The 70,623-nt window shown below is 38.5% G+C and overlaps 6 protein-coding genes across 13 annotated transcripts in view; 3 read left to right on the forward strand and 3 right to left on the reverse strand.

Annotated features, from left to right (window-relative positions):
• Positions 1 to 1,061: 1,061 nt before the first annotated feature.
• Positions 1,062 to 7,915, forward strand: cbx7b (chromobox homolog 7b). Its single transcript, XM_083556236.1, has 6 exons — positions 1,062 to 1,404; positions 2,216 to 2,259; positions 2,381 to 2,446; positions 2,559 to 2,625; positions 2,730 to 3,012; positions 3,559 to 7,915. Exons 1-6 carry the CDS (start codon positions 1,336 to 1,338, stop codon positions 3,756 to 3,758), a joined length of 729 nt encoding a protein of 242 aa, XP_083412362.1. The 5' UTR covers positions 1,062 to 1,335; the 3' UTR covers positions 3,759 to 7,915.
• A 1,984-nt stretch (positions 7,916 to 9,899) lies between these two features.
• On the reverse strand, positions 9,900 to 33,488 carry ep300a (EP300 lysine acetyltransferase a). 2 transcript variants are annotated; one of them, XM_083556183.1, is made up of 31 exons: positions 33,046 to 33,488; positions 30,218 to 30,843; positions 29,557 to 29,733; positions 28,927 to 29,224; positions 28,563 to 28,676; positions 28,141 to 28,347; positions 27,904 to 28,006; positions 27,643 to 27,777; positions 27,376 to 27,493; positions 27,096 to 27,279; positions 26,873 to 26,950; positions 26,669 to 26,751; positions 24,663 to 24,815; positions 23,905 to 24,333; positions 23,499 to 23,720; positions 23,187 to 23,352; positions 22,947 to 23,065; positions 22,497 to 22,736; positions 21,927 to 22,015; positions 19,833 to 19,913; positions 19,635 to 19,691; positions 15,479 to 15,556; positions 15,314 to 15,381; positions 15,065 to 15,215; positions 14,740 to 14,886; positions 14,472 to 14,585; positions 14,187 to 14,352; positions 13,846 to 14,013; positions 13,605 to 13,766; positions 13,237 to 13,518; positions 9,900 to 13,075 (listed from the first exon to the last, which is right to left on the reverse strand). In XM_083556183.1, exons 1-31 carry the CDS (start codon positions 33,137 to 33,139, stop codon positions 10,247 to 10,249), a joined length of 7,938 nt encoding a protein of 2,645 aa, XP_083412309.1. In that variant the 5' UTR covers positions 33,140 to 33,488; the 3' UTR covers positions 9,900 to 10,246. The 2 variants fall into 2 exon arrangements, with proteins under 2 accessions (XP_083412309.1, XP_083412308.1); XM_083556182.1 differs by having other exon boundaries at positions 19,833 to 19,943.
• An 8,738-nt stretch (positions 33,489 to 42,226) lies between these two features.
• l3mbtl2 (L3MBTL histone methyl-lysine binding protein 2) lies at positions 42,227 to 52,095 on the forward strand. Its single transcript, XM_083557684.1, has 18 exons — positions 42,227 to 42,421; positions 42,634 to 43,085; positions 43,549 to 43,693; positions 44,049 to 44,182; positions 44,360 to 44,456; positions 44,540 to 44,616; positions 44,901 to 45,018; positions 45,405 to 45,539; positions 45,655 to 45,743; positions 45,823 to 46,072; positions 46,456 to 46,532; positions 46,647 to 46,751; positions 46,844 to 46,991; positions 47,087 to 47,169; positions 47,262 to 47,496; positions 50,957 to 50,998; positions 51,151 to 51,336; positions 51,417 to 52,095. Exons 2-18 carry the CDS (start codon positions 42,717 to 42,719, stop codon positions 51,545 to 51,547), a joined length of 2,421 nt encoding a protein of 806 aa, XP_083413810.1. The 5' UTR covers positions 42,227 to 42,421; positions 42,634 to 42,716; the 3' UTR covers positions 51,548 to 52,095.
• chadlb (chondroadherin-like b) lies at positions 51,688 to 57,847 on the reverse strand. The gene is made up of 8 exons (XM_083557685.1): positions 57,678 to 57,847; positions 57,164 to 57,330; positions 56,593 to 56,787; positions 56,170 to 56,471; positions 55,586 to 56,087; positions 54,808 to 55,494; positions 54,531 to 54,697; positions 51,688 to 52,379 (listed from the first exon to the last, which is right to left on the reverse strand). The coding sequence occupies exons 2-8, from the start codon at positions 57,320 to 57,322 to the stop codon at positions 52,091 to 52,093; spliced, it is 2,301 nt and encodes a 766-aa protein (XP_083413811.1). The 5' UTR covers positions 57,323 to 57,330; positions 57,678 to 57,847; the 3' UTR covers positions 51,688 to 52,090.
• A 621-nt stretch (positions 57,848 to 58,468) lies between these two features.
• On the reverse strand, positions 58,469 to 65,274 carry rangap1b (Ran GTPase activating protein 1b). Its single transcript, XM_083557717.1, has 16 exons — positions 65,175 to 65,274; positions 64,377 to 64,500; positions 64,160 to 64,287; positions 63,850 to 63,909; positions 63,585 to 63,764; positions 63,362 to 63,496; positions 63,108 to 63,266; positions 62,497 to 62,607; positions 61,133 to 61,232; positions 60,755 to 60,839; positions 60,346 to 60,478; positions 60,116 to 60,217; positions 59,911 to 60,013; positions 59,722 to 59,810; positions 59,484 to 59,605; positions 58,469 to 59,368 (listed from the first exon to the last, which is right to left on the reverse strand). The coding sequence occupies exons 2-16, from the start codon at positions 64,483 to 64,485 to the stop codon at positions 59,290 to 59,292; spliced, it is 1,695 nt and encodes a 564-aa protein (XP_083413843.1). The 5' UTR covers positions 64,486 to 64,500; positions 65,175 to 65,274; the 3' UTR covers positions 58,469 to 59,289.
• Positions 65,275 to 67,861: 2,587 nt separating this feature from the next.
• kctd17 (potassium channel tetramerization domain containing 17) overlaps positions 67,862 to 70,623 on the forward strand; it is a 16,855-nt gene continuing 14,093 nt past the window's right edge. The window contains exon 1 of one of the 7 annotated variants that reach the window (XM_083555602.1): positions 67,862 to 68,669. In XM_083555602.1, the coding sequence (XP_083411728.1) occupies positions 68,310 to 68,669 (360 nt within the window). In that variant the 5' untranslated portion in view covers positions 67,862 to 68,309. The remainder of the gene's footprint in view (positions 68,670 to 70,623) is intronic. The other 6 variants (XM_083555605.1, XM_083555604.1, XM_083555606.1 and 3 more) reach the window with 6 other exon arrangements.

Here is a 70,623-nt window from a genome sequence, read left to right on the forward strand (position 1 = left end):
ATATATGACATTGACTGTTAAATGCTGTAGGAAATAGTTTAAAAGAACTTCAACTATAATTTTTTTGTTGCACAGTCATTGCTGATTTGCTCATCTGTGCACACGTGATAATCTCTGGTCAGTTCAGTGATAATGTCCCCATTCATAAATAGTGTTCTGCAAATTTTCTCTAGATGTACTTAAGTGTGTGTGTGTTTTCTTTGCTGTATAACCCTGCCTTATATCAAGAGTTCCTGGGAAAGGCTCTGAGGCAAAGTGATTACTGAGATTCTTAGTGTGAGCACAAATACAACAGATTATAATAAAAACTGAGTGCAGGAGAAAGTTCATGGATAATGCGTTAATCATATGAACTTCAAGTCCTGTCTATGCCTTATAAAATATAACAATGATTTTACACACCTCGTATGCACTTGCTTGTACAATGTAAACTGTTTATTTTATATGATTTTATATCATATAACCATTCTGCTGTTTTTCATTTTATTTTTTCCTGAAAACCAGAAAACACAAATCAAATCAAGACTACTTTTTGTAAATTCACTATTTCTGTAGCCATTTAATCTGGACTGATGACTAATGACATAATGAAAGTAAAACATAAAATCAGTGGAGAAGAATGCTTATCCAATAGCAGTTCAAATGGGGCCTCTTGTGCATAAATATTATTTACATTTGGTTAGGAGTTCTCTAAAGAGACTAGAGAACACAGGGTGGCACATTGTATCTGCCTCAGGGTGCCAGAGTCTTCAGTTTCATCCTGAGCAAGAGTTATGGTCTTGGGCTGAGTTGTGCATTTTCCTGTGTCTGGATTTCCTCTGGGTTCTCCGGTTTCCTTCTTTGCAGGTGAACTGACTGCTAAATTCCCACTAGGTGAATGCATGTGTAAATGTGTGTGCATGGTTCCCTGCGGTGTACTCATGTGTATCCCAGTGTGTTTATGCCTCGTGCACATGACTGACTATTGATTCTACTGAAAATAAATGAGCGAATAAATATATGCACGAATGAACGAACGAATGATTGGTTTTGGCACTTTTGGCTTTCCAAGCTGATAGCGCAGGTCTGTGCGCGTGGGGGCGCGCTGGGCCATGCAGATGTGTCGCAGATTTTAAAAGTCACTGTGCGCACAGAAAGATCTAGTACGAGGAAATGGGACGCTGAAAAGCGTTCAAAAACTGAAGCCAAAGAAAATCTGCGGTGAGAACAAAAGCAGGAAAAAGCCGATTCCGACTGGATATAAACCCACTATAACGAGCAACGCGCGTTTCCAAGTAGATATTAAACCTCCCCGGTGTTTATTTATTAAAATATAATTAAAGCGCAAATAATTCAATGGAGCTGTCAGCTATCGGGGAGCAAGTGTTTGCCGTGGAATCGATCATCAAGAAAAGAGTACGGAAGGTAAGTGAAAGCTGAGGGTGAGCTTCAGTACGTGTTGTAGGTTTGGTTGTAGTGCAGAAGTGTCCGCTTCATGTGTGCGATGTGAGGATTTGAAGCAGCTCAGTGTTTACATCATTAACATGATACCATGCTTAAAGAGGGCGTGGAGCCGCGCCGATCGCTCTACCAGCGCACTTTCGTGGAGCATGCAAGGAAGAACAACAAATGCGTGCAGCATGGTATCACACCAGTTTGTGATCCGAACCAAATGTTTCCCACCGCCGGGCTCGAGAGTGACACAACCTGCTACGCAGTATCTTTAAACAGCGAGAACTCAGCTGAAGTTAGACGAAATGCTGTCACTGAATTACTCCTGGAAGTGTTCCTGCCGCGGTGGCCTACTTTCTCTGTCTTTACACACATGCTTTTATGTGTTGATATGATACTGCGCAGTTTTAATAGTAATGACGGAGCTCGAGCTGGGATGCGATGCGCGCGCACGGACACTCTCTTAACCTGATCGAGGGATTTAAAAACATCGAAGTCAGATAGGATTGCACATGTCCAATGCAGCCAGTCCGAGTCACTTTAAAAGAGCGACTCAATGACTGTCTCTGTGCACATTAACCCTAAATCTGCCCCCAGCTCCCGGTATGCGCGTCACTGTGTTTTGACTACAGTGTAATTAGATGGGAGCTTCTGGGGTCGTCCCTTCTGTGTTTCCTTATACGTCACAAATCATTACGTAATGCCAACTGGAGAGACTTTTGCTAAAATTATAATTATTATAATTATAATTATAATTATTATTATTGTGTGTTTGTTTTTTCAGGGCCATGTGGAATATTTGCTCAAATGGAAAGGGTGGCCCCCAAAGTATGTTTTCCCAAGTTTGTAATTGCTTCACACTGTATTTTAAATCCATGTTCTCTTATTTTAATCAGGTTTTTTAACAACTGTCAATGTTTAAAACAATAAATAAATGCCCGATTTGCAGGTATAGCACATGGGAACCTGAGGAGCATATCCTGGATCCTCGGCTTGTTCTAGCATATGAGGAGAAGTGAGCTTTGTTCAAATTCAGGAAGCAATATACTAACTAATAAATACTGCACTCTCTTGATTTACCGCTAGTTAAATTATGCTTCTCAAATATCAAATCCATTTTGCAATAGAGAGCACAAAGACAGGGCCGTGGGTTGGCGTAAGAGAGGACCTAAACCAAAAAGACTTTTTGTGCAGGTAATTTCCAGTATGTCCTACCATAACATCTCTTCTTATTTACTTAGCTTCGACATCTTAGCATTCAGAAATTAGTGTTTCTTACTTCTAATCTCTGCCCGAAGGGAATTTATTCGATGGATCTTCGCAGCTCACACAAAGCAGCAGAGAAGTCTCCAGGACATCTGCACCTGTCCCTTACACACCCCCTCGAACCACATGATGGACATGCATCACAGCAATTCTGCTCAAAGGAAAGTGTCGTATATCGTCAATTAGTTCATCACAAGAGAAAAAAGAGAAACCTTAGAGGTACATTAGTAGAGGACTGGGAGGAATTGGACAAGGATGACAACTTTGAAGAGGAGGTTATAAGACCGCAAGAGACTGACAGGGTCACTATAAACAGTGAGTATGTTTTAGTCAGAGAATAGATATAAATATTGTGTTGACCTAATACAATATTGTTATTCTTCAGTGAAATAGCTACATAAGACATAGTAACAATGTACCATTAGAGTAAACCACTCAAAATGGCTTTCATATTTCCATCTGAGCAATGTGCAATGGCAGTTTGTGTAGTTGGCGTTTTACAGATTTATCTAACTGTACTGTACTTCACCTTATTTTGCACCAGCAAATTGAATTATCAACAATAACTTATAGAAAATAGTTTTTTCCCCTGCCACACTGATTTCATTTTCACTGTATTGTAGCTGCATATTTGATCACAGACAGGTTTTATATCCAGGTGAGACTTCATGTGAACTGTCCCTACACTTTGTATGAAGCTGCTACCTTGCCTGCTACTAATGCAAGAATTCCCTGTAAAGCATTTCATAGGCCCCAACACCCCCCCCTCTCTATCTCTCTCTCTCTCTCTCTCTCTCTCTCTCTCTCTCTCTCTCTCTCTCTTTCTCTCTCTCTCTCTCTCTCTCTCTCTCTCTCTCTAAGGTAATGTGGAGACAGAGGGTTGGAGTCCAATAACTGGTTCAGAGGAAATGACAGTGTCTCCAGAGTGTGAGGAATGGAGGCCAGTTTTGGGTCCAGAGGAGGTAACTGTGACAGATGTCACCATCAAGTCACTGACAGTCACATTTAGAGAGGCTTTGGTTGCAAAAGGCTTCTTTAGGAACTGGGAAATGGAGCTGTAATACGGAAACATGATGAAGTATAAAGCTGTTGTGTGAGACCGAAGGCGGGAGAAGTGAAACGTGAGACTTTCATCAAATGCACTACATGTATTGAAGTTTTACATAATTCTTTCTACTGAATGACTTTTCTTTAAAGTTTTATGGTACATTTATCAGTGGTACAGCAGACATCTCCAGCATGGGAAGTCTCCTCATTATACTGTAGGTGTATGCTCTGTTGATGTCAATACAAGAGAAGCAATTTACAAAATACAGTTTTATATATGAAGCCTGTGAGCTAATAGAAAAGATACTGAAACTAGACTTACATAGTACTGCTGTTTGAACGTGTGTTTATTTAAGTACATGTTAAAGTACTTTTCTGAGGTACACAGTCTAATTTGTAACTTTAGTAACAGTCAGTAAATTGTCAAACAGTGTGGCGTGAAGGGGCACTTGCACACATTTCTAGTCATTTAAATTCATTTCAGTTCAATTAAAATAAAAATTTTGGTTGTGAGTTCTCAAGATACCACATTTCTGGAAATTGGAAAATTATTACTAATGTGAAATGATTAATTATTACCAGGGCTGATTATCAAAATCAACATAGAACAACTAGAATATGTTATAGCAACAATTTCCCTATGAGGTCAATATAGTGTTCTGGTTCTGATTCTTGATTCTGGTATCACAGCAACAGGACAGCTGTTGGGGAACTGGGGACCTCTCTGACAGAAATATGTATCTGCAAACACTTCAGATGTGTTGTGCACCCTATTCTCTAAATCAGTGTACAGGTCAAACCAGTAAAGATTTATCTAATAAATAAGTACTCCAGACCTACTGTTATAAGAAAATGCTTCTTGCATTCTTCTATATTCAAGAAATGCTTTAAGAGGATACAGTTTTCTGATGTCCATGACTTAATCTCCTCAGTATTGAAGCTTGTCATTAATAATAAATGCTTTTTCTAACAACTTACTTTGCCTCAGCATTGTTTTGCAATGTCACAGAATAAGACCAAAAACAAAAGATAGATGAGAAGTATTAGGACAGGGTGGGCTCTGCTGGCAGTACAGCTAACTATGCCAGAACTGAAAGTGAATGTAAAAGAACCTTAAAGCTGCAAAGAGTCAACTGCAGACCAGTGGAGCACATATAGCTGACAATACAAATCAAAATACACATGCCAAAATGAATCAGGCACAAAATGTGTAAATTGGTTAATAATTAGCAAACAAGTGGGATTCTCCCAATATGTAAGCTGTTGCCATTTTAGAAAGCCAGTAGCCTTGCTTAATATCAAGTTCTACTGCTCACCCATCTTACTTTCTGTTTACACATTTTTTTGCTTAACCACTAATGTTAAATTTTTGACCTTTGTAATGCCTCTTTTACAACTGTGACTTTACAGTACTTTTAATAATAGTCTCTTCCTTTACTCATGAAGCTGTGTTGTGATAATATATGACCTTTGAATACAAACATACACCAACCAGGCATATTATGATATTATAACAATATGACTGGTGAGTGAATAACACTGATTATCTCTTTATCATGGCTCCTGTTAGTGGGTGGGATGTATTAGGCAGCAAGCAAGCATTTTGTCCTCAAGGTGTAAGGATTTGAGCGAGTTTGACAAGCGCCAAATTGTGATGGCTAGTCGACTGGGTCAGAGCATTTCCAAAACTGCAGCTTTTGAGGCGTGTTCCCGGTGTGCATCGGTCAGTTTCTATCAAAGGTAAAGGAAGAAAGGAACAATGGTGACCAGCGACAGGGTCATGGGAGCGAAGGCTGATCCGTGCGGTCCAATTCAACAGATGAGCTCCTGTAGCTCAAAGTTAGGGAGAAAGTAAATTCTAATAATGTTTGCAGGGTCAGAACTGTTTTGGCAGCAAAAGGGGGATCAACACAATATTAGGCAGGTTTTTATAAAGTTATGCCTGGTGACAAATCTTCGGCAAAAATGTTACTTCAGCTTTAAACAAAGTGGATGGCTGATAAACTATTACTTTAGTAAAGAAAAAAAAACACCTATGTGATCTATTGTAAATCAATATCAATGTGTGCCACTGGCAGATCATTTATGTAACTTTGAGTCATGCCACTTTTCCACAAAGTTATTTGTTTTTATATGGTGGAGTTCTATGAAACAGAACCCTGTTAGTGAGTAGTTATAGATTAATATAATATTGCACCAATCAATGTAATCGTGTCCATCCATTTTCATCATTACATTATAAAGGTAGTAAACACTGCAGCATAGTAAACAGAATTCTTAAATGACATGTTTGAGAAATGTCTACTGTGGTAATATTTTTGATAGACAATGTAATCAGATGTTGTGTGGTGTGAGCACTGTTTAGATCCAGTGTATGTGTAAAAGAATACTTCCGCTATTTTGAGTAGAAAACAGTTTGCAAAGGCACCAGGTTATTGTTGCTCACTACCCATGTTCAGGTGCAGCTTGTTGTGTGAGTAAGTGGCTCCACTATACCTGACAGTGACCAAGTTGTCACTGACACTGTTTACACCTGGACATCTTGTGTTGTGTAGTTAGATTGTATCCTTACAGAATTTAACCATGTGCTTTTACACTAACAGAAATGTCTCTCTAGTTGGCTTAATGAAATCCAATAGTAATGCAGATAGACTTATACATTACATGACTGTCAAAATATGACAAATATACTTATAAACTTGCATAATGTAGCTAAAGTTTCTAAGACCACCTGTTAAAATGTCAGATTTACAAAGGGATCAGATTTACATTTATTTTTAATTATTTTTAGGTACATAATTTCCATCCAGATGTTAAAAGGCTGCATTAATACAGGCATAACTTTGTATATCACACTATCATTATACAGTATGTAAGGAATAAAATATAAGTGGGGTTGCTATTATAGAAAAAATATTCCTTTTTTGCAGCAAGAACCTTCTAAAACCCCAAAGATGGTATTTTAAATACTAAATTATTCCATTTACACCATCATTTGCCAATAATTCAAATGTTGCAAGGGAAGCAGAAAATGCAGTGTTGTAGGTCCTTTAAACCCCCCCCCCCCAAAAAAAAAAAAAAAAACAAAAACAAAAAAAAAAAAAAAAAACCCAACTTTACCTGCAACCATTGTAGAAGCACTGGGGGATTGTTGTTTGCATGGACATCTGATTTTTAAAGAAAGAAAGCTTGCTACAAACTTGCATACGACATTTGTTTACAGTACAAGCCATTACACTTTGATGCCTGCCCCATTCTGAGAATCTAATATGAACCAACTGCTTTTTAGAAGGTACCTTGATCTGTGCAATGGCCTTTATGTAAAACGTTTAGCTGATTATACTTTTGAAAAAGCAAGTTATGCCTATACAAATGAAATGACAGTGTAAATTGGATCAAAATTCAGTTCTTTCTAACAAAACCTGTACATACTGTATTAACCAGTTTTTCTGTCACATCTTCCATGTTTCCCTTTAAATATTTTAAGGTTCACACATTACAGCCAGGTGTCTCTTGGTCCTCAACATTTTTCCAGCAATGTCGTGATTTCTTCTATTGTGAACAAAGGGAGAGTCACCCAGTGTGAGGGGTAATAAAGGTTACTTGTGGTACAGACTTCATTTATAATAGAATTGAAGGCCTATAGATTTTAAATCTAAAACTGGTATTTTTCCATGCAAGTTCAATGCCCTTCTAATAGTATTACAGGATTTATTAGATATGACAAAATGGACACCTCACATAAAATTTGCTTTCCTGCCTGCTAAAAGTTTACTACCTAAACATTAGTGAACACATTTTATTGCAGCATTTGTAGCATCAACTATTTCACTTGTTTGCCCATGTAATACTTAATTTTCTCTTGATGTTCGTTATGTACTTTTATGCTGAAATGAAATTGCATTAACTTGTACTGTATTTTTCTATGATTACATATAAATGTATACTTGAGCAGTGTTTAACGAAGGACAACTTCTTTATTTCTCTATAATTAGTGGCAACAATTAACCATTACCATTACTTTAACCATGTAAATACTCAAACCACAGCTGTAGTCTCTAAAAATCTGCACTTTACAGATACCCTGGTGTTGTAATGCCAGAATGGCAGTATTTGTATATTACTAGAATTGTGCTTTTATATTGTAATAAATCTTAATGTGAGAAATCAATTATTTCACTATTACTTCTGCTGGATCACTGACATCTGAAAACTGACATGTTCAAGGCTTTGTTCGTTCATTAGAGAAACCGCACAAAGTACAAGAATAATATTCATTGGTACAAACATACTTTAATGTACAATTAAATAATTGGAAAAAAAAAAAACTGACCACAAAAATAACTTTAATTTTTTTTTTTTATCCAGAGCATCAAATGTTTTAGCTCCTCTCGGCACGCACCAGAACGTGTTAGCAAGAGAAAAGTGGTCAAAACTTTGAATAAAATGACTCCCCCCCCCAGTCAATCCTCCAACCACCCCCCCCAAAGAAAACACTAAAAAAAAAAAAACCCACACAAAACCCTCAGAACAAAAATATGTTCAGTTGTTTTTTTTTTGTTTTTTTTTTAAACAGTGGATCATAATGTATATATTCATATATGCATGTATAAGACATTTAATAAAAATTTCTCAGCAGTCCCCAAGTGGGATTTTTAAGGTATGACCACAGTGTCATTATGCATTACCATTTCATCGTTTAAAAAAACTTTAATGAATAAGCTCCTGTTGGTTCAATTTTTTTTATTGTATTTTTATTAAATTTTTTTCTAAAATTAAATATATCTATCTAATATATATAAATAATGTACATGTATATATGTACATGTGTGTGTATATATTATATATATATATATATATATATATATATATATATAAAAGAATTTTTCTTATTTTATAAAATAAGTCTCACACCATATTGCCACTGTTCAGGTCATATCATGCGATCTTTACCAGTTAAACTTGTGAAAAAGTGGGGGAAACAGGCCATTATAATAGGGTTGCTGCCATTCATATTCTTATGTAACCAACCTTTTATATGCTGAAATGGACAGTAGACGCCCTCCACAGTGTGTTTGAGTGCAATATAGACACAAAAAAAATCAGCAGTGAAGGGGGGAGAAAAGCAAAAAAAAACAACAAACAAAAACCAACCAAATTGTGTATCTATAAAAAAAAACTGCTAGTATTGGTCTGACAAACATCTCACCTTGAAATCTTATAGCAAAACTTCATATTGAACCTGCTTGCTCCAAGCTGCCCTAAAGGCTCAACTTTCTTGAGCTTAAATCAGAAGGAAATATAAATAGAAAATTCTATGACTTGACTGTCCAGTTCCATGACATTTTATTACTTAATAAAAAAAACAAAACAAAAAAAAAAAGTCCAGAATTTCTTTACACAGTAGGAAAAAGATGTCTGAAATCCCAAAGTCCCAAAGATCAAAAGGGAAAATACATCCTTCCTGGACAGAGAGGAGTGAGGACATCAAATCAGTGAGATGGCAAAAAAAAAAAAAATAATAATTCATCAAGATTGACATAAGAAATCAAATTTACCCCACAAGATTTTAAGCTTCATGGTAGACGTGACTGCAGTGTATCCTATGATTATAGCACAGCTGTAGTGTGAGCAGTTCTAGTACCATTTGAATTATAAAGAGATAGAATGAAGTGATAGAATGAAGGGGGGGGGGGGGGGTCGGGGTTTGAAGAAAAATGCAGCACACATTCAAAAGGACAAAGTTTATAGTCGTGGGGAAAATTGAGACATGCTTTAACCCCCCCCCCCCCCCCCCCCCCCCCCAAAAAAAAAAAAAAAACCATGCAATGTCATCAAGGGGGCAAAAGTCATACAATGCAAGTTTCACTCAAAACATAAGGCCCAAAAATTCCCTTAAGAATATACCAAAAATAAAAAAATATATCAGGTTTGAAAGTTTTTCCTGGGTTCTGCTCATAATACATACATTACCAATTATAACCACTTTAAATAGAATATTTAATTAATTGTCCTGTAGGGATTTAATTGAACTACATGAAGGCAATAAATAAGGATTTAAAAAAATGTTTAATCACTAACTGCAGATGGTAATTAACACTTTCAAAAATGGGCACAATATTCTATGTGTATGGAGGAAAAACAACAACGGTCTATTGTGTGAACACAATTTTCTCTTTAATTTTATGCATTTAAAATCTTAAAAAAATATTTATAAAAAGGCAGTCATCCTCAAAAATAGTACTTGTCAAATAGGGAGGATATTCCCATCCTTTCACCCAGAACCTTTTGAACGCAATTGGCTAAAAATATATGCATATATTAACAGCAATAACTTACCATTCATTTAACTTATTAATTTGCTCATTTAATGTAGTATCTCCCATAGGAAGGTGTAGTCTTTTCATTTACATCAAAAATATTAAATAATAACACTAATGAGAGCAACAGTAAATTTTAAAATTGCAACCCATTCCTGTTAAGTGTTTTGAGGACTGTAATGCTACATTAAATTTAATGAGCTGTGAGTAATATTTGTCCCCATGTCTTGGTTGTTGCCAGCCAGCAGATCAGCTCCTTGCCCATGCAGAGGCCCCATTCCACCAAGCTGTGAAAGCATGGCATTCTGATCTGACCCAAATGGAGCTTGGTCCATAGCATTAGCCTGTTGTTGCTGCTGAGACTGCTGTTGTGGAGGTGCTACCATGCCAGTGTGATGTGGGGGGAGATGACCAGGGTGTGGTGAACCTGTTTGGGGAGAGATACGATGTGGAGAAGGCTGGGGTTGCATGCGAGGAGATGGACTAGAGTTCGGTGGCAAAGACTGAGGCCGGGGTGATGGCTGGGGTGACCGCACCTGGTTGCTAAGAGAAGTTGACAGTTGTTGGCCTTGTAAATGTGGAGACTTGGATATTGGTTGTTGAGGGCTCATGGGATTATTATGCTGAGCAGGGGACCCACCACCTAGATGCTGTTGCTGCTGCTGCTGCTGAAGAAGTCTTTGATGCAGAGTTTGCTGAATAATAGCCTGGGAAGGCTGGGGCTGAGAACCACCTTGTGGAGGCTGCAGTTGCTGCTGCTGCTGAAGTGAATTACCACCATCATTCCCTTGGAGCCCACTCATGGCATTCTGCTGCTGCTGTTGTTGTTGTTGTTGTTGTTGTTGTTGTTGTTGCTGCAGTTGCAATCTCTGTTGTAAAGCTGCTACCACCTGCGGAGACATGGATCCTGAATAATTTTGTTGCAGCCCAGCCTGCGGGCCTCCTTGCTGTTGCGGAAGTCCCCCAGCTTGACCTGGCTGCTGAGGCTGCATCCCAGGCTGGCCAAGATAACCTTGTTGCTGTTGTGATTGAGGATGTTGAAACTGACCAAGGTTTCCCATCTGCTGCTGCTGCTGCTGCTGCTGCTGCTGCAGCAAATGTTTCCTCATGAATTCTTTGAACTGGGGAGACATATTAGCCATGTTTGTGCCTTGACCTGGCATAACACCATGTTGCTGCTGCATAGCCATTTGCTGCTGCTGCTGCTGCTGTATATTTACACCCATAAGGGAACGCTGTTGAAGTTGTTGCTGCTGTTGAAGTTGTTGCTGCTGTTGAAGTTGTTGCTGCTGCTGCTGAAGAGGATTAGTTGGAGGCATCCCAGGCCCCTGGCCTAAGTGCATACCTGGTTGACTGCCTACTGTATTTACATTTAACTGTTGGCTTTCCATGCCTGCACCAGGCCCACCCCTACCAAGGTATTTTGGTGCACGCTGCTTGACAAATGTTGCCATAAGTTGAGGATTCGAGCGCAATATTTTTAAGACCTGTTGCTGTTGAAGGGGAGAACTGGGAGAACGCAGAGTTCTAAGAAGGTCTTGCAAAGCATTTTGAAGGAGACCTCCATTACCAGTCCCTGGGTTTGTAGCTCCACCTGGACCACCCATCATACCCATCACTCCTGTTTGCCCCTGTTGCTGGGAAAGTTGCTGTTGCACCACCTGCTGTGGTTGTTGCCCAGAACCCATTCCTGAATGACCCATTTGACTCATCATTCCTGGTCGCTGCTGAGGGGGCATGCCAGGGGGTCCCCACTGCTGCTGTGAAGGCTGGATCTGGGGCCCACCCTGTGGAGCTTGCTGCATTTGCACTTGTGGAGGAAGTTGGTTCTGATGTCCTCCTTGTTGCTGAATGCCAGCTGATACCACACCTTGCTGCTGCTCCATTTGAGCCCTGGAAACAGTGGATTGTGCCTGGGGGTTTAATCCTTGGGGCCCCACCATCCCTGCCCCAGGATGGTTCAGACCCATCGGGTTTTGAGTCTGAGGGCCCTGGTGCAGGGGGGGTGGTGCCATCATCTGCATGCTTTTGTGTTTAGCCATTTGCCTTTGTGTCTCTGCCACACGTTGAATTTTTAAAGCCATTTCCAGGGCTGCCGGAGGAGGACCAGAGGGTTGCTGTTGAGAAAATGCTGACTGTCCTTGGTTTGACTGTTGTTGCTGGGGAAGACTGGCTGGGCCCATGGAAGGTTTCCCTATAGATTGGGGAAGGGGGGACAAATTTGGAGGTCTTTGTACATAAGGAGGAAGGCTGTTGGGATGCTGAAGCTGCTGTACTGAGGGAGGCTGTGGTGGTGGTGGTTGTTGAATCATCTGTTGCTGTGGAGAGTTAATCATCCCACCACCAACAGGTATCTGCTGGAATTGATGCTGCTGCACTATTCCTGCAAGCTGCTGAGGACCCCCTGCAACTCCAGCTTGGGGGACAGGAATTGGACACTGCTGAGAGGTTGGCTGTAAAGCAGGAGGTTGAGTACTTGATGTGGGGGTCCCAGGGCCACTAGTGCCATTGTTGCTAGGTGATGGCAACCCTTCATTTCCACCAATTAGTGGTTGGCCTGTTCTTTGCATACTAGCTACCCTTCTCCGAAGCATCTGGGCCTGCTGAACCCGGTGCTGAAGCTGCTGTTGACGCAGTTTCTGCTTGATGTTTAGACAGAAAGGCACAGGACACTTGTTCTCTTGGCAGTGTTTAGCATGGTAACAGCAAAGTGCAATAAGTTGCTTGCAGATAGGGCAACCTCCATTGGTTTTGCGCTTGCAGCCCTTTGTGTGCTGGACCACTCTTTTCATCTTTTGACAAGATGGAAGTGAGCAGTTGGCATTCCGGCACTGGCAAGCATGTACAAGAGACTGAATGCAACGCTGAATGCTAAGCCGGCGCGAGTCACCAGGGCTCTGCATGGACGCAGCTGCCTGGCTGTTGCTCTCATCATCCAATCCCAGGCCCAGCTTCTCCATCTTGTGCTCATGGCCTTTTGTATTGTAGCAAGTGATGCAAAGGTCATAGTCCTGTGATAAGAGAATTAGTTTAGTAGATCACAGAGTAACTACACCATAGTTAAATGTAGATTCTGAACTAAATAAGTTAACATGAATTAAGAACAGATTTTATTCCCATCCTCATTTCTGTCCCAAGATGAAAAAAACGAAGCAAAATTAATATTCCTTACCTCACATACAGTGCAGTGGAAACGTGTTTCAACATGGTGTTTGCATTCATTACAGGTATAGACAAATCGATCTTGGCTCTGGTTGTGCAGCTCTACCAGCATACACATAGAACTCCATTTGGACCTCCTCAATGAAGAAAATTCCAAGTGTTTGTCCCGCGCTATTGTAAGGAAAGCATCTCGTCCATCCATTAAATCACATGCCATTAATGGATCAGGGTCCATGATTGGTGGAAGAGCATTGGAATTGGGCCCAGCAATCAGCCGAATGACAAAGAACACCTTTAAAAAAAAAAAAAAATTTGAATAATTAGAATACAGAAGTCCCCCCCCCTGTAATTTAAACCTTGAACTGGTCTCCATCCTACCTCTTTATGCTTCTCCATGGTGGCATAAAGTTTTTGTGACAAATCATTTGACACATTTGGCATCCCTGGTTTCTTTTTGTTGGCTCGGCTCAGACTGCTTTTGTTCTTGCTCGTCTTTTTATTGTTCTTTTTCTTGCCATTCTTGCTGTCACCCTTTGTAGCCTAGAGGATGCAAGGTAACATAAAATTAAACTGATTCAAAGTTTTATGCAAGAATGGTGAAGCAGACACTCCATCTTACATCTACACTTTCACTGGAAGTACTGTTCTCCTCCCGTTTTCTTTCCTCCTCCTCCTGTTCCAACTCCTTAATGCTCTCTTCAAGCACATTGGGCCAGAAGTCACCCTCAAAATAAGGCAGCTCCTTGGCACTAGTGAGACGATCCTCTGTCGCCTGCTTGAAAATGTCCTGCAAAGTAATAAATAGGCTTGGTGTTTCTTGAACCAATTTGTAATATATATATATATATACACATATACACACACACACACATATATACACACACACACGATGCAAAGCACTATTTAATCAAAATGAATGTAAAAGAGGAGAAAAGCTGCACACAGGAAACAAATTCTTACCTTATAGTCATGTATAATTCGATCTGTTACAGCTTTATCCAGCATCTTCTTGTACCACTCCTGCAGCCGCTTAGGCTTTGGTATCTTTTGGTCTGCAGGGTGACAGTGAAAGATGTAGTCATCTCCCTCACTTGGAGGGCAGGCCCAAATATGGCCTGTAGTAAACCTAAAAGTAGAATTACAAAAATAAAAAAGTGTTGGGGGGTTAGGGTGTTAATGGCAAACATGCAGGGATAAATTAGACATATTGTAATCCAAAATGACTTCTAATCATTATCATCTTACCCTAACTTTTTGGCATATTCCAGATACCCAAGAAGAATCTCATGGTATACTGCTGTTCTTAAAGAACGTGGCTGAAAGAAATGAACACTGTCCAAGTAGGATATGTATACCCGTCTGTCAAGGAATAAGAACAGTTTTATCACACTTTCCAAAAGTGCATTTCAGTTGCTTGTATAAAAAAAATTGACAGTATAAGAAAAAGATTGTTACATTTGTTAGATGTATGAGAAGCAAAACATTCTTTTTGCTTAATAGATATATGACCTACCTTTGATTAGGGTGTGGACAATCTGAGCTGTATTCCTGCACATGCATGCCAAAGAAGCAGACATCAGCACCACCAATGTCCTCAAAGGCAAATAGAGCTTTTGATTTATATGGGAAGGACTCTGGCATCTCACCACTGTCCACAAATCTGAGGAGAAATGGGAAAACAATTAACATGCAACATGGATCACATGATCTAGGAACAATATACAGTTTCTTATCTACCAATCAGTTTCCTTTACTTTATGATCATATTCCTAGCCAAATCAGACACACATTATTGGCAATTAATTTTAGATATCTAATTATATCCCAGCATCTCTCACCTGGCCTTCATTCCTGGTTTGACTTCTACCACCTTTTCAGAGACATGGACAACACGAATAGTGATTTCACCAGACTCCGTGTGGTTTTGACGCTTCAGAAAATCATTAATACGAGTTTCTAAGAAGTTGCCCAGTTTAGTCTGGGGTAGCCCTATAGAAAGAAAAGAACATTACTTGATTTTTACAGATGTATCTTATTTACAACCCTATTGTTAATAGATTATTTTTATAAATTACATCATAACATACTCTTGGCACAATATTTATTTTCTTTGCGGGTCTTGTTGGACTTTTTCAGGCACTCATTACAGACAAAGCTGAAACAATCAGAAACAAGATATTGGTTTAATGAGAAATCTTTGAGATGCATTCAAAGTGCAGCAAATAATCACTTCCATTACTATAAAGACTCACCCTGAAGGCCAAATTGTCTCATGGTGCAGAACACAAATCTGATGCATTTTACGGCCACAGTCCATACATTCCACAAAGCTGCAAAAAGAAAATGTCAGTAATAGTTTGCATAAACATATATTTGTATATATACACACACACACACACACACACACACACACGAGACCAAAAGTTTGGACACACCTTCTCATTCAAAGAGTTTTCTTTATTTTCATGACTATGAAAATTGTAGAGTCACACTGAAGGCATCAAAACTATGAATTAACATATGTGGAATTATTTCCATAACAAAAAAGTGTGAAACAACTGAAAAATGTCATATTGTAGGTTCTTCAAAGTAGTCACCTTTTCCTAAGATTACTGCTTTGCACACTCTTGGCATTCTCTTGATGCCTACTTTGAAGAACCTACAATATGACATTTTCAGTTCACTTTTTTGTTATGTATATAATTCCACATGTGTTAATTCATAGTTTTGATGCCTTCAGTGTGACTATACAATTTTCATAGTCATGAAAATAAAGAAAACTCTTTGAATGAGCAGGTGTGTCCAAACTTTTGGTCTGTACTGTGTATGTGTATGTGTATATATTATATATATATATATATATATATATATATATATATATATATATACACACACACACACACACACACACACACACACACACACACACACACACACTAATATATACACACACACACACACACACACACACACTAATATATACACACACACACTAATATATACACACACACACTAATATATATACACACACACACACACTAATATACATATACACACACACACACTAATATACATATACACACACACACACACTAATATACATATACACACACACACACACTAATATATACACACACACACACTAATATATACACACACACACACACACACACACACACACACACACACACACACACACACACACACACACACACACACAGCAAAATATTTGTAAAAAATAATAATAACAAAAAGGTTTTGCAAAATCTCAAACCCATATTTTTTTTTCCACAATTGAACATAAATTTTTTATATATATATATATATATATATATATATATATATATATATATATATATATATATATATATATATATATATATATATATATATTTATAGTCAAGATACACAATATACTATAATAAGTAAAAGATGAGGCATGTTTGAAATTGATGGCCACAATGTCTCCAAAAATGTAAAACAGGGGCTAAAAAAAAAGAATGTGTTCCTAAAAAGAAGCAGCTGAAGGAACACTGTGCAACTAAATTGGTCAATGGTCAGTGACATGAGTGGGTATAAACATTACTTCCGACACTCTGCCTCTAAAGAAAAAATTGCATCTACACATTCTGAAACGGTTTTACAATTATGTTCAACACCACATTGTGAAGACTTTCAATTACATTCAATTCAACCACATTGCAGAGACTTTGAGGATCTCATCTAAAGTACATAAAATACTCAAAAGATTCTGAGAATTTTCCGACTCTAAAACTCTGAACAAGGGACAAATGCAATAATCAATATTGGATGGCCAGGATTGACCCTTAGGTGGCATTGCATTAAAATTAGGCATGAAAATCATTGTCTGAACACACTTAGCCATGTCATCCACAATTCCACTTAAAATCTAAATCATACAAAGAAGAAACCGTAAAGTATCTCTCAAAACTGAGTTCACCCCTCACAAATTTAGCAACCATTTTAGTACATCTCAAGGAACAATACTATTGAACTAAAACTTGGACATATTTTAGAGTAGTCAATGTGTAGCTTGCATTGCAGAATACATTTACTGTCCACTGAAAATTACACAACATACAGCTATTGTCAAATTAGCTGGCACCAAAAGTGTGTACGCCCTAAGTGATAACAGCTGTTTACCCATGCAAAGCCACATGTCCTATTAATTATATTCATGTTTTTGTCTGCTTGACAGGACCATACAAATTTGTGTATCTTGTAAGAGTAAGAGTGTAACAGTACATGTACTTGTCTCGAACAGTAATGACAGACATCACAGTTTGGTGCACTCAGTCACAGGTGCCCAGGAGGATGCACGTGTGATAATGCAATACTAACAATCACAGCAGGAAAAAGCGGTAGAAGAGATCAAGCTCAAAGACCTGCCTGCTTGTTTTAAAACCATAGTGTGGGAAAGTTTCAGGTTTCCTGTAAAGTACGGCAGTAAAGGAGAGCGAGTCGTAGATAGAACGATAAATGCGTCGGTGTTGTAAAGCAGCTGTACTGTACACGAGTGGAAATACGACCAATATGCTAACACATCAGATGGCATCATCCAGATGCGTCAGTCACCAAAGTTAGGCAGAAAAAGCCTACAGAAGTGCAACAACTAATCCCTGCAGCTTTTAAGCAGCCTTTAGATGTGAGAAAAGACAGGACCAAAGCATGTACATTTTCAATTAGCATGTACATTTTATCTGCAATGCGCCCATATACAGTAATAGAGGATCCCGACTTCAAGTATTTAATAAAGTTACAATTTGCCACTTGAGTACAATGCTCTCATATTGACCACTGGATGTTCAACATGGCACCTCATTTGATGCTCTTCACAAAGATGGTCTGGGCTGTAAGAAGATCAGTTACACCCTGAAACTACAGTTACAGTAGTGACCAGGTTTATAGGTTTTCCAAGACTGGTTCCACTCGGACCAGGCCTCGCAAGGGTCCAAGGAACTTGAGCCCTCATGCTGTGAGTCAGGTGCAGAAGCTGGCTTTAAAAATTATTTTAAAAATACCGCCGCCTGCGTGTTGCCAGCACTGCTTTAGAGGTTGCAAAAGTGGAAGGTCTGCTTGCCAGTTCTGAAGCTGTCTCACAAGAAAGCCCACAAATAGTTTGCTGAAGACAACCAATTTATAAGAACATGAACTACTGGAACCATGTCCTGTGGTCTGATGAGACCAAGATAAACTTGTTTGGCTCAGATGGTGTTCAGCATGTGCAACAACGCCCTGGTGAGGAGTACCAAGAGAATTGTGTTTTGCCTACAGTCAAACATGGTGGTGGTAGCATTATGGTCTGGGGCTGCATGAGTGTTGCAGGTATGGGAAACATGGATTCCAGCATGTACTGTGACATTCTGAGGCAGAACATAATGCCCTCCCTTCAGAAAAAGGGCCAAACAGCAGTTTTCCAACATAACTACCGAAAACACACTGCCAAATCTGCCTTGCTGAGTAACCTGAAGGAGTCGCCTAGAATGTCTTCAGACCCGAGCCCTATTACCACCTGTGACGCATCCACAAGCGGCGGTGGAGAAGCGCCAGTATCTAATCAAACAGCTCCGGGATGTCATTATGGAGGACTGCAAGAGGATGGCAGCAACAACCTGTGCAGTTCTTGTGAATTCCATGCCCAGGAGGATTAAGGCAGTGCTAGATAACAATTGTGCTCACACAAAATAGTGACACTTTCGACACAGTTTTGACATGTTCACTTAAGGTGTACTTAATTTTATAGCCAGCTATTTTGACAACAATGGCTGTATGTCGAGGACAGAAAATCTGTACTGCTATACAAGCTGCACATTGACTACTCTACTATAGAAATGAAAATTGGATATATTTTATTGTTCCTTGAGAAGATACTAAAATGACTGCTGAAATGTGAAGGGTATACTCACTTTCATGAGATACTGTATGTGAACACCATAAACTGTATGGGATTCAAAAACCCCACTGTCTTCTCTGGGCTAAAGCTCAAAGAAGTGACAAAAAAAATAAAAATAAATTACATAGGACTATTGAGCAGGTGGAATCCTGGATCAGACACAAATGGGACACTTCCTTCCCTAAAACTCCAACAACTGGTCTCCTCAGATCTTATAAGTATACAGCACAGTGGTAAACATGGCCCAGTCACAACTTTAAAACGTGTTCTGGCCATCAAACTTAAATTACCATTTCTTTTTTAAAATAGTAAATTTCCTCAGTTTAATATATTTGAAAGGTTTATATTATATTGTGAATAAAACAAGATTTGCAAATCATGAGATTTACAAGTCACTGCATTCTGGGGTTTTTTTTTTTTTTGGTTTGGGTAAAAAAATTATCTGACTTTTTTAAAAGGCAAAAAGTCATAATGAACAACACATGGAAACTCACAACTCAGGATCTAGTGTGTCATTCTTTTTCTTTTCAAACTGGTCCTTGTTAATGGATCTGGAAGGCAGATGAGCAGCTTTTAACACTTCATTTGTACAAATGGCAAACAGTATGACAATCTATTCAATCTTCCTAATTAGACCAAAAATAATAAAGTAAGGATAATTGTGAAGAAAAGGCATTCATGGAAGAACTTACGTCTGCGGCTGGGATGGGTCATCCCCTAGGGACACGCTTTCTCCCTGGATCTCGTTGAAACACTTCTCACAGAAGTGGTACCTGTCAGCAAGAAGTCCATATTTTGGTGAACTACACCATTCACCAGCACCACAGCCATTCACAGAAAGGCCATGAGGAGGCAGACACCAATCAGTGCAGCGCAAGGCAGGGCAGGCCAAGGGGGAAGCAGGCACAGATGAGGAGCGCAGAACAAGGTCATCGCCAGAGGAGTCAATCATGACGCAATGTTTGAGCAGGAATATTTTAGGAGGAAAGGATTTGATGGAGATGAGACATGAGATGAAAGCAGGCCATGGCAGACATGACATGTTGAATTACAGAAAAGTCAAAAAGGGGAGTAAATAAAGACACACAACATTAGATCAGAAGTAGAAATGGACAAAGATAGGGAGACAACAGACAAGACGAGCAGAAAGCCAAAGCAAAGCACAGATTAGCGTATGCATGTGTAATGAGTAAACCATCACATCTAAACAAGAGCATAATTAACTGCAGGGGAGGCAGGGGTGAGGGGAAGTATTTACAGACACATGAGCACATGATACACACAAATGGCAGAAGAAAAGTGTCACCCAAAGGTTATATATTAAAGAGTTTTCTTTTCAATGGAGGCACAAATATGCATGTGAATTACACCAAGATGAACCGTTTCTTCTATAAATATAGACTGCCCATCAGAGTTATTGGCTCTTTATTTTTTATCATTTATTATTTTGAACTCCCTCTCTTTTGTTTTTATGTTACTTAAATAAGAAATATGATTTGGCTTGGAATAGATTTGTTATACAATGGTACCCATATGATTTGCTATTAATTTTTAGGAACTTTGTTGTTGCCTTTTACCATGCCCGGTTTTTAGGACTTAAAGGAGTTTGCACACAACCCCCAAAAAAAAAAAAATTCTATTCATTACATTGAGGACAAAAATCAAAACACCACAAAAAAAAAACATATGAGCAAGCAAATTTCACAATTGCAGATTTTTTTTTTGCGGTTGTCAATTCTCTCCGGGGAGGGTCACAAATCTTTAGTTCTAAGGGTACAGATAATTTGGAAGAAAGGGCTTTGTGGAAAAAATGTACCAGTTTTATGTTGTTGTTTTTTTTTATCTCCCAAACACAGTACATCTATTGTGCAAGTTCTGAATATTACTTAATCCAATCTTAATTTACATATGAATTTTCATGCTTATGATTCTCAAGGGCAGCATATATATACACACACACACAAAGAAACAATACAGGGGGAGTCAATATATCTAATTGTTAAATATGTCTAGAACAAATAGTGGCCATAAAATAATTAGCATCGGAACAAGGAATGCTTCAGCAATACAGCATTTCTTGCTCGATATTAAGCTCTGGATTACTGTGCTTATATTATGAGGTGTAAAACATTAAAAACAAACATGGGGACAATCAATGCCACATTTCTGACTGAAAAACACCACTTCATTCATCTCTGAACAGAAGATGCTGCAGGGGTTACACAACTTACAGGCAGCTTGTTTTATTAAAGCATATTCACTAGCATATGTGTATTTTGCTTCCCAGCAAGTTATGGCACAGCTGGTCAGTAAGGAGTGTACTGAAATTTTAGACTACCGAATCTGCCAAATGTGTGTATGGTACACCAATATTAATACCACGTGTGACTGCTACATGTGAATTAATAACGAAGATTATGCTTTTGTATCAGCTTATAAAACAAGACTAAAGTGTAAATGCACACACAACAAACTAAGCTACACTCAGCCTTTCCCCACTTCAACTGCAACAATTGAGCCAACAGAACTACATAAAGTGAATAGCTAACAGCAGAATAGTAACACCCATGTGCTTCAGACATTAGAGTTTTAAATATTATGCTTTTATAATGCTAAATGTTTTAAATAAATAAACTTAGTACACGATTTCAGCAGCGTTTTTCCCCCCTGTATTGAAGATACCATACCCAAGCAGCCAAAATTATTATTTTTTTTGCATCACTAGCAGTTTGGTCATGATATTGTTATATCATTATTATAACAGATCTTAGATCAATGACCCTTACCTGTTCTGGTAACTAAAGTAAGCAGCATCTCGTGGTATAGTGCAAAGCTGCTTGCCATAGCAGCATAAAGTTTGAGGGGAGAATTCCCACTGTAACAGAAAATATTAAAAACCACAAAAGCAAGAATTATTATTATTATTATTATTATTATTACAATAAGCAAATCATGCATGATAATGGATTAATCTGTATTTCAAACAAATAAATATAGTGGTGTCTAAGTAAGTAAAAAAAAAAATTTTTTACAATAATAAAATAATAGGTACATCAGTGAAAGTGTAAACTATTGTGTCCGGTATCTTGCATGTAAAACCCCTCAGAAACCCATTTAAATTACAGAACCATACTTATTTTTCCGTCTTTAAAAAAAAAAAAAAAGAAATCATAATTTGGCAACCTGTAGCTACATAGCAATGCTAATTGTAATTCTACTGTCTAACTGACTCTGCTGTAGTTACAAAGGCCTGATTATGTGAGCTAACAAAATCAACAGAAACTTTTTTTTTTATTAGTAATAAAAAAGCTGTCTATTTCTTCAGTTTATAAGCCTACATATGAGCAGACGCATACCTTTCTCCCACAGCAATAACCAAGGCTCTGCATGACTGGGTCTATCTCTTGCTCAAACACTTCTGACAGTTTAGAGCAGTACTTGTACACTCGTGAAGTCTTGCGGTTATAGAGCCAGGCATTGTTGAACATGAGCCAGATGTCATCCACATATTGCCATGGATCTTGATATTGGCCTGTGTCAAGCTTACGCTTTATAGTAGACAAGTCCATAGGATTCCTAACAATGTCAAAATAATCCTGAAAGGGGAAAAAAAATAACCCATTAAAGTACACATTTGTACATAAAATTACTACTGGGCTCACACAAATGTATAGATACATTTGTAACTTTGCTAGAATATATATAATTTTACAAAATCCCCTCAACTGCACAAATAATAAGCCATGTATTAATTACTCAGGACTAAAACACCTAATTGCTGTTTGTGAATTTTAAACGACACCTACAGGTATTCCCAGGAGTGATGGTTCCACAGGCTGGCGGAAAGGAAGAGACTCAGGGTCCTGTCGATAAAGAGACTCCAGTGTGGGCATTAGAGCCTGTCTCAACTCCTCGGGTTTGAAAACTGGTCGACAAAAGATTGATTAGAAAAAAAGAAATATATATATATATATATATGCGCTTTTTGCAATAAGAACATTGATTGCACCAAGCACATGTAAATTTCATTGTGGAAAAATACTCACTTTTCTTTTTATTAGGTATTCCAGCTGGAGTGCTAGGGGTGCCTGAACCAATTTCTTCCTCTTTGGGCTCAGTCTTTAATTCAGGCTTTTTGTCCTCCTTTGCTGCCATAGATGTTTCCATAGGAATACTTTTACATCCATCACCTGATGGCTCTTCCTTCTTCATCTTTAAAAAAAAAAAAAAAAAAAAAAAAAAAAAAAAGGGAAGAAAGCACGCGAGAGAGAGCGAGAGAGAAACTATTATAATAGCTGTAAGGATGAATGTGATGCCTGGGGCACATTATTATTATTATTTTAATATTTGGGCTTTACCTCTGGCTTTTCCTCAGACTTTATATCTCCCTTTTTTCCAGTCCTTCCCCCAGTCAACGACTCCTCCTCATCTGCATCTTCCTCCTCCTCTTCCTGCTCTACCTTGGGCTCAAGGGTGGCAGCAACATCTGAGGGAACCTGCTGGCTGGATGCCTCAGCACTGCTTACAGAAGCAGGAGTAGCAGCCTGCCCATCTACTGGCAGAGAACCCTTCTGGGACAGCTGATAAAAAAAAAATAATAATAATTAGATGCTGGTCATACAGAAGTGACTTCACCAGAACAAGAACAGATTAAATTAATAGCTGCCCTTCATTTGCAACAGCTTGTTCTATACAGTAGTACATATATTTAAAAAATAAATAAAGAACAAAAAAATAAAAAATAAATAAATAAATAAAACTTACTGGAGTGGGTGGATGTTGAGGTCCCAGAGCAGTATTTGGTGTTGAGGGAGCACCTCCTAATGGCTGCTGTAGTTGCATGGCTTTTTCAGTGTTAGCAGACTGAGGTTGATGCTGCTGACTGGCACCAGTGTTCAAGTGGGGCAAACTGGGTGTGTGAGGCTGTGGCGTTTGTGAACCTGGTAGGCTTGGAGGGGGTGTAAGGTGTGGTGTGGGTGTACGGCTGCGTGCTGGAGAAGGAGAGCTCTGTCGCACAGCTGGACAGTGTGAAAGGCTGATAGACTGAGATGTGGTGGATGATGGAGGCACTCCAACACCATTGTTAGGAACCAGAGAGCCCACTGACACCCCACTACCCAGTCCCCCAATAGAGGCAGGCTGAGCTAAAGGACTACTGGCTGGCAGCAATGGTGATGTCGGAATGGAAGCATGCTAAAACACAAACACAGCAACGTTTAGAAAGCATTCATGTTTCAGCTGTCAATGAAGTCCATAAGTGCAATACTACTACAAAATACCCAGAGAGCATGTCTATGTGTACATGAGAATAGCTGCATTTCAGTGATCAATTATTGATTTAGTATCAATTAATAATTTAAGAAACAAGCACTTGAGTTGAACATTAATAGTTTGCAAAAATGTCTACTGCAGATTTCATCAAAACTATTTTAGCTCAATGCAAATGTAAATCGCAGCCGTTCTAGTTCATCCGACTTCAATGTTTGCAGGAGTTTGAGAAACAGTGGAATTTCTTCTCTTACCTGGGCCATGCCACTCTGAGGGCCAGGCTGTGGCATACCAACTGGCCCAGTACCATGCATTGGAGCTGAACTCTGAAACTGGCCGGATGGAAGATACTGATTTTGCATTTGTGCAACATTAGTTGGGGCCATCCTCGAAGGCCCTGTAGGCATCTGAAACATTGGGGAAAAAAATAAAAAAATGTATAGCATCAACAGGCACAAGTCTGTGAATGTATTTCAGGCTGGGCTCCAAACTGCCAGGGTTCGGCCTGCAAATTATTTCTGGAAATAACATGTTTATCTTGATTAATTTTTAAAACATTTATTCTTAAGCACCCATAGGATCTGAAATTTTTAAAAATGAGCGAGACAGATTTGAGTAAATTTAAATATTTATTACTACTGATCACCTGGGATTTTTATACACAACAGTCTTTGGAGTTTCCTCAGGGTGGCAGTAAAAAAAACAAACCCAGTCAGTGGCAGTTCAAGAGGTCAAGGGAGAATGGCCAGACTGGATAAAGCTGACAGTAGGTTTACAGTAACTCAAATAACCACTTTACACAACTGTGGTAAGCAGAAAAGCATTTTAGAATGCATAACTTAGACTTTTAGACAGACAACAGCACAATACCATAAGTTCTACTTCTCTCTCTCGACTTCTGCTGAGAAGATGGTAGGTCTGGTCGGAATTTTGCACAAATTGGGAAAAAAAATCTATGGACAAAACCTGCCTTGTGTCTACAGTCCAGCCTGGTGGAAGGGGTTCAATGGTAATGTATTTGGCACATTATTATTAAACAGCTTATTAATGTCAATCATCACTTGAACGTCACAGCCTATTTCAGACTTGTTGCCAATCATGGTCAGAATTTCCCCATCTTCTATTGCCTACTTCTGGTACAATCATGCACCATGTCACAAAACAAATGTCATCTCAAAATGGCTTCTTGAATAAGGACTTCAATGTTCTTCAGTGGCCTTTCCAGTCATTGGATCTGAATAGAACACATTTGGGATGTGGTAGAGTGGGAAATATTCAGGATGAAAGTCAAACTGAAAAATATGCAGAAATTGCAATGAAGTCTACATGGACTACAATGACAAAAGAATGTATTTGCATTCAAAATCTAGTGAAATCCGCAGTGAACTAAGGCTGTTCTGAAAGCTAAGAGACCCTAACAAAATGTTAGTAATGTATTTATAAAGTCCATAGGAATTGAGCGTATATAACATACATGAACGTAACTCAATCCCACTCCTAAAACATTCTTCACCTCCCTGCCCCTCACCAAAGCACTGCTGAGATTACTAAGAGTGATGAGATTCACTAAAAACTGATCACATTTCATAGAATACAGCCATTTATTTGATGAAGCATTTGGTCTTCAGAATATCAACTCAGATTTCTAAATATTTTTTTTTATAATTTACTTTGGGTTTTTACTTCTCACTTTTTCAAATTCCCAACCCAAAAGGTGTTAGTTGTCTTGCTCACATATGAACCTACATAAAAAATTTTCCCAAACATTTCCTAAAATTCAGTAAATTTTTTGTCCACATCCATCTTTCCATAACTTGCATTTAACCATTCCCTGAATTATTAAATTAGTTAATTCGCTGTAAAAATTTATGTAAATTCCTCTTATCTTCACAATACTCAAAAGGTTAAAACCTAACAATGCCACAACAACGATTATTTCTCCTGTGTCAATTACTCCCCCAACTGCTCCTGAGGAACTGGTCATATAACAGTTAAGAAATATATACAAATAACTAATGAGTGGAAATTAGCAATGGAATCATTTGGGAGGACAATATGAGTAAAAAGGAGTGCTTGTGTTAAACATTTGTCATAGTTTCTTAACTATCCTTAGTTTCTGGACAGAGAAAACTTTGAGGACTTCCAATGTTAAGCTTACTGCCATCAAGTATAGTTCTGGAACAGACTAATCTGGGTCATGAAAGCTATACATAATTTTAACATGGCTAGTACAGGCAATTGGGTCCATCATTTTACTCACCTGGCTGAGAGCCGTACTAAGTGGAAGAGGAGGAGGAGTGGACCTCTGACCCATGGGCTGCATTTGATTAAATGGATTCATTCCTATCCCAAAGAGAAATATTTAAATCAGCTAATGTGTTTATAGTTTTGACATTTAGTCATATAAAAAAAAAAGAAAAAAAAAAAGAAAAAGGTGGTAACCCTTCGAATCGAATGCACAGACCTGCAGGGTTCTGCATCCTGCTAACCATTTGGTTTGGTCCAGAGGGCCGCACCACTGACGGATCCGATACGGGGCCATCTGCAGAGAAAAAAAAAAATAGATTAGACTTCATAACAGCAACACAAATGTGCAAACCACTGAAACCTCAGCATTAACCTTACTTAAACAATCCATGAACTTACTTTGCATTCTCAAAACAAGCAATGGTTACAATCCTACTCACTTGGGGGAAGTCCTGTTAGTGGTCCTTGCTGACCCATGCCAGGGGGTCCCTGCTGCATCCCAGTAGGAGGCACTCCAGGCTGAGTGGGCATCATACCCTGTTTTTGCAACCTCATCCTCCGTTTCTCTTCTAGTTCCTTCTGTATCTTGTAGATTTTCTCTGCTAATAAGTGATAGTACTCTGCCTAAAGGGTGAATTAAAGAAAGAAAAAAAAAAATCAAAAGAAGATAAATACATTAACATATACCACAATAAACATAGCTAATGGAGAAATTGTTACCCTGCTGTTTGCAGATTCATACATGTCCCCCTCTACTTTACGGGCATAAGCCACTAGATTCTCCATGCGCCTGTCCTTCAGTGCAGCTGGATCTGGAGTCGGGAAGATGGCCTGGACACTGTTTAAAACGAGCAAACAGTTTGCTGTCTTTTTTTGTCAAAGGCAAAAGCACTATGTTTTACATATGAAACATTTTTAGTTTTAATGATTTATCCACCCCATAAACTTTCAACCACAAATAGTGAAAAATTATGAAGAACTTTATACAGTTTGTGGACAAGATGGTTGCGCAGATCCTGGGTGATGTCCTCATGCCAGTTCTTTTTCATGCCAGCAACAGAAGCTGGACTGGCCAACGACAGTGAGCCCATATTGCCCAAAGCACTAGCATCATTCAGCATACTAAAAGAAAAATGGATGAAACAATGTCTTTATACGTGCATGTTGAAATATATATGAGCATGCAAAGGAATTTCAAATCATAGTTCTGGAATTTTGAGATAACGAGAAGCTACTTGCTTTGCTTACTTTTGAGCATTCATGTTGACATGCAGCATAGGATCTTGGAGGTTAGACTGTTGACTCTGTGGTTGGCCACCAACAGCCCCATTCACACCCATTGGGCTTCCACCTGGTAAAGAAAGTGTAGTATATGATTCACTTTAAATAATTTATCCATCAAGTTAAACATTCTTTAATTAGTTTTAAAACAACTAAGCGTTTGGTCTTGGGCCCAATATGAATAGTCTAGTTAACTACATTTACCCATACTGCTGAGTGGCCTAGATGGTTGTTGAGCAGGTTGAGGGGGTGCCTGGTTACCCTGGTAGGTGAGTCCCAGAGCTGCATAGGCCCTCTCAATAGAGCTGGGGTCTATCTGACCTGGAGTGTTAAGATTAGAAGCATTGTGTGGGCCACCTGGAGCAGTACCCAAAGCTGTGCCTAAGCCCACATTAGCAGTGCTTAGAAGTGCTGCAATTGGAGGAAAGGAAATAGATGTTAATTAAACAACATGGCAGAAATATTTAAAATCACACAAAGAACATGTGAATGCCTGAATTTTAAACACATTCCTTTATAAATAAAAAGAATGTGGTATTGGCTTAATGTCTGTTCTGTTACAATGCAGACTGTAAACATTACACAGTCAAAGGACAGCAGCATCTGATAAAATAATAAACACTTACACTGTTGATTCCGCTTATCTCCTGCATTCTTCAGTGGCAAACACACAGGGCAGTCATGCCTTGTACAGTTCTTCCAATGGGAGATTATCTGTCGCGATGAGGCACAATGCGCCACTGGAAATTTGAAAATTAGTTTTTTAAAAATTTATAAACTATATAAGAAAAAAAAGATCAGATTTCAGAAAATATCACAGCCAGATGCACTTAGGCCCAATAAATCAAGTTTACTGCATCTTACATCGTATGAAACTTTTTGTGCTATTGGTCCTGGTCAGGTAAATTGCTTATTTTTAAGGAAAATAATTAATATCACATTGCCATACTTTGTTAATATAAGCGAATGCAAAGCTCTACTTCAACCCACCCTGGCAGGATTTGCCAGCCTGGCAATGAGTCATGTGGTTGAGGACATTCTTCATAGTGCGGCAGTGGGGCAGGTTACATTGGCGCATCTCATCGTTAGCTTGCTCCCGCCTCTGGCATTTGTGGGCATGGAGCAGGAGAACCAGCTGCTGTTGTATGAGTTTCCGTTTTTCTGGGTCAGCTGTAGGAGGAACTCCTGCTCCTACCGATGCGGCCGACGATGGACCAAGCCCGCCCTGGGTATTAGGTACCATTCCTGCTGCCCCTCCAGCACCACCAGCTGCTGACTGCTGGGGAGCCTAATAAACAGAGGAAAAAAATATAAGCTGTTGTGTTTTTTTCTTTATTACAGTTTATGTCTATTAAGTCTTAATGCTATTTTTACATAATGTGATGAAAGACAGACAAAAAGGTAGCCATAATTCATATTCTCATGTACAAGTTTATTAATTTTGTTTAATTTCAACATGAAGAACAAGAGCTTTTGAACTGTCAGAGGCACCACTGCAGGCGAAATGGAAGATGTGTTTTTCTAGCTCAGTTAAAATGTATATGAAAGCTATATACACATGCATGTATAAAATCTAACTAAAACACAGTGAAAACCACTAATCAAAATCCATTCACTTACCAATGATGGCATGCCTAGCATAGACTGGGGTTTTTTGTCCATGTTGAATTGAGACAAGTTGTTAGATATATTTGGTTTGTTCATGAGCTGCGGGGCAAGCCCTCCACCACTCTGCATCTGAACTGCATTTGGATTATAGGGACCTCCATAGGTGCCTGCACCTCCCATCATCCCCATCTAGAAACAAGAATGACATTATCTTAAAAAAATAAAAACAGGTAGCTCACCAACAAATATTAAAATGTGGCAATTAAAGTCCAGACTCCTTCCATTTTAACAAAACTTGTATTTGTATCTCAAATTTAATTTTAGTTATCCATGTATTTTGATGCAATAAAACCCTTTATTTCACCGAGCTTGTGTACATGAAGCTACATTTGCGGACATTTAAAAATCCATTTAAACATTCTTTATATTAACAAAACTTTATACATTCAATTTTATGTAACTAAAAAAATTAATTTTACATCCTCCTATATAATAGGTAAAAACTGTTTAAAGTGCTTTTGCTGCAAGTGTGAAGCCTGCCCATTATGCATTAATTGCTAAATTATCTTTTTGACCACTAAGGTCATTTCATTTTAGCTGTCTAGAGATTTGAGTTGGTGGTAGAAGAAAAATCCATACATACATACACAAATGTATAAAAGAACTAGCCTACCTTGTTTAATGCTCCAGGTTGCTGTGCTCTAAGTCCACCTTGGCCTCCTGCTGCCTGCTGCAGGGTGTCAGCCAACAGGTTACTGTTACTGCCCATTCCTGGATTGGGGTAACTCATTCTGGGTGTGCCATTCATAATCTGTCCACCAATCATGCCTTGTTGCTGAGATGTATGGGTCCCTATTTGCTGCTGGCCAGTACCTTTCTTAGGTACAAGCATAGTCCTGTTCATGCCACCAATCATCCCCGCCATCTGATGCTGCTGAATCAGGTTTGTTTGCTGAGGGGAGAGGTGCTGCTGCCCCTGAGGCACCAAGTTCTGCGGGCCTGGGGATGCCTTCATGCTCCCCATAAGCCCCATAGACACACCACCTGGACTGCCTCCTTGTTGATGTTGCGCTGCTACAGATGGTGCTCCAGATCGGAGCAGCTCAGAGAGTTGTTTGTGCTTGGCAGCTGCATCTTGACCAGTCGTGCCGACCCCTCCGAGCCCACCGCCTGCTGCTCCACTTCCACCATGGCTGGTGTGGAGCTGCCCAAGATCCCCTCCATTTGGCAAAGCTAGCTCAGAGGAGTTGATAAGCTCATCTGGTAGATCATGCTCCAGGTCAAATAGTGAGCCGAGATCTACCAAAAATGAATAAGATGCATACAATTGTTATTGTTATAAAGCAATAGACTATTATTAATCTGTAGGCACATTAGACTACTTTGGTTTCATCTCTCCTAGCTTTTCTGTAATTATTAAATGAATTAATGTACTGTTTACATCAGCAGGCAAATGCAAATACAAGGTCAGGCAGATATCACTATTCAGTGCAAGTGTGTAGTAGTCTGCAAGTGTGGCAAACACTGACATCTCATAATGTCAACACAAGAAGCTGACTATACATAAATACAAACATACTGAGAAGAGGAAAAAAATGTAATAAAAAAAAAATTCAACCTAATTTGGGAACTAAACACACCGGCCACAAATTTTATTGCAAATGCTACGGTTTTAATGAACATCTTGATTCGAAATGAAACCACATTGAACGTATAAAAATGTGTTTGTAGACTGGAGGTGTATTTTACACATGCTACAGTGTTCATGTCTTCTGCATCTAAACAAGTATAAAGATACCTTTATAAAAATAAATAACTATAATAAATATCTTGTCAGAGAGGCTCCTGACTGAGACAGACAAATTGTGAAGAATTAAAGGCTGTGTTTAGTTGCACACTGTTTATCAAGAAGCAAAGTGTTCATTAATAAATAATGCTACTCAACAGGAAAACCATCAATAATACGCGAGCTGTCAAACGAAAAAAAAAAATGATCTACATATGAAAAGAGTGTAAAAATGCACAAAATGACAGAAAACCATCTGATAGAATTCAGCAACTGACACATTAGGATGTAATGAGCAAAATATAAACTTGGAGCCATCATTCGTTTCAACTTTTTGCTACCACAAAGACCTGTATATGTGCAATAATAAATCTAATGTCGCCTCCTCCACAGGTCCATTTGTATCGTTAGGGCTGAACAATAGAGACATGCAGATGGGAAGGGAAAAAGAATGACCGAAGACAATCGCGTATGTGCCTCAACTAGCTCGCTGGACTGGCTTTAGTGGTCAGGTAAATTGGCATAGCCTATGATGAGTTTGTCAAACATTGTGAACGGTCACCGTAATCGGTGCTTATTTTCTACTTCGTAAAGCGAAAGTCTGTCGTGCTCCAAAAAGACGACGCCAAAGCAAGTTAGCCAACTAGCTAACAATGCCAGAGGGAGTCGGAGTTCTAACAACTGGGCCTGAAGCTGCGGCAATTGAAGCCACACACTGTGTTCACACCAGCTAGCTGACCAGCTAACAATATTAGCTAAACCTTTAGTTAATCACATCCCCTTTATCGCAAAACGAACAAGTCAATCCCAGGAGTTATTGGTCAAACACCAGAGCTCAAAACTCAAACTGACTTGGGTTTAATACTGGGTCTGTACATTTTTGTTTGGTTGTTTGGAAACACAAACTAGCAAGAGTTGGCTAAACAGGCTAATGAGGAGTTGATCTTTGTCGATTGCTAGCCAACAAGACATGAGCTTTGATGTAGCTTGTTAGCTTCGTCTGGTCCGTGAAACGATCAGATATAAAAGTTTACCAAAAAAATAAAAATAAGAAAAACACGTCGGACGAGGTTTCTATAGATCATCTTTAATCAAATAAATGATCCAAGACATAGCTGACAGCTAATCGTTCTATTAAATCGACACAATTTAGTGGAACTAGGTGTTCTACGTGACAAACTACCATAACGTCATTAAAGGGAGTTTGCTTGGTGGTAACTGATGTGTTCTCTACTCCAAATCACTCAATTCCGCCTGCTGCTTGGATGTTCATTCTGCGTCCATACAAACAGAAACGAATCCAGCAGCAGCGCCAAGCTTTATCTCTGGCACCTGGCTCTAATGGTGTGATATATTCAGGCAAAATCTATGAAACAGTACTCTTTAACTTAGCTAACAGACAGTATGAAAGCTAATGTTGTTGCTAACTAACTAGCTCAGCTCGCCCCCCCCCCGCGCCTAATAGCTAACTGGTACAGTTCAAGTAAAGCTGGAATGACAAGCTAGGCTAGCTCTAAGCTAGTCCCGTGCGCTTCTCTACGTAGCTAGCTCTACGTACTAGCTGCGTTTGCTAGCCGCGGCCAAAACAGAAAATCATCACACGCTCCTGTCCAACATGACAATTCACGCAGGAGCGAAAACAGGCCACGGAGGGACTCAACATCCGAAATCAAAATGTCCTTAGTCATTTGCAGGATCGAATCTAAAATGGTTACCGTTTCCATCGCTGACGGAGACAGAAAGTGCCGGAGAGGAGAGTTTAGGCCTCTTGGCTGCAGGCGGGCCAGAATCAAGAAGGTTATCGGCCATATTTCTGGAAATAAAAAAAAAAGATTTATTTCCACAGAGATAGGCGTCGGCGCCTATAAGGAAGCCTCGTCCTGTTCGTGGCCTTCAAAATTCGACTTTTTCCCCTCCTTTTCAGGGACGAAGGAGGGGAAAGTCCCGTGTACAAAATACTCCTCTTTCCTGGGCTCGCCTCTCGATTTCGGCTTCAGCGTATCAACCCCCTCCCCAGCGCGATTTCTCTTCTTTATACATTTGTGCGAGCGGAGGAGGAGGAAGAGGAGGAGGAAGAGGGGGAGTCGGCTTCAGATCATCAAAAGATTCACGTACTAACCCCCTGACCTGCTCATCAACATTACACAAAACCCTTTCCAGTATTTACTCTTATTCCTTCTCTTTTGAGTTTCAAGATAAACAAATCTGGCAACACACGACGCCTATTTTCCCCCCAACTGTTCAATACAATATTTTATGCAGTTATGTATATTTTTGTAATAATGATTGTGGGTATTTTTATTTTGTAGTTCCTATATTTGATCATTTTTTAGAATATGGATGGAATGAATAGAATAGAATGTATTGAAACACAGAAATTCAGCTTTTATGTATATAAAAAATATATATTGGAGCCTGTGTTTCATGTCAAGCTTAACTTTTAGGGCAGTGGGTCTCAAATTTGCATCTGGACAGCTTCTTGGGTCAGTTTTTTATTTGTTTTACAGCATTATATTGTAATATATTTGTATTATCATTTGTTTGTATGTATTATAATATATTTATTATTGAGTTCTTATAGTAGTTTGTATGGTCACTTGAGTGAAATTGGTTTAAAACAAACTCCAATAAAGCCAATTTGTCATCTCAGTGGAAAAGTAAAAAATAATATTGCAATAATGACAAAATTGTGTCATATATATTTGAATACTTAGACTAATATAAAAATATTCTTATTATTTGAATAAAAAAAAAATCTTTACTTAAGAAGGGTGTGGTATTTTTCAGACATTTGGAAAAACCTTTTTATGCTTTTATGTTTCATATAGGATGATTTACAGCTATTGGGGAAATCCAAACCAGTATCTGGTTATTACTGTAAAAAAAAAAAAAAAAAAAAACAACAGAAGGCTGTTTAAGCAACTATTTATGTGTATATATATTTTGTGTAACTTATGTCGCAGGTGTCATTTTGTTGTGTATCATGTGTTTACTGTGATTCTTGGTCTGAATGTGCTTTGGTTCCATCTGATGTCTTATGCAAACATAGACCCCAAAGGATCATCATCTTCACATCTTCACCCTTATTATCTTACCTATCTCTGTGTGTGTGTGTGTGTGTGTGTGTGTGTGTGTGTGTGTGTGTGTGTGTGTGTGTGTGTGTGTGTATATGAGAAGAAATAAATGCTTAGTGATCCATTAATTTTTTTTTTTTCAATAAACACCTAATTTTGTTTTAAAACAAAGAGCACATATTCCCAAATACTTACTATTTAAAATAATATTAAAATACAACAAAATAAATGAAAGTATGCATGTGAGTTTACAGGTGTTTACATGTGGATTATTAGCAATGAACTTTTATCTTATTTGACGGTTGACCTTTTTGTTACTTTGAACAAATATATAATGTAAACTGTAAAGAGGAAAGATTGTAACCTGGATTCACTTCACAAAGTTCTTCGCCATGCAAAGTAGTGTAACATAGGTGAGTCACTGGCATTCAGCCACCAGGTATTTTGATTGGCACCAGTTTGAGGGAGATGTGATCAGAATTATAGCATCAACATTTTCACTGTTTCCCCTTACTGTGGCAGCCCTAGTTTAAAGGCATAAATTCAAGGAGGGCCAAGGAGGAGGTATATGGATGTGGTGAGGGAAGACATGCAAGTAGTTGGTGTGAAAGAGGCAGATGTAGAGGACAGGGGGCTATGGTGACGGATGATCCGCTATGGCAACCCCCAATGAGAGCAGCCGAAAGAAGAAGAAGAAGATTTGATGTAATTAATGTTGCAGTAATAAGTGATGAGTAAGAAACATTTCAATGGCAAATGTCCAATTACTTTTGGTCCCATAAAACAGAATTAATATGTAACAACAAGGGAAGCTTACAGTCTCCAAATCAGCACATAATTTTTTTTAATCATATATATTAGGTAATAGTAAATAGTCTTTTGGGTAAAGACACTGTATCATAGACAATGTCATATGCTCAATCAAGTGTTAAAAACATTCAGAATATTTAAAAAAAGGTAACAGTAGTCATGAAGCCAGAACAATCACTTCCTCCGCATGTCTTTTGGGATCACATTGCGCAAGTTTGTGTGACTATCAGATTTTGCAAATCTAAAAAAAAAAACGCAGCACTTCTTCTTCTTCTTTTTCTACATCTTCTTCTTCTTCTTCTTCTTCTTCTTCGTCTTCTTCTTCGTCTTCCTCTTCTTTCAGCTGCTCCCATTAGGGGTCGCCACAGCAGATCATCCATCTCCACACTACCCTGTCCTCTAAATCTGCATTTTTTAATCAATATATTTATAAATCTATCATATATTATATTATATTATATTATATTATATTATATTATATTATATTATATTATATTATATTATATTATATTATATTATATTATATATTAGGGACATGCATCTCCATAGCTGAAGCTGATGAGTTTTGTATCTCAATGCATAGCCAATCATATGATACATAAAAGACAGTTCAATGCAAAACAATGGAATAAATAGTCAGTGGTGAACCACCAGGACGAGCAAGGCCTTCTTTGTATCTGCTGTAAAACCCTCAGAAATCAGCAGTGCACGCTCTTGGTAGCATATTCTCCCATTAGGGGTCACCACAGTGGATTATCCTTCTTTATACCCCCCTGTCCTGTACATCTGCCTCTTTCACTCCAACCACCTGCATGTCTTTCCTCACCACATCTATAAACCTCCTCTTTAGCCTTCCTCTTTTCCTTCTTCCTGGTGGCTCCATCCTCAGCATTCTTCTACCGATATACCCCATGTTCCTCCTCTGCAAATGTCCAAACCATCTCAATCGAGCCTCCTTCACCTTGTCTCTAAAACTTCATGCGCTCTAATAAACTAATTTCTAATCCTGTCCTTCCTTGTCACTCCCAACAAAACCTCAACATCTTTAGCTCTGCTACCTCCAGCTCCACCTCCTGTCTTTTACTTAGTGCCACTGTCTCTAAACCATACAACATCGCAGGTCTTACCACAGTCCTATAAACTTTCCCTTTCACTCTTGCAGATACTCTTCTATTACAAATCACTCCTGTCACTCTTCTCCACCCACTCCACCCTGCCTACACACTTTTATTGACTTCTCTAACACACTCTCCATTACTTTGCACTGTTGATCTCAGGTACCTAAACTCCTTTACCTTCTTCACCTCTTCTACCTGCAACCGCACCTCACCACTGCCCCCCCCCGCTCATTCACACACTTGTACTCTGTCTTACTTCTACTGACTTTAATTCCCCTTCTCTCCAGCGCATATCTCCACCTCTCCAGGCTCTTATCAACCTGCTCTCCACTTCAAACATCATGGTCCACTGAGACTCCTTCTGACCTTGTCCATCAACCTGTCCATCACCACTGCAAACAGGAAAGGTCTCAGAGCCGATCCTTGATGCAGTCCAACCTCCACCTTGAACCAGTCTGTCGTTCTTACTGCACACTTCACTGCTGTCACACTGTCCTCATACAGGTCCTGCACCACCCTCACATACTTCTCTGCCACCCCTGACTTCCTCATACAATACCACAACTCCTCTCTCGGCACTCTGTCGTACGCGTTCTCTAAATCCACAAACACACAATGCAACTGCTTCTGACCTTCTCTTTACTTCTCCATCAACATTCTCAAAGCAAATAAGGCATCTGTGGTGCTTTTCCTCGGCATAAAACCATACTGTTGCTCACAGATGGTCACCTCTTCTCTCAGCCTGGCTTCCACTACTCTTTCCCATAACTTCATGGTGTGACTGATTAACTTTATTCCCCTGTAGTTAATGCAGGTCTGCACATCTCCCTTATTCTTAAAGATGGGTACAAGCACACTCCTTCTACATTCCTCAGGCATCCTCTTGATCTCTTCCCTAAATCTCATACTTCAGTTTTCCTCCTTCAGTTTTCACCATCTTATTCTACTTTCAGTCCAGTTCTCCTCTTCTTCTTCTTCACCTCCAAAACCATCCTACAGACCACCACCCGATGCTGTCTAGCTATAATGTCCCCTGCCAACAACTTACAGTCTCCAATCACTTTCAGGTTGCATCTCCTGCATAGAACATAGTCCACCTGTGTGCACCTTCCTCCACTCTTATACATCACCCTATGCTCCTCCTTCTTTTTAAAATAAGTGTTTCTATTTATAAATATTGATTAAATTAAGTACTCAATTGCATTGGCACAAATAAAATTTATTAAATAATATAAAATATATGGGGAATTGTTTTTTATTTGTTAGACCCCATTTGGGTAATACAGATGTGTAACTGTGAGTGTGTGTGTGTGTGTGTGTATGTGTGTGTGTGTGTGTGTGTGTGTGTGTGTGTGTGTGTGTGTGTGTGTGTGTGTGTGCGTGCGTTAACTACATGTGTTATCTATTCTTAACTGCTCTTAACTCAACTGATCTACTTATTTCAGCATGCTTTAACAAATGTCTTCATTCCTTTCATCCTTCATTTATTTACTCCCTCGATATGTACTATGGATGTAAGATTTAAGATTTTTTTTGTTTGACACAAACATAGTTATAAGCAGAATAAAACTTGCAGTGAAAAGAAAAGTTGAAAAAAAAAGCCACTTCCAAAATATATATTTATATAAACATATCACAATATATGATTTTTAAACTATTTATTTGTATGATACAGCTGCAAATTAGTATTTGAACACATGTCTATCAGCTAGAATTCTGACCCTCAAAGACCTATTAGTCTGCCTTTAAAATGTCCACCTCCACTACATTTATTATCCTAAATTAGATGCACCTGTTTGAGGTCATTAGCTGCAAAAAAAACACCTGTCCACCCCATACAATCAATAAGAATCCAACTACTAACATGGCCAAGACCAAAGAGCTGTCCAAAGACACTAGAGACAAAATTGTACACCTCCACAAGGCTGGAAAGGGCTACGGGGAAATTGCCAAGCAGCTTGGTGAAAAAAGGTCCACTGTAGGAGCAATCATTAGAAAATGGAAGAAGCTAAACATGACTGTCAATCTCCCTCGGACTGGGGCTCCATGCAAGATCTCACCTCGTGGGGTCTCAATGATCCTAAGGAAGGTGAGAAATCAGCCCAGAACTACACGGGAGGAGCTGGTCAATGACCTGAAAAGAGCTGGGACCACCGTTTCCAAGGTTACTGTTGGTAATACACTAAGACGTCATGGTTTAAAATCATGCATGGCATGGAAGGTTCCCCTGCTTAAACCAGCACATGTCCAGGCATGTCTTAAGTTCGCCAATGACCATTTGGATGATCCAAATGATAATACAGGGCGACTGCACTGTATTAAGGAGAGGATGACTGAGGCCATGTATTGCGAGATTTTCCTCAGTTAGAGCATTGAAGATGGGTCGAGGCTGGGTCCTCCAACATGACAATGACCCGAAGCACACAGCCAGGATAACCAAGGAGTGGCTCTTTAAGAAGCATATCAAGGTCCAGGCGTGGCCTAGCCAGTCTCCAGACCTAAACCCAATAGAGAATCTTTGGAGGGAGCTCAAACTCTGAGAAATGGGGGGGTTGCGTTAGGAAGGGCATTCAGCGTAAAAACATGTGCCAAATCAAACATGCGGATGATCCACTGTGGCGACCCCTAATGGAAAAAGCCGAAAGAAAGTATTTATATTTAACTATATTACACCGTTAACATGCTGTTTTTGCACCTCTCGACTGTGGCTACTGCTGTTTTTGCACTGCATTGTGTTTGTTTACATATACTCTCGGTTATAGCCTTTTTAGTCCTCTTTGCACAGTACTGTATATTCAGAGTATACAGTAGGTTTACTGGCCGGCGCTATCTTGTGTTATGTGTATTGTCCCACACTGTCTTGTGTTGTCTGTCTGTCTGTACTGTCTGACTTTACTGTTTTTCGTCTGCACTGTTTGCACTAGGTTGCACTCGATGCAATTTATGTAGCTTTATGTTGTGTGTTGTAGCTCTCTGTTGTTTAGTGTAGCACCAGGGTTCTGGAGGAACGCTGTCTCGTTTTTACTGTGTACAGTGTACCACTGTGTATAATAGAAATGACAATAAAAGCCTATTGACCTTGACCTTGTTGGTACTATGACTGGTAAAACGTAAGTGGTAGCTGATATGATGGAGAGGAGAAAGGTAGACATGTTGTGTGTTCAGGAGACCAAGTGTAAAGGGAGTAAGGTCAGGGACAATGAAGGTGGGTTTAAACTGTTCTATCATGGTGTGGATGGAAAGAAAAATGGTGTAGGGGTGATCCTGAAGGAAGAGTACAGTAAGAGTGTAGTGGAGGTTAAGTTTTTTTTTGATAGGGTGATGACCATGAAGCTGAAAGTTAAAAGGGTGATGATAAATGTCATCAGTGCTTATGCTTCACAAGTGGGTTGTGAGATGGAGGAGAAGGAAAAATTCTGGAGTGAGTTAGATGAAGTGGTAGAAGGTGTACCTAGGAATGAAAGATTGGTGATTGGGGCAGACTTTAATGGGCATGTAGGTGAAGGAAACAGAGGTGATGAGGAGGTGATGGGTAGGTGTGGCCTTAGGGAGAGGAATGTGGAAGGGCAGATGGTGGTAGATTTTGCTAAAAGGATGGAAATGGCAGTGGTAAACACTTATTTTGAGAGGAAGGAGGATCATAAGGTGACGTATAAGAGTGGAGGAAGTTTCACACAGGGGGACTATACTCTATGCAGGAGATGCAACCTGAAGAAAATTTGGGGACTGTAAGGCGTTGGCAGGGGATATTGTAGCTAGACAGCATTGGAATGGTGGTCTGTAGGATGGTTTTGGAGGTGAAGAAGAAGAGGAGGAGAGTGAAGACTGAAAGTAGAATAAGATAGTGGAAACTAACGGAGGAAGACTATAGTGTGAGATTCGGGGAAGAGGTCAGACAGGGGCTTGGTGGTGGTGAGGAGATGCTGGATGTTTGGGCAACTACTGCAGAAGTGATAAGGGAGACAGCTAGAAAGGTAGTTGGTGTTACATCTGGAAATAGAAAAGAAGACAAATAGACATGGTGGTGGAATGAGGAAGTACAGGGAAGCATAAGGAGAATAAGTGAAGAGAAAAGTAGGCAGGAGTAGAAGAAGATGTGGTAGCAGGTGAAGAGGGATGTGGCAAAAGCCAAGGAAAAGGCATATGAGGAGCTGTATGTGAAGTTTGACACTAAGGAAGGAGAAAAGGATTTATAACGATTGGCCAAGCAGAGCTGGAAAGGATGTGCCGCAAGTTAGAGCAATAAAGGATGAAAATGGAAATGTGTTGACTAGTGAGGAGAGTGTGTTGAGAAGATGGAGGGAGTATTCTGAGCAGCTGATGAATGAGGGAAATGAGAGAGAAGGTTGGATGGTGTGGAGATGGTGAAGCAGGAAGTGGATAGGATTAGTAAGGAGGAAGTGACCAGGAGTCTCGCTGGACTATGATGTTTGCGGATGATATTGTGAATTGTGGTGAGAGTAGGGAGCAGGTTGAGAAGAGCCTGAAGAGGTGGAGGTATGTGCTGGAATGAAGGATAATGAAAGTCAGTAGGAGTAAGACAGAGAACATGTGTGTAAATGAGAGGGAGGGCAGTGAAGTGGTGCAGTTGCAGAGAGAAGAGGTACAGAAGGTGGAGGAGTTCAGGTACCTGGGATCAACAGTGCAAAGTAATAAAAGTAAAGAAAAGAGTGCAGGTAGGGTGGAGTGGGTGGAGAAGAGTGTCAGGAGTGATTTGTGATAGAAGAGTGTCTGCAAGAGTGAAAAGGAAAGTTTATAGGACTTTGGTGAGACCTGCAATGTTGTATGGTTTAGAGCAGGGGTAACCAATGTGGTGCCCACCGGCACCAGGTAGCCCGCAAGGCATCATGGGGAATCATTAACATGATCAGTGTCTTCACATAGATGAATATCATTCATTATTAATAGTAACATATAATAAAAGTTAAATTGAGCAAATTTGTTATTTGAGATCAAACTGAAAACTGTGTGTATCAAACTGGTAGCCCTTCACACTAATCGGTACCCAAAAAGTAGCTCTCAGTTTCAAAAAGGTTGGTGACCCCTGGTTTAGAGACAGTGGCATTAACTAATAGACAGGAGGTGGAGCTGGAGGTAGCAGATATGAAGATGTTTTCATTGGGAGTGACAAGGGTGGACAAAATTAGAAAAGAGTTTATTAGAGGGACAGCGCATGTAGGACTTTTCAGGGACAAAGTAAGAGATTGAGATGGTTTGGACATGTGCAGAGGAGGGACATGTGGTACATCAGTAGGATAATGCTGAGAATGGAGCCACCAGGAAGGAGGAAAAGAGGAAGGTCAAGGTCGAGGTTCATGAATATAGTGAAGGAAGACATGCAGGTAGTTGGTTTGAAGAGGCAGATGTAGATGACAGAGTAGTATGGAGACGGATGATCCGCTGTGGCGACCCCTAATGGGAGCAGCCGAAAGAAGAAGTAGTAGTCGAGTCTTACTTGCTAGTAAATCAAATTTCCTTTACTGCTTAATATTGTTCCTGTTTATAAAAAAAGGTTTGTCTGCAAGTCTGTAACTGTTGTTGTTTTTTTTAGCTCATAAGACTGAGTATTAACTGAGTTATTAGTAATATTCACAGAGGAAGAAAATAGAGACAGGTTCCACCGAGATTTGAACTCGGATCGCTGGATTCAGAGTCCAGAGTGCTAACCATTACACCATGGAACCACTGCACCAGTAGCGTTGCTTTTTTATTTTATTTTATTTGTTCTTGTCAACGTATAGCACATCTAAGCTATATGAAGAAAAAGAGTGGTCAATTTAATTCAAAAGTTGGTGTAATATGTCAAACTGCACTCCTAGATCTTCGCTTGCCGCTTGATCTTTGGTGTTCCATCCTATTTACGCTTGGTGGCAGTAGTGCGCTTCACCAGATTAAGTCTACGATCACAAAAAGGCACAGAAGAAGCGTGTAGGCGTTTGGAGGGCTCTTATGGTTACATATTATTAAGAAAAGGCAAATGTTATGTATTTCAATTGAAAAAAAACAACGCAGTATAATTCCTGGGTGTTTTGTTGCGAATTACTTTGTTTATTTTTGCGAACCTCATTGATAACATTCAGCCCCGTGGTGTAAGTCTAGCATGTTTTGAGCTGTTGTTATTGAAATTTGCAGAACATGTGCTTCTGAACTGTAAGTAATGTATAAATGTACGAATCGATGCTGCACTAATGTAATATATTAACTTGCATCGGTTATAGTTGTTGATACAGCTTTATGTTTCAATACTAATAACAAACTAATCCTAATAAATACATATCCTCTTGTTCTGACCACTTTCAAGGGGAAATGATTTGATTCTCAAACAATCAGGAGAGTCTGAGAGATTCACCCAACTATCACCTACAAACACCTTCGAGTCATACAATGCCCAACTTTTGTGTGGCATATGGCTGTGGAAAGTCATACCGGGACAATGTTAGTATGTTCAGATTTCCCAAGGACCGTGATGAGTTTCTAAAATGGGAGAAGCAGGTACAAAGAACCCGCAACAAATGGGTCGCAAAGACATACTCTTTCTTGTGCTCTGAACATTTCAGCAAGGGCTGTTTCGAGCCCAGACCCACCACAGTCAATAAGACTATGGGCTCTAGAGGGCTCAAGCTGAAGGAAGGTGCCATTCCAACAATTTTTATCCGACCACCTTGCACTAACTGTGGAGGTCACGGCACCACCTGCACAGCATGCAGTCCAAAGGGGAAAACGCAAAGCACAGATTCTCAGAAAAGGGACTCGGTGAGTATCTGGAAAACTTTACTCTTTACTGCAGACTTGATTAATTCAGGCTTTAAACGCAATTCGTTAGTGTTTTCATGCATGCGCAAAACAAATTTTATTTCCTGTACAGAGTGTAGCCACAGTGACAGTGTGCTAACTCTAGTTTTTATACCCCATGGCAGTTTAATAATAATATTAAAAAAATGCATTTAAAGTGTGAGGCAGAGACTAAGCAACGTTGCGGTCCGCCACTTAACCGGTTCCTGAGGGATTTTGACTATGTTCCGCAAGGAAAGCAAAGGATTGCATTCGGTACACATTGGTACTGAACCGAAAGCCCTGTACCAAAACATTTTGGTACGAATATTTGTACTGTTACACCCCTAGAATCTATATATAATTGGCTGAGAACTTTTGTCAAAAACTTGACTGAGAACATTGCCCTACGATGTATACTCTATATTCTGTTCTTTTTATAAAGGAAGATTGGCCTCCTCTGAATGCTGCAGAGAAACAGAATGAAGCAAATAATGAAAAGAATAATGCACAGCTTATGTCTGCTGGAGATGGACATGTCAGTCCCACATTTGCCCCACTCTCTCCTTTGGAATATATTGATGATACAGGTAAAACTTAAAAAATTTGCAAATAACTGCTAGAACATTATGCCAAGGAAGCATCATGAAGGCTATGAGGCGATTCTTATTGTTAATGTATTAGCATTAGACTGATCAATGCACTGTATATGAAATGCATTCACACCTAAAAAGATTTGACTAACTACTTTGAATGGACATGTTATTCCTGTCCCTCACCAACAGAAAGTCCTCAGGAAAATAAGTGTAGCTTCAGAGAACATATTCAAGAATTTATTTAAACTGACAAAAATCAGTGATTAGTGAATTATTAAGCCATCTTTACACTTGTAGTTGATTTTCATTGTGAAATTGAGTATGTTTGACTTTTTTGTTTTTTTTGCAGTTGTTTGTGAAATGTGTGGCATTTCTGGAACTCGGGGCAATTTTTACTCCAGATCTAAGCGCTTCTGCAGTCCATCCTGTTCCCGCTCCTTCTCATCTAATTCAAAAAAATCTTCCATATTGGCACGATTACAGGTAAGCAATGACATCACATATGAAGTGAATAGGCACAAAGCTGGAGGCTATGTCTTAAAGGGTTGCACATTTTTTTTAAAACTTATTAATATGAAATATATAAATTCTCTCTGACATTCTTGGGATGTTCTTATAAATGTTGTAATTAATTTACCATTTTTGTGTGTAAATGTTCAGGGAAGGCCTCTTCGGAAATCTTATGCACCACAGACCAATTCTTATTCTCAGGCAGAAGTAACAGAACGTCATAGCAGCACGGCTTTCAGGAAAGATGGTGCGAATCACGTGCATACTCGTGTATATACTTTATACTTTATTTTTGGTGCACTTGTCATTTATTTATTCTCTTTTCTCCAGCCAATTCTGGTTTTAACTGGGGCTCTCACCTTGAGAAACACAGCTGTCTTGCTGCCCCAGTGTCCTGCTTCAGACATGTAAGTGTTTTTTTTTCCTTCAGGCAGTAATAAAAAAACAATACCACAATACTACAACACCAGCCACAGAAACATGTATTTTTTTTATGTTGCATTGTTATTTGCAAATATGTGTTTTGAAAATGTCATGGAGATCAATGGAAACAGTAGTACATTGTAAAAAAAAAAAAAATTCAACTACAGTTTAATGTACATTTTCTATACTTTGTCAACTTTATTTAGTGTAATGTATGGTATGGACCACCAACACACTTGAATATTAGTGTTGATTGTTGGCCACACAGGTGCCACTCTGTGCTCAGTGGGAGGACATTGAGGTGGGATTGCAGGTGGAGGTCCTGAATACTCGCACTGCTTTGCTGACCAAGGTTTACTGGATTGCCACAGTCATTCGACTTGCTGGTAACACATTGTTTGTTTAGCAGATGGTCATCATAATCAGTTTTAAGAATATTAGTACAAACAGATAGATAGATATTTACTGCTGTTAAAGTTGTTGATGAGGCTTCACAATTTCTACTTCAAATCAAAATAATGTTGCATTGAGATTAAATTAGGAAGTAAATTAAATGAAGGAAAAGTGCTGTCAGAAATATTTGGAATTTTAACAATATGTAACTGGTTTACATGTGGATACTTTGAATATATAAACATAAATAATAAATTTTTTACTATATATCTCTATATGTAAAGAACTGTATCTGTGACTTTTATTACATGCTGACGTGCTTTCTGTTATAAGTATAACCTTGTGTTGAATCAGTATTTATAGTCTTTTCCTGACTCAGGTTACAAGGCCCTGTTACGATACATTGGTTTTGAAGATGATGGTAGTTATGATTTTTGGTGCAACCTGGGAATCGCTGATATCCATCCTATTGGCTGGTGTGCAGTGAACAGCAAACTACTTGTTCCTCCTCAAGGTAACTCAGAAAATACGTAATAATAAATCCTGTAGAACTTTATTTGAACAGAAAAAGCAAGAGAAAGACACTGGTGTTGTGTTTCCTGAAGTCACGTTTTTTTTTTCCCCCTAAGAAATTAACAAACGTATAAGCGATTGGAAACCATACTTGAGGCAGAAACTTGTAGGAGCATCTACAATACCTGTGGATTTTCATGTTATGGTAATACACACTTCATTTACCAGTTTTTTAAGTATGGGCTCATATTTGAATTCGCAGAACTTGTTTTTGACTCTTTTAGATGGCTGATAGTATGAAGTGTCCCTTCAGGCAGGGGGTGCGTGTAGAGGTAGTAGATCGCTCTCTGGTCAGCCGAACCCGTACAGCAGTGGTAGACACTGTGATCGGGGGCCGTCTAAGGCTTATATATGAAGATGCAGGACTTGGAGCTTCAGGGGAGGTGCTCTCAGATTTCTGGTGTCACATGCTGAGTCCCCTTATACACCCAATTAACTGGTCAGTTAGAGTGGGTCATCTCATTAAGGAGACAGGTATGGGTTGCCAGGAGATTTTTCTGCTACTAAGTGTACATCATAACATTAAATGTATTTTTCTACCCTGGATAAGCAACATTTTATCTTTTTAAAACTGTAGTTCAATGTTTACACAGGACTACAAACACATGGGCAGTCTATGTCTAATAATTATTTTAATGAGCAAATAATGCATTTATAATGCAAATAATGCAATTGCTGTATTATGCATTTTACATATATTTAATGAATATTTCATAGTGTTTTATATTTTTCTTTGGTGAGAAAATCCTTGAATTTCTTTATTTTAAAGATCTTATATATTTTGGTGCATTAGGTAAACTAAGTTTTTATTAGTAAAGTGCCATGTTTAATAAAGTATCTGTATTCTTTCTTCACAGATAAGTCTGTTGATATGAGCAGTCATCCAGCATTCCGTAAGGCTCTTTGTGATAGCGTGCAAAGTCATTTCAGAAAGGTCAGTTTCTGTCTTGACGGATAACTATTTCAGCTCTTTTTTTGGGCATTTTGTCATTCTTTTAGAACTCTTCATTACTAAGCTAGCTAAGCTAACCCTAACCCTAAATCGTAGTTAAGGACTGTTTATATGGAAGGAGGCTTTTTTGAGGAGGGCATGAAGCTGGAGGCCATTGATCCTCTGAACCTGGGGAACATCTGTGTAGCTTCCGTTCGAAAGGTATAATAATTATAATAAATAAATAATATATATTTTTTGAAGATTCTATTCAGTCTGTAATATCTGATGAAAACACATTTCCTGTTCATCAGGTGCTCTTTGATGGCTATCTCATGGTTAGTATTGACGGTGTGGAGACTGGAGATGGCTCAGACTGGTTTTGTTATCATGCAAGCTCACATGCCATCTTACCTACAGGATACTGCAGGAGCAATGACATACCCCTCACTCTGCCCCCTGGTATAAGCGTTTATTAAATCTAAAATTCTCAGATTGTATGCTTTTTTTTTCTATACTGTTTTTAGATCAATTGAAATTGCTTTCTTTTTCATTAGGATATGACCAGGCAACCTTCACATGGACAAAATATTTGAAAGAAATGGGAGCAGAGGCAGCACCACGGAGACTATTTAACACAGTAAAATATTTTGTCCTCTTATTTCATTAGTCAGTCATTTGTGTGTACAAACCAATAGTAGAGTTAACATCTTTCTTGTCTTCCTCCTCCAGGATGTTGTAGAACACGGGTTTGCCCCAGGCATGAAGCTGGAGGCAGTGGACCTAATGGAGCCTCTGCTGGTGTGTGTGGCCACTGTGCAGCGCTGTGTGGGTCGCTTGCTTTTGCTGCACTTTGATGGCTGGGAGTCAGAGTTTGATCAGTGGGTGGATTGTGAATCGCCTGACATCTACCCTGTGGGCTGGTGTGAACTCACTGGATATCGGCTTCAGCCCCCGATTGGCCCAGGTAGAGGAAAGCCATGTAATAATGGCTAATAAAAATAATTTATTTTAGTTTTTTAGGATTTCTAGGTAAAGGATGTGAGTAGTTATTGCCTTAGACTTGGGTTTATTTTCTTTTATTTTCAGACAGATTACTTTATTCAAGGGGAAATTCACCAAATCTAATACTACTTTGGTGAATTATATTCTCATCAACATACAATAATTAAGCAATATCACACAAGCAGTAAATAATTAAATATTCTGTGGGCTGTAATTACCTGAATATCAGCAGCACAGCTATAATTAACTTTGGTCTCAATCAGGACTACGACTAACGATTATTTCGATAATTGATTAATCGAACATTTGAGTATGCAAGGTTTAATTTGTGTAAATCAACATTTGTATTGTTTTTAATGGTAATTGCAAGTTGACAACCAGGCTTAAAAATACAGACATTTTGTTTATTTTGTGAAGATATAAGCATCTAGAATATAATTAATTTAATTTTGTATAATAATGAAATGATATATGCATTAATTAAATATCCAAACATTGAAAACAAGCATTTGAACGTAGTAAAACCGCAGTATATCATGTTTGTAAAGACATAACGTAGCCTTTTTCTACTACAACAGTTATAATAAGAGAATGGCATGCAGCAAGCTAACAGGCTTAAAAAAAAAAAAAAAAAAGTATATGCAAAAATATGCATTTGTGTACAAATATGCATTCAGCAAATACAAAAGCATAAACCACAACAGTGACTAAAGATCTAAACTTTTACTGTTGCTGTTATTTGCTGCTTTCAGATTTAGTGTTTCTTCGTACTGGTTTAATCGAATCCATCATGTCCTGAGTGAGGCGATTGTGAAGCTGATGCTCACGAGTCATGCCAGAAAAGATCTAGTGGCTTTCAAATGGCTGTGATATCTTACAGTCATGCTAATCCGTAACTTACACAGTCCAACAAATCTATAACGCCAATCGTTGACAACGAATTTCATTATCGATTATTATCATTTTATCGATTAGTTGTTGCAGCAGTCCCCTAGTCTCATGCCTAAAGGTGAATCATAGTCGTTTTAACATTCGTTACAATGTGTTGATTGCGAATGAGATAACAATGAATATCAAGTTACTGTCATTTGAGACACAATTTGGCAAAATACATTTATTTTTGTTCTGTCAATGAAAATGTCATTCCATGCCCAGATTGACTGACAGCCTGTAGTACAAACACAAAAAAGCAAAGTGATGCAATTACATTTTCCATGGTTATTATTCTAAATACACTGCACAACAAAGTTTTTGTTTCTTAAACACTGTTGGGTGTTATTTATAAATTTCACGAAAATCATTTCCAAATTTGCCCATCACATACCATTACATTGCAATCTTTAGTTTTGTCATGTTTTTTTCTTGTATTTGTCTACAAATCTTCGTTTCTGTAAGAGACGTTTTGCGCTGTCTTGGCATGTCCACCAGGCATGAAATCGGGTCTCAGTAGGCTATAAAAGTGGCTTGCCTACACAGATGCTGCTTATTGGATAAATATAAACCTTATAGTCTGTGTTTCAGAATATAGCATTGCCTCAGTAGCACTGTAACAAGTAATTTAGATGTTATAGGTTTTACTGGACGATTGGTGTACAAAATTCCCTGCCTCACGCATGCGTGAGTTAAACTTGTCCAGACATGTTTTTCATTGTGTGGTGGTGGTGTGCATGCATATCTAGGTAAGTAACAATATTTAGCACTGTTTTAATGGTTTGGAGTGTTTGAAAATATTATACAGTTAACTTTAATCAGAAATGTTTCTGTGATGTTTCTGTAACAATTGACCAATCAGCACAGCTATTTGCTATCAAAGCTTTATTTACTTCTGGAAGCTTGTCTTTTGATAGTTTGTCATCTATATTTTGTTAAAGGAAATGTGCATTCTGCACATATGCAACCATAATAAGAAGTGCACAGCAGCACTAAAGCAAAGCACATTCACTTGTAATCCGACACCACTTGTCAGTAGCAGCAGCATCAGGCTAGATGTGCGAATATAGCAGCATTCAGCGTTTACAGGTTGGAATATACAGCATGTTCGTGTTTAGATTTTCAATATAGTTGAACCAGCAGTATATGTAAATTCATTAAGAATATTTGCTTTGTCATACTTATATTGTTATATGTATATTTATTGTATTTACAGTGAGGAAAATAAGTATTTGAACACCCTGCTATTTTGCAAGTTCTCCCACTTAGAAATCATGGAGGGGTCTGAAATTGTCATCGTAGGTGCATGTCCACTGTGAGAGACAAAATCTAAAATAAAAAATCCAGAAATCACAATATATGATTTTTTAACTATTTATTTGTATGATACAGCTGCAAATAAGTATTTGAACACCTGTCTATCAGCTAGAATTCTGACCCTCAAAGACCTGTTAGTCTGCCTTTAAAATGTCCACCTCCACTACATTTATTATCCTAAATTAGATGCACCTGTTTGAGGTCGTTAGCTGCATAAAGACACCTGTCCACCCCATACAATCAGTAAGAATACAACTACTAACATGGCCAAGACCAAAGAGCTGTCCAAAGACACTAGAGACAAAATTGTACACCTCCACAAGGCTGGAAAGGGCTACAGGGAAATTGCTAAGCAGCTTGGTAAAAAAAGTCCACTGTTGGAGCAATCATTAGAAAATGGAAGAAGCTAAACATGACTGTCAATCTCCCTCGGACTGGGGCTCCATGCAAGATCTCACCTCGTGGGGTCTCAATGATCCTAAGGAAGGTGAGAAATCAGCCCAGAACTACACGGGAGGAGCTGGTCAATGACCTGAAATAAGCTTGGACCACCGTTTCCAAGGTTACTGTTGGTAATACACTAAGACGTCATGGTTTGAAATCATGCACGGCACTAGCACATGTCCAGGCACGTCTTAAGTTTGCCAATGACCATTTTGACTTCTGAGGAATTTTCTGAAAGCAATGAACAAAAAAAGGTGAAGGTTTTCATTATTTAAGACAGATCTTCCTAAGAATCAGGGCTCCATCAATGGAATCCATCAATGCTTGCTGACTACTGTTGGACACTGGAAAGTGATGCACCAGACATTAAATACAACAAGAATCAGAAGCAAAACACTTTTAATTATGTTGAACTTAAAAGCGTGTTAGAAGCATAAGCACAATTAAATATGTTCTTGCCGGTTTCTCAAAGTTCCTATGTGATGCAGCAAAACCAAAACTATATCTGTGCATTCCCACCAGGTACCTGTCACAATCAGCAAAAACATTTCAGGAAGCAAAACTTAAAAAATATATATATAATATAAAAAAATTGATGTGCAGTGATGTTCTAATCATATGGTGTTCTAAGCAATTGCTCTAATCATATGGTGGACAAAAAATTACTTTTGTTTATGTTCATGTAACTGGTAGAATCTGTGACAATAATTATCTTTTTTTTTTTTTAACAGAACCACAGGAACGTACAAGCAAAAAACCAGTGGGTAAAAAGAGTATGTATGCTTCTATTCATGATGCTTGTCTAATGTAAATCTAAACATGTTGCATACAATCCAAATTTCTACACAGTATTTTTTTTTATGATTGTTATTTTATAAAGGAATATTAATTCATTTTTACTAATTTACAATTCTGTACATTTTAGAGAGAAAATATATAAAGAGGAAAACAAGTGATGACTCAAAAACATCAGCCCATGAGAACGGTCTTGAGGCAGAGAACCAGCCTGACCCTACACAGCCCCAAGTGCTTCCAGTTCTGCTTGCAGACACGACCCTGCAGCCTGTGAACTTACCAATCATAACTTTAAAAACTGAGCCAGAGGAAGAGAGTATGTACTTAATACTTTATATGTTTCCTGATTTACTAAATTAAACACTCACGTGTCCAATTATTTTCTTTTGTTTGCAGTTATTTCCTTTAAAGTGAAAGTGGAGGAGATGGAGATGGAATCCCCTATTAACCCTGACCTGGAAGGCAATAAAAGCACTGGATTCCACACTCCTTCACCTTCTTTACTGAAAAAAGAAAGTCTAGAGTAAATCACCAGACTCTAGTGTGCATGGATTTGCCGATTACATCAATAAAGCTATGTACCTTTTTCTCTTCCAGCATTACAATTACCTTAGCTGACAAAATTACAGTTCTGTGCAAAAAAAAAAAAAAAAAAAGAGGAAACACCTTGGATCGCTCCACTCTCTCTGGACACTCTATGATCTTTAATATTTTTTGTTATTACTCTTTAAACCCATTTTTTGTCAGCTTATTAGCAATTAATGTACACTTGTTTTATTCAAACATAATTATAATGAATAAACAGGAAATAGTTAAACATATGAAAACACAAACTGTACAAGGTAATATACTGAACTTTTTTTGTTTTTGTTTTTGTGTATATCTATATAATTGAGTGCTAACTTGTAAGTCCCATGAACTTTTTCTGATTGACATTTATTATCAGGCAAGTAGTTAATGTAAAATATATTTGTGTATTGTTTGTTGTGAAATTAAGCAAAACAGTGTAACATACCTGATGTAACATACCTGAAAGTGTCATAAGTTCTGTTCTTATAAATGTTTTGTGATCACACAGACTTTTGTTTCTTAACACTGTGTTTCTGTACAAATTGAGATTTTGCATTCTTGCGTGGTTTAGGCTTTGCATTATTTGTTTTAATGACTGTTGGTGGATTTACAAGGGCTGGTTTGAGTGTTGTGCTCTTTGGTGCTTTGGAGGGCTTCAGATTCTGGGAAAGAGAAGGCTTCTGTCCTGGACAGCTCTTAAAAACATGAACATCCTTAACCCGTTGGCCTTTGAGCTCAGGTGGGTAACCACATTTGGCCCTCACCTTCAAGTTGACCATCTCTAACCAGCTGCAGAAAAAGTAAAACAAAACAAAAAATCAATTATGTGCATGCACATATAAATACATTGTCAACATTATAATATGCGATTAATTAAACATACAGAACAAAACAAATGTACACACCCAGGGTGGGTCACCTTAAACTACATACACAGTTCCCTCTGACAGTTTTGGAAAAATAAGGCCAATTGTTATTACTTCTTACTGAAGACGTTTGGGTCTGAGTGCAAAGTGAAAATTAAGCTATAGATCAGAAGATTTGTCACTTAGATATGCAGAATACATCTTGCAGTCAAATTTACATCTGCTGGGCCGCACAGAGATTTGTGCATTAGAGAAAATTATCTATAAATATATAATTAGAGAATTGAAGAAAAAAGACATGAGAAAGTGGTATTTAAAAATAGTACAAATATATGTAGATGTGCAGAAGGGAGTAAAAGAAATTTAATGAGGTATAACAAACCGAAAACACCAACCGGTACAATGACTAAAGTGCTGGCAAATGCAAAATAAACACGAGTATGATTAAAGGGAGAACTGAGCATGAGACTTATGGGATAAGTTAAATGGGCATGCTTGCATTAATAAGTCTTATAGCTTGATGGTAGAAGCTCCTCCTAAGCCTCTCAGATTTGGCAATCAGACAGCAGAAGCACTTGCCTGATGGCAGCGGACTGAAAAGGCAGTTATTGGGGTGATATTGGTCCTTGATCTTGAAATGAAAGCTGACCAGAAATTCACCTTTTATTTAATCCCCAAATCCCAAAAAAGGAGAGAGGCTTTAAGAAGAGATGTCCAATTTTTTGGGAAGAAGGCTTCAGGGCCCCCAAGAAAGTCCAGCAAACACCTAAAGTTGATTCAGGTGTGGGATCAGGGCATCACCATTGCAGTACACAGGAATCGACAGGTGTGTACATCTGTACGCACAGTGAGGCAAAGTCCTTTGGAGGATGGTCTGGTGTCAAGAAGGGGCAGCAAAGAAGCTCCAGGAAAAACACCAGAGACAGACTGATATTTGCAAAAGGTACAGAGATTGGGCTGCTGAGGACTGGGGTAAAGTCATTTTCTCTGATTAATCCTCTTTCTGATTGGGACATCTCGAAAAAAGCTTGTCCAGAGAAGAAAAGATGAGCGCTACCATCAGTCCTATGTCGTACTAACAGTAAAGCATCCTAAAATCATTAATGTGTAGGGAGTGGGCACATAATCAGTTAAGGGAGTGGGCACACTCACATTTCTGCCTAAGATCACAGCCATGAATTAAGAATGGTACAAAAACATCCTCTGAGTGCAACCTCTCCCAACCAGTTTGGTGATAAACAATGCATTTTCCAACATGATTGTGCACCTTGCCATAAAACAGAAGTGAAAACTAAGTTACTCGGAAAACAAAACAGCAAAATTTAGGGTCCAAGGCCAGGAAACTCCCTAGTCGATAATCCCATTGAGAACTTGTGTTCAATCCTCAAGGGGTGGTTTTAAAAACAAAAACCCACAAATTCTGACAAACTCCAAGCATTGATTATGCAGGAATGGGCTGTCATTATTTAGGATATGGCTCAGAATTTGATTGACTGCATGCCAGGGCGAATTGAAGAGGTCTTGGAAAAGAAGAGTAAACACTGACATATTGACCCTTTTCATAACCCTAATGTAATTGTCAATAGAAGCCGCTGACACTTTGTGCAGACTTTGGGAAAATTTATATTTGTGTCATTCTCAAAACTTTTGGACATAGCTGTAGACATTCAGAGCTGCATTCGTTGAACATTCATTCTTTTTTTTCCTCTGAGAACCAAAACAAAAACACTGTATTCAAATGGATAGGATTAAAACAACATTTACTATGTTCTAAGATGTCAGATATGGAACATATATATGTAGTCACCAGAAACTAAACAATAAAAATCTGATCTATTATTTCATATTCCTCTTTTAATTTCAAACCCAAATTTCAGTGTTTAGCAAATACAAAAACTTTGGCAGTGTCAAAATGTCATAAGACCTCTTTGCAGAGTATAAATTATTTAATTGTTAAAGTTAACAATAATTCAATGATTTAGTACCAGGATTACAAAATGCTCCCATACTAGTGAACATATAATGTTAGGTAATGTTAACACGGTAATAAAAGGAGAACAGTTCTCAATCTTACTTGCGCAGAGGTAAGAGTGGGCAGTCACACAGTAGTGGATTCTCTGCTAGATTAATAACTTCGAGTCCTGTAAGTGGACTAAAGTCAGGCACATCCTCAAGCTGGTTGCCCTCAAGTAGAAGACTTTGTAGTCCAGACCCAAGGCCAGCAAGTGAATCCTTGGACATCTGTACATGCAAAGTAAATTGAACAAAAATTTTGTTTGTTTTGTCCCTGTGACAAAGCTGGACTACATAGATACAATATGCATTTAAACGGAGTAATTTTGAAGTCTTACCTTTTCTAAACTCATGTTATTGAGGTAAAGATGTTTCAAAGAGGTTGCAACTGGAAGAAAAGCTTTAGCTCCAATCCAGCGAATAGGATTGTGGGACAAATAAAGCTCTGTCAAGCTACTTGTCTTTGAAAACGCATTAGTTGGCACTTGCTTAAGTTTGTTGTTGCCTAAGTGCAAAGTAGCAAGGTCAGATGCTGGGTTGAAGACCCCTGGAGAAATGTTGGTAATTTCATTACTTGTGAGAAAGAGACTCCTCAGTTTCTCAGCACCTGTCAGAATTCCTGTCTCAAGCTTAGTGATGGCATTGTTCTCCAAGTGTAGCGTCAACAAGCCAGGCAAAAGTGTAAACGCACCTTTGGGAAACTGGTTAAATCGGTTCTTTTCTAAATGGAGGTAGGTGAGCTGAGGCAGACCCTTGAACACATTTGGGCTCAGTGATGTAAGGTCATTCTCTGAAAGATAGAGATAGACCAGACCTTTCAATCCACTGAAGGCCCCATCTTCCACTTCATGGATTTTACAGCGCTGAAGATGAATGGAAATCACCTCTGTCATGCCTGGAAAACTATTGGAAGCAATGTAATGGAAATGATTGTCACGTAAGTCCAGTAAGCGTGTGTCAGGAGAGAAGCCTCGTGGTACTTTGGTGTGACCCTGCTTCTCACAGGATGCATGATGGTTTTCACTCTAGGGTAAAAACAGAGACAATATTTCAATTATGTAGTTAATAATAAAATACCTGAACACTCTTCATTGTCCTATCATAAATCTGCCTTACTTCACAAGCACAGTTCTCTGGGCATTTGACCTTGTAGCCAGGTGGGGTTGTTGGTGGTAGTGGAAGTCTGTTCTGTTCCTCTAGTTCAGCTTTTCGCATGGTCTCATGACTTTGGCAGCGCATATCAGAAGGTTGCAATGCACTCAGGCTTTCATCAGAAAGGTGGGCTGGTCCACTACAAGTTCCTCGAAGATGTACCCGCTCCTGCATTGCCCACTCACGCAGTGGACGTAAATAGCAGCTGCAGTAGATTGGGTTGCCTGCCAAGTTGAGACGAGTCAGCTTAGGAGAGCCGACTACCAAAGGCTGCAAGATGCGCAGTTGGTTATGGCTGAGATCAAGGTGGGTGAGCTTGGGTGAGCGCAAAACAGCTGCACCAGAGAAATCCTGCAGTGAGTTGTGATCCAAAAAGAGGTGCGTAAGCTTGGCCATAGACACTACCTCCTCTCCAAGATAGGTCATGGGATTGTAACCCAAATCTAGGTGTGTCACCTCAGGGAGTCTATGGAGAAAATGCATAAAAAAGTTTTCTTTTTTCTCTGGGTGACATTCTTATGTAGTGCACAAAATTTGATTAAGCTCACCTTGTCATAGTCTCGGTGGGAAAAAACTGGAGCTCATTGTTATCAAGGCTGAGACGGGTAAGAGTGAAGAGGCCAGCAAAAGCTTCAATGTCAATGTAATTCAGTGCATTATGACTGAGGCGTAACCATTTGATGTTCTGTAGGCCCTGAAAAGCCATATTCGGTATGTATACCAGCTGGTTGTGAGTGACTGAGAGTTGGATAAGAAAACCCATCTGGGAGAAAGCTCCAGGCTGGATCTCTTCTATTCTGTTGTGGTCAATTCTGAGCTGCTTCAGGGAGGAGAGGCCATCAAATGACTCCTGTGATCAAGATGCAAAACGATTTACATAAACAAAACAATCCACAGAATGTAATGATTAAAATGCAATTTGGTCTATACAAAAATAATCTTGGCTTATAAATGAATAGTGCTTGTCTTACTTGGTACAGAATATCAATGTTATTGTAAGCCAAGTTGAGAAAGACCAAACGGCCAAGAGTGCGGAAAGCTCCTTCTTGTATTTTGCGGATGCCAGTTCTTTGGAGAGTTAAGTGGGTGAGGTATGGTGTATGTTTGAATGCTCCTGTAGGAAGTTCTTGTATGTTATTGCCTCTCAGGTCCAACTTAACTGTGATCTGTGAAGTACACACACACACACACACATACACACACACAAACCATAGAAAGGTTTATTATATGGTGCTTTAGCTAATCTCTCAGTTTTCATTATAAATTCAGGAGTAAGGAAAGCCCTATTTTTTGTAATGTGCCAATAATGTGGAAAAAGAAATAATAATAATAAGCCTTTAAAACAGAAATCGATCCTGCTTGCTTTGGTAATAACTGCAGTGACTGGTAAAAAAAAAGTACATTTTATTTTAAATGAAAGTGTAAACCATTACATCAGCATTTTTATTATTAAGCTTGAAAGTAATTTCACTTTCCAAGTCTATTATAAGACTTCCCTTAAAATCTTATAAGTATGTTAATTGATTAATTAATTGATGTTACCTCATCAATGGTGGGGGGAATCTCAGTCAGATTTTTCTTAACACAAGCCACTGTTAGCTGAATGCTGTCACACATGCAGAATTTAGGGCACTTTCCTGCTTTCACTTCATGGATGCCCAGGAAAAACAATACGATAGGAAGTGTAGGAAGGCGAAACATCTTGGTCTCTGTACAACACAGCAAATATAAAAGCTCATAATATTATTTTATTCAAAATGGCTTAAGATCAGTTTACTATTACACATTATGAAAGTAATGCCATTGGGACCTTCCAAAAAGGAGCATTTTTAATCAATTCCTACTTTACAATTTTCATTATCTTGTAATTAAAATGTTTGAATTGTAGTTACATTTACAATTATCATCCTTTAAAATGTTTGTCTTAAAAACAGTCATTCCAGTATACTATAAATGTATGTGTAAACTCAAGAACCTTTACCAGGGTCTAAAAAAAAGACATCCATTTCCTTTGCATAAGTTTTTTCCATTTTGGGAAAAATAAAATGGCACTTACCCTTAGAACCAGGAATTTAGTCTTCTAATGCCTCCTAAAGTTATCTTAAATAACCATTTGTGTACAAGATTTTAAAGGTACTCTAGGCAGCACCAAGACCAGAGGAATTTGCCGTGTTGAGGCGAGGTGGCTCAGTGTGTGTGTGTGCGTATCCCTTCAGCTCCAAACCTTACTGTACACACAAAGACACACTGTTCCACACCATACTCACAGCCAGAGGGGCTCTCACAAACATACCATCGAGTGGACACAGTTTTTTCTTAAAATTCCTCTACTGGAATTACTCTACTATTAGCAGACTGTTTGATAATCTTAACTAATTTAGGTTTACATATACTTTATGCATAAATGTGCACATTGTTGATTAAAAAGGAACCCTAAGCAAACAACCAATACAAATTACAGTTTAGTGACAAAACCAGTTGAAATTCCTTGCACTTGTTTAAGGTCTATGTCATTTCTAGTAATCCTCTTCTGGCAGTCTGTCCTTGTTAAATAAACGTTATAAACTGCGACTACCATTGTGATATAGATTGGAGCTGAATATACCTTTTTTATCAACATAAGCAGTCACTTAACTTTATGCAGTCAGTTATAATAAAAGCTTCCAAACACAAAAATATACTTCTCTATCTCACTGCAAACATCCTAATCAGCAAATTCCCAAAAGAACACAGTAACAGCTAGAAACACTGTAGTAGGGAAGATGGCACAGTGCTCTAGACAAAAAGCAATGAAACTTTCAGATTTACGTTAAAGTTTGTAGAAATGATGAGACCAGACACTGCCAGTTATAAAACAATTCATAGGTTTAATGTGAATACAAAAACAATAGAGCACACTGAGTATAATAAATCACACAGCCAGAAATACAAGATTTAAATTGTATTGAGGTAAGGTTTTTTATTATTATTATTCTGTTCCCTTTCACTAGTGGTTTAAACATCAATTCTACCATCACTTCACACTAAATTTGACACTTTGTCATATACATCAGTGTGTAGATTTATCAAACCACTAAAAATTACATTACCTACATAAGCCAGAAAACATTTCTATTACAAAACCCTCATCCAGCACTTGTTTTTTTTTGTTTTAGCCTTTATGTATGAAAATATGTCAAATTTTTAAAAAAGTAATTACAGCTATTTTTCAAATAATTTTTTGTTTTATTCTTAAGATTCAGTCTGCAACTGTCCAAATAGTAAATGTTTGTGCATATTGCTGGTATTATTAAAAAAAAATCCAAGTTAGTTGGAAAACATCTGCACAGACAATTATGTTATTGCTGTTATTCAGGTAGCCAAGACTGAACCTGTGAATATCAAATAAAACCTCAGTAGAATCATGCTTCTTTTCAAAGCCACTCAAGTTCTTTTTTTATTTTTTATATAATTTGTTATTAAATTGCTTGTAATGTGGCAGTGGTTTGCAATGTACTTTATACATTCTAATCTCCAAGTATTGCTTCATATATGGTCAAATTTCAACTTCAAAGTTAACGTGACTTTGATATTAAAGACAATAATGCATTAAGTCATTATAAGCATTTTTGGTCCCCTCATTGGCCCATCTGTTTGTATTTATCAGTTTTCAGTGACAAAACCAGGTCCTAGGCAGAGATCCTTTTCTCCAGTGTAGCTTTAAAGTCACCGATTGCACTGGGACATGATGCTAAAAGTTTGCCATTTCTGAAAGACAAATATTCACAGATCACAGCACTGTAATGGAGCTAATTTATTCATATATATAAGTTGAGAGATAAAGAATACTTTTGTCAATAGCTTTGCAAACACATATACTAACCGAGAGACAAAGATCTCTAGAATATTGGCCTGGTCCAAAGGGAAGTAGTCCTGCTCAACACAGTGCTTCAGAGTAAGTAGGTGACCAGGCAAGAGACACACTTTACTGGCCTTCTCTTCACCCTAAAGTACAAAGTATGGGATGTTAAACCATGCTAAATTATAGAATAATGATATGATTAACCTGAAGGACAGGAAGAAAACAATATACACTACAATCACTTTCTAGTTAATGGTACCTTTAAAAGCCCCAGTTTCACCAACAATGACAAGGTAAAAGTATAGGACTGAAACTGAGTGCTGGCCAACACCTTCTTCAACAAAGCATCTGTTTCACACAAGAGAGGACAGGTATAACAAACATCAAATATTTTACAATGATCATTTTCTTTTTTCTTTTTATTTTTAATAAAGCATTTTGCTCATACCAGCACTCTCTAAAACAACTTGCTTTACTTCTGGATCTTCTTTATACACTGAGGCTAACTGAAGAAAAATGTCTGCAATATCAGTAGCATTTGAAATTTCCACCTGAAACAACAGGGAACATGTTATGAACTTATACTGAATTCCATGAAATGGACCCCATAATGAACTTATTTAGCTTAATTGAAATAAATGAATTGTATGTACTTGTTGCTCAAAAAGCTGAACTCTCTTGGCACCAAGGTTAAGTAGTTTCTCTGACGTTGGGGACTGAAGGAAGGCCAAGAGATCAGAACTGTCTAATAAAACCTGTGTAGAGAAAATCATTTCACTCAGTGTTTGTGTAATGATGTGTAATGATAAGTCATCATTATTGTCCTTAATTCAGAATACTTAAATATAATTAATAATAATAAATCAAATAGGCAGTCTCTCACCTTTGATGGGCTTTCTTCATTTTTAAACCCATTAACACAGTTCTGCTCATCATCATCCTTTTCCTCTTCCTCTTCACCATCTTCGTCTACCTCTTCACCATCTTCGTCTTCTTCATCTTCCCCTTCATCATCACTATTAATTATGTAAATTGCGAGAGTGAAAATAATAAAAAGGTATTAAAATCTAATGGTTTCAGCACTAAACACATAACTGGACATTCTACATCTGACTGCTCAATCCTGATTAAATTACTTTTTTTTTTATTTAAGAGAAAAAGAAATAGAAGAAGCCCAAGAAAAAAATGTATGCAGATCATTCATGTCATTTGTGACATCCTTTAAGCCATCTAGTAGCTGTCTAGTAGCCTTTGCTATTTTTTTTCCTGTAGCTAGTAAAACATCAGAATACCTGAGCGAACCGAGCACATCCCCCATGCCCATATTTTCCATGGCCTCTTTGAGAGCTTCACAGCCATCTTCCCCCAGGCAGTTTCCTGTCCAAACAACAAGTAACTGTTCAGTTCAGCAATTCTTTTCAGAATTTTTAAGTCACTACCTGAACACCAGTAGTTTAGATATAATGCTTGAAATTCATGATTTCTAATCAGGTTTTATAGCCAATTAGCACTGGATGTTGTAAGCGGAATTACCTCATCAATCGTTTTTTTTTATTTTTTTTATTCTGAATTTAAAGTACATGTTCATTTATGAGTCAGTGAATCACATCTATAACATCCATAACTCTTTCTATTTCTATTTCACACTGTTAACACGACACCAAAGTTACCATTGAGGTCTAGTTTCTCCATATCCGCTTTGTCCCGTATAGCCCTGGCAACAACCAGAGCTGCAGCTTCGTAAATCTCTCCAAATGATAGATTCAGCTCCTGCAACCATGGGAACCATGAGTACCATGAGTACATGAGTGCACCGATTGCAATTTAAACTTTAGAAAGGTTTTAAATTACATTGGACATACTTCTGAATATAATGTTGTTATAACATTATAATGTTCTTGAAATCTAGTTATACATTGCGATTTCTGTGCTACCTAAAGCGTAGTAATGGCACTGTAACATTTTTTTCTTTTCTGATATCAAAAATTTAGTATCTGCCAATCGTTTCTATATTGTTTTCTTCATACACTGTTTTTATTAATTGAAACACTTTAAATGTCAGTTAAAAAATTAACCATTGACCATTTGTTCCAGTAGCCAATATTTTTTTCCCCCAAATACCGTAATTTCCAGACTATTAAGCGCACCCAAATATAAGCCGCACCCACTGAATTTGGCAAAGATTTTTATTTTGAACATAAATAAGCCGCACCTGTCTATAAGCCGCATTGAAACTAATGAACTTTACACAGGCTTTAACGAAAGACAGTGTCTGTTACACGGCTTGTATCTAAACAGTAGCCTACCAAGAAAGTCATTGTTTGCTGTCTTCCTCCTTTCTTTCACAACAATTTCTCTCGGGAGTTTTTCTTTTGGCATCGTCGTGCGTTTAAAAATCACTATCGGTGAAGCTTTTCTCCTGATGCCGTGCAGCTCAGAACACAGGTGAAGTGTGTTTTTTCATGCCCGGTTGTTTTCAGCGTGACGAATGATTCTCCTTTCCTGTTGACAGTCCGAGTGAGCGGCAGGTCAAACGTCAGAGGAACATCATTCATATTTATGATGTGGTGCGGCCCGATTCAGTGGGAGCGCATCTGATTTATTATAAAGAGTTTCATTGGTTCACCTTAAAACCATTCGGCAATTTCATTGGTCTAATGTTATGGGGCTCAGTTTTTTGTCTTGAAGCTTGTGAAACCGCTTCGTTGTTTAAGTGGTTCAAGGCGTGGAAAAAAAAGTAGCGGCTTATAGTTCGGAAAATAAGGTATATAATTTGAGTGCAAAAAAAAACGACTGGATATCCGAACACTACCGTCTCTTTCCCCACATATTCATGATGATGTCTACATAAACCAGAATAACCCTCTGGTCCTTGAACTTCTTATAATACAATCAAACTTCAGATTTTCCAGTTTTAAAGAATTGCAGTGAAGTACAGCATTCAGTCACTTTCGCTACAATCAATTAAACAAATATCACTAAACTAAAGTTCTCAAATAGCAGATAGTTAATTTAACTGATTACTTTTACTAACCTTAAGAACAGGTAGTCCTTTTAGTGCTGCTGTTATAGCAATAGCACCTTCAGAGCGCACCAGACAATCTCCAAAATTTATGACTTGAACTTTGCTCAAATGCCTGAGGGCCTGGGGAAAAAAAACCCAAAAAAAAAACATAAAACACAAATGCAATTTTATAATCAAAAGATTTATTGTAATTGTCTCACGAAATCAGTTGTTGAAGTGTGATAATTGTGTTACATAATTAACTTTCAATTCTTGAATTAAAAATTTTGTCCAGTTGATGAAAACCGATAATGAAACTGCTCGGTTCATTGCTGCTACTTTACACAATAAATGCATCTCTGAAAACTGACTATAAACTAAATAATATTTTTTAATAGATTTTACTTGCTGGATGCAAAGTGTGGTAACTCAGTCGTTAAGATGGACTTCTGATCAGAAAGGCGTGAGTTAAAATCCCACCACTACTAACCTGCCACTGCTGGGCCCTTGAGCAAGGCCCTTAACCCACAATTGCTCAGCTGTATGAACGAGGTAATTGTAAGACGCTCTTGATAAGGGCATCTGCCAAATGGCGTAGAATTAAATGTAAAGTGTGTTGTCAGCCAGAAAGTGAATCATACCTGGGCCATGGCTACTGCACCTCTCTTGGTAAACGTATTGTCATTAAGGTTAAGAACACGCAGATTGGGATTGTGTTGCACTGCAGTGGCTAAAGCTGTAATCCCTGGGTGGTTGATCCCATTCTGTGGCATGTGAATCTCCTCCAGGCTTCCAACTAACTGTACAAGATAAATTCACAAAGTCACAATAAACGTATTGCCATGATTATAGTGATGTCAGAGAAAAAGAGTAGATGTAAAAGTTATTTCATTACCTTAAATGCTCGGGAAAGTGCAATTGTGCCATCGTTCTCGAGTCTATTACGTCCTGCTACAAAGACTTTTAGCTTTAGAGGTGAGCCAGCAGCATGTGATGACTTGTAGCATTCAGTCAGTGCAGAGGCCAAGATCTAGAAACAATGGATATTGTTTTAAGTGATGTTGAAATGATATCAATAAAATTGTGGCTATCTTTTAAACTACTTAACTACCACTTACAGTGCCTCCTCCAATGCCCATGCCACAGTTATTCAGCCTGAGTTCCTGCAGTGTATAGCAAACCGGACTCTTGAGGAGGGCCTCAATGCCCTTTACTCCATCAGGTCCAAATGCATTGTCACTCAAGTCCAGTTCAGTAAGCCTGGCCCCTGACATCATCAAGGCACTGCCCAGTGATTTCTAAATGATTAGGTTATGAAATTAGATATCATGGACACTGAATGAAATGGCATACAGTTAATACCACTCAAGAATAATGACTCACCAGGGCAGATGGAATTTCAGAGCGAACACGACCCGTAAACATGTCACTCCAGTAGCATCGCTTTGCAAAAAAAAAAAAAAATCAAATGGTAAACAAAACCTGTAATACAGACACTCAGACTCACTCAGTTTTAGTAAACACTTTATTCTGGTTAGGGCCATGACAGTTCTGGAGCCTGTCCTAGAGACCTTGAGCATCAAGCAAGGATAAACATACACACACACACACACACACACACACACACACACACACACACACATATGCACACACACACACACACACACATATGCATACACACATGTTAACTTACCTGCAGATCCTTTTTTGTCTCGAGAGCCTTTGAGATGGCCTTTGCCGCTTCAACACCAACAGTGTTTCCCTCAAGCCGCAATGCCTTCATGTTCTGGAACTGTTCCATCTCCTGCACTATATTTTCCACTATAGACAGAACAAACATCACCCAGTTACTGCATAAAGTTTCGTGCCTCCTAACCCGCAGGGTACGGAGAGACAAATCATTTTCCTACCAGACTGAGCATCGTTTAGTTTCAGGCCCTGACCCTTGTAGCTGAGCTCTTCTCCAACATGGGTCTTGGCCAGAGCCTCTGTAAGCTGATCAATGTCTTCTGAAGCCATCCGATGAATTGTTCCCTTATAACAATGGAAGACACACACACACACACACACACACACACACACAAAATAAAGGTTTTCCTATTCTTAAATAAATAGGGTTAGACAAAATTTGGTTGACCACAATATATTCCTCTATTCTCTAAAGACTAGACCGTGTTCGCCCTCAAATAAATAATAAATACATAAATATATATACAGTTAATCTACCTGAAGAAGGAAACAATTGTCCACTAGCTAAACTTGTGTATAATTATGTAATAAATAGACCCACAGATCAATCTGAACCTCAATGTAACCAACTATAAACATTTACCCTCCTGCACTAGTAGCAAGTTAAATTCCCGCACTTTCTGCAGCTGATATTTAAATAAAAGTTGAACTAGCCGATGCGGCTAACCAGCACTGTCCGTGTTCTCACAAACCCATAATCCAGCTTCATTCATCCGGGTATCACTGCTTCCTCAACTAATAAGTCGAGAGAAGATTTGAACAGAACTACAGAACTGTTCGGTGTGTAGTTTCCATTCATCTCCATTACCGACGTAAACCGAGCTCAACTAAGATACGCTTGTTTTAGGCGCTCATCGTGCAAATGATTTAGAAAATATAGCTAAACTGTTAGCAATACAAATTAATCTTCCCTCGTAATTGAAACATTTTAGACTTTAATAACCGGGTATTAAATTCACCTTGCAGAGTTTCACGCTTAAAATCTCGAAGCACTTCAAGCCCCTGACACTAAAGATTTCCTCCACAACATGGGCACATGGGGAGTCTTTCGTTTGCCGGTTCCTGAACTTTCCAAAGTAAAAGTCTAATTTAAACCGTAGATAAAGCCACCATGCGAAAACAAATATCATAGTAAAAAAACAGGGACTGTGTATGTATTTTAATATGTACTGGAATATAGAGGGGTTACTAATAATTAAAAAAGCAGTGCATGTAGTATTTATACGTTAAAACGGTTACGTACATTCAAGACTTTTAATTTAGAAAACGCTCTAAACCTTCAAAGTGCAATCTTCTTGTTGTAAATCCCCAGATATACTCGCACTAATTTTTTCTGCGGTGACTCACCCGAGTTTCAGTTGTTCGAGAATAAATACTGATAATGTAATTTTAGTAACTAAACGTTTAATAATTAAACGAGATCAGCGGGACCCAAGTTTCATAGATTTTTGTACGGGTGTTGTGAGGTACATATCTGTCCCTGCCCCAGTGGCCTAATGGATAAGGCACTGGCCTCCTAAGCCAGGGATTGTGGGTTCGAGTCCCATCTGGGGTGATTCCAGTTTTCTTTAATTCACCATTGCACCATCTCAAAGAAACCGGTTTCTAGATCTGTTATAACCACAAGCGTGAATTCACGGCAGACTGAATCAGTCAGAACGACGACACTAACCGTCATTTATAACTTATTCTCATCTAATGAACTTATTAGTAGACTGTATTGAGGTAGTAATCAGACCCATTCATTATTTTTTTTAATTTGTCACATTATTATTGTTATTCTAAAATGAATAGTATTGTCATTCATTTAAAAAAATAAATAAATTTGTACACTTTGAAAGTTTTATAAATGTAATATAGACTTTAAATAAAAAGTATAATCAGTTTCTATATATTTTGCAGTTATTAATTTTTTTTAAGAACAGTATTTGACTTTAAAATAATAAATATACTAGATGATCCAGAAAAAAGGGAATGTATGTATTCAGTAATTACACTACAATTGATGGTACTTGGCAGACACTCTTATCCAGAGCAACTTACACTTATTTTTTTATTTATAAAACTGAGCAGTTATGGGGTATAAGAAGACTTTCTCGGGGGCCCAGAAACAGTTGGTAGGAGCAGTAGGAGCACCATCAGATCCTAAGGCCATTGACTTAACCAGTAAGCTACCACCTTTTTTTTTTTACCACATTTTGTCCATGCAAACTTCAGAATTAATTTGTAATTGTAATGAAATAGTTGTTTTTTTTCATAGTTCACTTGACTAATTTGACTTATATTAGTGGTTTTGACTATTATTAATTTACTTTAAGTTAACACAATACCATAGAACAGCAGTACAAAGTATCAGTTATCATTTTTAATAAATCCTCAGAAGACCTTAATCTCTGGGTAATTGTCTGTTTATGACTTAGTCCAAGAACAACAAGCTCTCTCTGGTGACCAAAGACTTCAAGTGAAGTCTTACTACTATGGGAGAGGGTTGGGATATATATATATATATATATATATATATATATATATATATATATATATATATATATATATATATATATATATATATATATATATTGACATCCAACATCTGAAATAGCAAAAATATTTGAATTATTATTATTTGAATATTAGTGAATTATACAATAAAGCAAATAACATGTTTTAATAACACAACCAATATATTTGGTCTGTATAAACCTCTTATTTTAAGTAGGTTTAACTTGTCTAATAAATACACCGCGGCTAGCGATTGTGGTCGTAAAGTCGAACGGTCGTAAATTGCATAGGTCGTAAGTCGAGATATATATATATATATATATATATATATATATATATATATATATATATATATATATATATATATATATATGTATATATACGTGTAATCTAAGAGAAAAAACTGAGAGAAAAAACTGTACGTACACACGCACACAGTATAATCTGCAGTTTGCAGGGAAGGGGAAAGCATGCAGTACGGTGCCATAGATCAGTTTTACGCGCGCGCTTGACTGTTGCTGTGAGTCTGCGCAGTGTAGGACGGCGGGTAGGATGACTGGAATCAGGCTTCAGCGTTGCCAGATTGGGTAGATTTCAGCAGTTTTTTTTTATGTCAAACGAGTCCCAACACTTTTTCCACCATGGGCAAGTTTCACCATTTTTTCCACGGGCAGGGGGTGGTGTCACATGCATAACAATACACTAGTGTGCATATTAAATTACTATTATATTTAATTGGAATTATTAATTGCATCAATACATATACAATGAAAAGGTAACTTAACTCACAATAATGCAAAATCAGTGAGACCTTCATTTATCTACGCATAAATAAAACTGTGACTGAAATAAGTGCGGGAAAGTGCCATAGGCGGATATGGTCAATTTAAAAATAAATCAATTAATAAAACACCGTGCAAAACTCAATAATATGGAAATTAAATATTTTTTTGTGTCCCTTTCGTTGCGGCCCAATGCTAGATACCGGTCCGCGGCATGGTGGTTGGAGAGCCCTGAAGCAGAGAACTGAAGAACGCTTTACCGATAAAAACCGATTGTTAATTGAAGCTTGCATATTTAATGATACCGTCACCGGTGCCACCCAAATGAGGATTGGATCCCTTCTGAATCCGGTTCCTCTCAAGGTGTCCTCCTCGTAGCATCGCAGGAGGTTTTCCTTGGCACGTTCGCCACTGGCTTGCCCATCAGGGATAAACGTTTAAGGAACAAACTTCTAGACAATAAACATAAACATTCCAATTTCATAACCTTTTTAACAGAAAGCTGTTAAACCTTTCATAACCTTTTTACAGAAAGCTGCGTTGGAAGAATGTTTATTGTTAAAAGCGCTATCCAAATAAAGTGAATTGAGTTACTCGTTCATCGACAGGTGAACGAGTAACTCACGGCTCTTCATCTGGCAACCCCGGTGAAGAGCCGTTTAGGGCAGCGGGCAGCGACGCCACAGTCAGACTGATACAGGGCGGGAGAGGGAGCTGGAGCAGGAGCCGGTTATTCTATTAGCATATCCGTTATTGCTGTTAAAATATCCCGGTCATTTACAGAGTAGATCAACACCAATCATTTATTGCCTAATGGCTACGGCTACTACGGATAAAGGAAAGCCGGTACATTGGGATGTAACTGAAAGCGCACCTAGTTTAGCACACAGCAACCTAAACAACAACAACAATAATAATAACAACAATAACAAAGACAGCGAAGGAAGTGAAGGAACCACGACACCCACGTCTACATCAATCGACACGAGCGGCACAGAAAGCAGTGTACCGGGGAACGGAGCTGGGATCAGCAACACAGGAAGCGCGGACGGGAAATGGGTCCGGCTTAATGTCGGCGGTACCGTGTTCTTAACGACGCGTCAGACACTGCTCAAAGAGCAAACATCCTTCCTGTACCGACTGTGCCAGCAGCAGGACCTGCATTCTGACACGGTAAGACGACTGTCGGCCTTAATCTGTTTGTAGAAAGAGTTATTGGCTGCATTGCCTATTGCATCCAGACTGGACGAGGAGCCGAGCAGCGGTCCTGAGTCAGATGATGGAGTGCAGAGCTCGTGCAGCATCCCAAACCCTCAGCATCTCACACAGCTTATATCATCCTTCTCTTTTTTGTCATCCACTCACATCTCCTGTCTTGCTGCCGAAACTAACAATGATTTGTGTTATTAACAAGGATTGTGTTTGTAGGTGTGCGTCTGTGTCCACACAAGGATAGGAATATCTCATTATTTTGACCTTGGGGTCCCCATTAGGAAAACTGGGACCATTTTTTCTTTTAATACAAAAAAGATTTTACTTGAAGCTTTCACAACGTAAAGCCCTCACAAGGTGTGTGTGTGTGTGTGTGTGTGTGTGTATGTGTGTGTGTGTGTGTGTAATCATTTTCTCTTGCTTCTGATTAGCAGCATCCTTCATAAATGTGCCTCCTGAGTTTTCACATATACTGTGAATTTCTTGCTGAAAAACAATTTTTTGTCATTTTAAAGGTTCAAGCAAGCCGGTCCCCATGCTGTTACATTGTCCACCATTTTTGTAATTTCTGTCATGTCACTCCTTCGTTTTCTCCTTTTTTTCACCTTTTCATATGCTTTCAGCATGTGCTCCTTTAGAGAGCATTCCTTGTTATACCCATGCATCCTGTTCAGCATTCCACAAACTGCTGCGTGCAATATTTCTCACTTGGCTGAAGTTCAAAAGACAGGGTTCAGTCTCCTGAGCACCAGGATGTTGATTATTGATTATTAAAGGTCTGTGGTAATGTAGTGGAGCTTCCACCTCTGGCTCTGTTGAAAGCAATACATTGTCCATGCTTTAGCATTTGTAATAAGATTAGAGGCTTGGTACATTGAAGACTACCAGGGATCAGTCCAAAAATACCAGTGAAGCCCTCTCGGTTCTATTCTTGGTTGTGTTTTTCAAGGATTTTTTTCTCCTCCTACTCCCCTGCTGGATATGCTCATGTAGGCTGTATTTGTTGTTTGTTAATAGGAATAAAGACTTATGTAATATAATGTGTACGATTTGCAATTTACTGGATGGTTCCTACTTCTGAGGACAGGGGACAGATGGTTATTTTCTGTTTTTGATTTCTTTCACCTGTGTGTGTTACTTAAGCAGAATTTTAAAATGTTCACCCTTTGACTAGCCTGTATGTTTTGACTGAGTGAGCTGTAGCTAAAAAAGCTTTTTCAGTCTTATTTTACCCTGAATTTTTAGAGCGAGAAAATGATTAGAACACAGAGTGGTAATGAAAGGATAGGAAGGGATAGATTAGTAAGAGGAATGCTTTTTAACATGCCATGTTGATATAAACAAGCCCTTTGTTTGTCTACCAGGTAGTTCCTTTGGGAGGCAGGGGGGTGGCTGTAGGGACATGGTCATGTTTCCATGTGCAAATGCAGGGAGGAACATTAAGACAGATCATATATTTTAATTCATTGTGTGATGGTCTTTTAAGGAATTAAATAAGCAAACAATCCTGTTTTGAATTTCTGCAGTGTGTGTTGGTTGCTCAGTTTAAGGACTACAAATTGGTCCAACTGACTAATACAGTGAGGGCGTCTTGCACAGGTGCTTTTATGCCTACTGTCAAGTCGAGTCAAATCTATGTTAGAGGGCCTTGGCTGTTCTTGAGACTGTCTTTGCCTAGTTACAAGCCTTTCCTCTTGCATCTTGATATGTGATGCACAATTGAATCTACAAAAGATACATTTAAAGTAGCCAACAATTACAAAGGGGCATGTTTAACTACTGATGTATCTCTTACAGTAGTGCCACAGTTAAATTTTGGAGCATTTCCTTGTTTTAGGGCTAGGAAATCCCCTGCTGTTGATACAGTCTATTAGCTCCATCACTGATTCCTACAGAAGGAAGCATGTTTTTTTTA

Source organism: Silurus aristotelis (assembly GCF_946808225.1).
Source record: "Silurus aristotelis genome assembly, chromosome: 12".
Classification (NCBI taxonomy): Eukaryota; Metazoa; Chordata; class Actinopteri; order Siluriformes; family Siluridae; genus Silurus; species Silurus aristotelis.

Excerpts from the sequence above, each read along its gene's own strand:
- cbx7b (XM_083556236.1), top strand. The coding sequence starts at position 1,336 with ATGGAGCTGTCAGCTATCGGGGAGCAAGTGTTTGCCGTGGAATCGATC. Across the intron at positions 1,405-2,215 it reads TCAAGAAAAGAGTACGGAAG|GGCCATGTGGAATATTTGCT; the intron begins GTAAGTGAAAGC and ends TTGTTTTTTCAG. Across the intron at positions 2,260-2,380 it reads TGGAAAGGGTGGCCCCCAAA|GTATAGCACATGGGAACCTG; the intron begins GTATGTTTTCCC and ends CCCGATTTGCAG.
- ep300a (XM_083556182.1), bottom strand. The coding sequence starts at position 33,139 with ATGGCCGATAACCTTCTTGATTCTGGCCCGCCTGCAGCCAAGAGGCCT. Across the intron at positions 29,734-30,217 it reads AACCTGGAGCATTAAACAAG|ATGGGGATGATGGGAGGTGC; the intron begins GTAGGCTAGTTC and ends TCTTGTTTCTAG. Across the intron at positions 15,216-15,313 it reads AAATAAATATTGTGCCAAGA|GGCTACCCCAGACTAAACTG; the intron begins GTATGTTATGAT and ends TTCTTTCTATAG.
- l3mbtl2 (XM_083557684.1), top strand. The coding sequence starts at position 42,717 with ATGCCCAACTTTTGTGTGGCATATGGCTGTGGAAAGTCATACCGGGAC. Across the intron at positions 43,694-44,048 it reads GGAATATATTGATGATACAG|TTGTTTGTGAAATGTGTGGC; the intron begins GTAAAACTTAAA and ends TTTTTTTTGCAG. Across the intron at positions 51,337-51,416 it reads AACTGAGCCAGAGGAAGAGA|TTATTTCCTTTAAAGTGAAA; the intron begins GTATGTACTTAA and ends TTTTGTTTGCAG.
- chadlb (XM_083557685.1), bottom strand. The coding sequence starts at position 57,322 with ATGTTTCGCCTTCCTACACTTCCTATCGTATTGTTTTTCCTGGGCATC. Across the intron at positions 54,698-54,807 it reads ATAACATGAGTTTAGAAAAG|ATGTCCAAGGATTCACTTGC; the intron begins GTAAGACTTCAA and ends TTGCATGTACAG. Across the intron at positions 52,380-54,530 it reads CCACTCTTACCTCTGCGCAA|CTGGTTAGAGATGGTCAACT; the intron begins GTAAGATTGAGA and ends CTTTTTCTGCAG.
- rangap1b (XM_083557717.1), bottom strand. The coding sequence starts at position 64,485 with ATGGCTTCAGAAGACATTGATCAGCTTACAGAGGCTCTGGCCAAGACC. Across the intron at positions 64,288-64,376 it reads ACTAAACGATGCTCAGTCTG|TGGAAAATATAGTGCAGGAG; the intron begins GTAGGAAAATGA and ends TTCTGTCTATAG. Across the intron at positions 63,910-64,159 it reads AGACAAAAAAGGATCTGCAG|CGATGCTACTGGAGTGACAT; the intron begins GTAAGTTAACAT and ends TTTTTTGCAAAG.